The sequence below is a fragment of the Caloenas nicobarica genome, chromosome 23, assembly GCF_036013445.1.
Source record: "Caloenas nicobarica isolate bCalNic1 chromosome 23, bCalNic1.hap1, whole genome shotgun sequence".
Classification (NCBI taxonomy): Eukaryota; Metazoa; Chordata; class Aves; order Columbiformes; family Columbidae; genus Caloenas; species Caloenas nicobarica.
Window position 1 is genome coordinate 1469695 of NC_088267.1, and position 72089 is coordinate 1541783.

Genomic DNA, 72089 nt, shown 5'->3' on the forward strand with positions numbered 1-72089 from the left:
TTTGCCAGGCACGAAACTTCCACGAGGTGATGAAGGGATGTGGGTGACGGCTGCTGAAGAGACTTTATTTTTTCTTTTAATTTCATTCTTCTAATCCTGGATTGGGGCAGAAATTTTTTTAAAAAAAGGAAACAATTTTTTTATAAACGAAAATTTTGAGAAATATGTGGCCAAAGTCAGGCAAAGCTTCATATATATACATATATGTACAAAAAACCTGTGATTCAGAATACTCCATTTAACTAATTTACATTTTCAGAAACATCTTCCAAACACAAGGTGAAGCTGGACATCTTTATTATTTTAAAATATCCAAACTAGCTGGTTCAGGAAATCATTTTTATCATTATTATTTATTTGTTTTTCTTTTTTGTTTTGTTTTGTTTTCTTGGTTTGTTGGGGTTTTTTGCTTGTTTGTTTGGTTTTGTTTGTTTCTTTGTTTTTTACTTTCATACCCAAAATAATGGTCAAAACAGTGATTAAACCGATAGCCCTGCATATATGTTTATATGTGTTTCTTCCCTTTGCTGTGTCTCCTTTCTCAAGCCCCTACTATACTCCTATTCAAGGTGTTCTTTAAAGACGTTAGCTTAAATATGTATAAGTATATAAATATATATGTGTGTGTGTTTGTGTGCACATATTCCCACCACAGCCCACAGCAACCATGGCAATTTTCCTATTGGAAAAAATAATACCCATTAAACATGTTCCAAATAACTGTGGCAAGGAGGATTGGTCCCAGTTCCCCACTCGGGGACCAGATTTCTTTTTTGTGTGTGTGCGTGTGGTGGTTGTGGCAGGATCCCAGACAGATGTTTGTGCGTCTCACAAAGACATCACACAGAGCTGTTATATCTGTGCAGGGTGACAGCAGGTCAGGACGCAGATTTGCCACGTGGGTCCGTGTCGCACCCACCCTGTCCCTGCCTGAATCGCCCCCTTGCAGGAAAATGTGGCTTTGGTGCCACTTCCACCCATAGACTGAGACAAAATGGGGCTTTTCTGCAAAGAGACCATCACGTGCACCATCAGAGCCACTAAGTAAGCAAGCTAATTCCCGAAGAAGGATGGATCTAGAGCTCTCATTTATGAAATAACCAAATTGTTTTTTTTCCCCAAGTTAAATGACATTTTAAAAAATCAATTAACTGAAAGGTGAAAATAAGTCATGCATTTCAGGTTATGATTGCATCCAAAATGACTCAACTCACTCAGATTTTACCAGAATTAAGCATTCTATTCATCTCAAAACAAAAGATTTTACATCAGTTTCCAGCTATTTTATGTTTTCTTTTGCTTGGAAATCGGTACAGAATTTTTTAAGAGGCACAAACAAGTTTTCATTTTAAAGTGTTGCCCAGCTCCTCCTGGAAATGGAGCGCTCTGTTTTCATTGTTTTCATTGAGCAGTTTTAACAATCTGGTTCTGAAATTCTAGGGTCCTGACTCTTTTCCACAAAAGAAACCCTTGTATTTTCACACCACCTTTTATGCTTCCAGCAGAATCCAGGTGAGTCACAACCCGAGGGTCTGACTTTGACATGGTTTTGAATTAACTATCTTGATTTATGGCAGCATAAAAGAGAATAGATTTTCGCCTTAAAACTCCACTTCTATTTCTGCGTAAAATGAACTGAAAGAAGTGCCGGCATTATAGGCTAGTGTTTTTAAATAAGTCTCTTCATATATATTCATGTAATTTGCACTCTGAGGAGCTGCTGTGTCTGGATATAGCTTTCATGACTATTCAGTAGATTCTAATCACTTAAACCTTCACATCCCTCCATGTGGATCTGTGTTTGTTTAAATGGAGCAGTATTAAAAATATTCAAGGGAGCTGTCACTCTCCGGATTAGGGACTCGGTGCCATCAACGGGGGCAACGCGGCACAAAAGGGCTTTGGGCTGCTCAGAAACCCAAACTGCATCAGCTCCAGAAATAGCAACTCCATAAAGCCGCCTGTGTCCAGGCGGTCGTGCTGCTTGTTGCTGTGATGGTTGAGTAGAAAGTGCAAAAAAACCTACTCTTGAACAAAGGCTTTGTGGGCTGGGACTCGAAAATATCCTCACCTACACATCCTGCGCTCCCAAATCTGCCTGTTCCTAGAGGGAAAACAAGGCTAGATGTCCACACAAGCTGGGAAATGGATCCCCAAGAGCTGAAAGCCCAAGATCTTGATTTTCAAGTAGCTGAAGTGAATGTATTTCTGGTGGCCCAAGCCAGACCGTGCCTGGTCCACACTGCTATCTGTTCTCAAATGTCCCATGTCATGGAACTGTAGGGCTTAAGTGATATAAATTTCCCATGAACAGAAGAGACCTGAAAAAAGAAAAACTGTGATAGTTTTCTAAAGGCAGAAATCTGTGAAAGAGATCTTGCCAAATAGCTGGTCAAGAAAGGGGACTGTTCAGAATTTAGGATTGAAAAAGACCAGATGGCCAAATCTCCGAACTCTAAGCAAAGTGTTAAAGGAGCTAAGGGAGCTGCTAGAACTAGAAAAATGGTGTATCAGAAACTTCCTCGGAAAATGGAAAATTAACAGTGGACAGAAGTGATGTGTACACAACACCTGTCAAAGGAAAATGCTGCAGGGAACAGCAGAGCAAAACTATAGACCTGTAGACGTTGACATTGCCAACGGGGAAGATTCCAGGGAACAAATATGAGGGACAGATGAGAAAAAAAAAAAAAAGGTAAGTTTTGATTTAATTAAAGAGAACAGGCCTGGATTCACAAGCGGGAGCTCATGTATAGCAAGCCAGGTGAAGCATCTTTGGCAGAGGGAGCCACGGAGATAATTAAACGAAATTTTGGGAGTGTGATGCAGTAAAAGCAAACTTCCAAGGTCACCGTGTCACTGGAGCTAGGCATGAGAAACAGGACTGATGGAGAACGGTTGCCTCGTATGATGATTTGGAAGAAGCTGGAAACCTGAAGGAAACATTCAGACACCCCATATTTTAAATCCTTTTTTTTTTCATGGGTTTTTGGTGTGTCTCCCCCATCGCATTTCCTTCTATTACCCCCGACGTGTGACTTGGCATCTCCTGGGCATGCGGCACTCCCGTGCTGGGAAAAACTTATGATAAAAGCAGTAGAGAGAGAGCAGCAAAGCACTTCATTTACAGTAAAGTATGCGGGTTTACAGACACACTTAGACATTTCACCAAACCCATCTAATTTTCATGCTTAAATTATGTTTTGCAAGTAGGTGAGGTGAGAACCCTGGCTGCAGACTCTCCCGATGTGTTTGGAAGGACTGACAGGAGCTGGAGTAATGAGGTTTTGAAGTCGGCTCTTGGCCTCTCCGTGGATTCTCACAGCTTTTATTACTTCTGCATCTCGAGCTGAAAATTCATCTTGCATTCCCAGAATGCAACGGTGATACGAAAACATGAGAGTTAACTCTGTGTGCGCACATACAGCACTGACTGAACAATGACGATTTTGCAGGAGTCTGTTTGCGGGCTAAACATGGTCAGAAATGAGGCAGATTGTCCTGAACTGACGCAAGTGTTTGTTTTTGCCTTGCTTTTTACTTCTGATCTCACTAACTCTGGATTGTATCGTGATTCATTCCACTGACATCAACACCACTGATCAAAACAGGACTCTGTGCAAACAAAACATTAGACTGACACAGCAATATTCAGATTTTATTTGTGCTGGAGCTATTGCCCTGACTTGAACAGCCAAAGTTCCAACAGTCCTTACAGGAGGTTCAAGAACTTTCTGGCAAACGATGGTCTGTTATTATTCCAGGCTCTACCATCTCCTGTGATGCTAAGCAGAGATTTTCTGATTCAGTAATTCATGCACGGGGGACTCAGGTATGTTTTAAATATGATGTATTCTAGATGTATTTTGAGTCTGTTTCTTCTATGCTTTTCAGAAGCCCACAAAGATCTATGGTCACAAAGATCTATGGCCACTTCAGAAAGACTTCAGGGTTTGTTTGGTCCTTTGGAATAAATTAGAATGGGCTTATAACACCTCATAATTTTGTTTTCAAAACCACTAAGACTAAAAAAAATCTGTGAATTGTGTTCTCTCACAGGATATAGAATTTTGTTATGGAGCACTAGTAATGCATTTTTCTCTTCTTTTTACAGTGTCTGGGCATTCGGTATGACAAAGTAAGAAATCAAATATTGCAACCAAACTTAAATAAATTATTCTTAAGATTATGAGATAGTTGTCCTAAAAGTGACATCTAGATCAATGTAATAACGAACACATTGCATTAGTGTTTAAGTTTATGGCTTAGAAATATATGTATTTTAACATACAGCAGGCATGAAGTGACACTAAGTTTTACGTCTAGACTCCTTTCATTAAGGAGAAAGACTCTGCATAAACTGCAAATATATGGGAGTGGCAGCAGTTGCACATCACCTCCAGTCAAGGAAATGTGCATGAGAACGGTGTGAGACAAAGCTCCCACCACCATTCATTCTTCTGGAACTTTCTGGGTTATGCACTAAACGTAACTCAAATTAGATGTCCTGAATATGGGTTCGAATAAACATTGAGATGTATCTGCCTCCGGAGGCATCTCTGTTGACAATAAATGGGTGACTGAGATTAGAAGCCCAGTGTCAAAAATCTAACATTAGGGAAAATAATTTTCTGCCCAGGATGTCCAAAACAGGGTTGAAGGTTTCTACTCGTCTGAGGTCATTAAACATGTCATGCTTATTCTTGTCTACTCCTTGCGTTAAAATACTTTATGTGATGCAAACCCAAAGCAACAAGAAACTGAACCCTAGAATCTCCCAGGCGTTTGAGTGTTGCATCGACCTGGGATTCCTGCTCGTTTCCATCAGAACGAGCACAGTTTGGAAGTCACCCTGGCTTTTCAAGCACCTGAGAAATGGTGCTGTGCTTTCCTGTGAGCCTTTACCTTCAGATCCCAAAGGTTTGGTGCATCGTGACCATAGGTACAAACTGTTTACTGGCTCAGACCTGGGGAGTAGCTGCCAATATTTATCAAAGGAAAACAACAGCCCTTCCCTCAGACCTGCTTGCACATTCACAGGCGTTTGGAGCGGGATGAATGAAACCTCAGAGAGGGGCCGTTTGTTTTTTTCGTTCATAGGACTGGAGCCTCTAACACTCTAGGCTGTGTGGATCCCAACAGATCACATCTGTGCCCTCTCAGGGATTTGTGGGAATAGAAAAACGTCCTAGAAATGCAAACTCTGGTCCAAGAACACGCATCTCCTGGGGATATGGTCTCCTTACGTGCATGAGGAAGATGTTTTTGAAAACCAACCCACAGTCACATAAAGGGGAACTTGTATCAGTCCTGGGTATGCTTGGAAGGGGCTTTCGGACGTCTTGTCGTAATAAACCTGTTTACAGAAAGAATTAACACCTCACACCTGCATGCATGCAAGAGGAACGCATTCTTCATGGTCTGTCTGCAAACTGCAGGCATTATATGATGTCTCAAGGACTCTTCTAGCCCTGATTCTCTCTGAATCTGTGATGATCCTTAAACCCTTTCAGAATTGTCTGGCATGATCATGTTGTTGGCACACATCAGAGCCCCCTTCACATCAGGGACAGCTCAAGCACTATTGCCGTAGGATTCATGAGATGCTTGGAGAAGTCATATGAGAATTGATCATTTAGGGCCTAATACAAAATGAGAGGCAGACATCATCAAATCAATGTAGCAGGAGGCAGAGCCAAAGGAAAACGAAGATGTTTCTGCACAGATGAACAACCTTACACAGAATTAGGATGTGAAACTCCTGCCGTAGGATGCCGTGAGTTTGTAAGGGAAGGATGGACAAGTTCAGGGAAAAGAAATACCTAGAGAGTTATTAAAACTACATTAGATGAGCCAAATCTCTCAGCTGAAAATGGATGGATATTGGAAAACGCTGTGTTCTGTTCTTGTGCTCTTTCCTAGGAAGCGAGTTTTGGCCCCTGACAGACACGTGGCTGGACAGACACTTGCTCTCGCCAGCTCATGGACTGACGCGTGGCTGCAGCAAGGGAGACAAACCTCCTTGTGAGTCCCTGAGCACAACATAATGAGCAATAACCGAATTGCATGACAGATATCCCAAGGTATGTGGAGGTCACACGCTTCACTCTTTCTCACGCGGAACTACTCAGCGCCCCTGGAGATGCCCATTTCTTGGCCAGATGAAATTCTTCCCCAGTTAAAATGTCCTTGGAGACCCAATGAACTGTAAGGATGAACTCCTGTAGTACAAAGAGTGGGTCCAAGAAAGGCCTCGAAATTCTGATGATGAGCTTGTGACTATGCACAAGACCTTCAACCCACCTGAAATTTGTCTTATCACGGAAGAGAGAATTTCAGTGCACAGGTGAAGCCCTATCCTTGAACTATCCTAGAGGATTTTTTCGCTGCATTTCTCTTCAATGCACTTGACTGGAAAGAAGGAACATGACATAGAGCAGGTGAGATATTTTAAGCACTCTGCTGTGTTTTAGTTCTGTCCTCAGAAGAAGGAGTAATCAAGAGCATGAGTAACACGATGGTTTCTTTTCCCTTGAGCATACATGAATATTTTGGTACCTGTTTTGAACTTCTTCAGCTCTAGCCCTCCTCCTCCCACCACACAGTTTTGAACTGAATGTTGAAAAAAGCCCCAAGACCCTATGTGCAGACAACTGCCAGGGAGAAGCAGTGAAGTTCAGATGTAGACTGAGATTTCCTCTATGCTGAGGTGTGCAGATAGCTACTCTGGTGGGAAAGCAAGCTCGGAAGGTCATACCTGCACCCCAAATGTGGGAATGCTGCTGAAGATCCATTTTGAAGACATCAAGTAGTATCTGAAGTAGCATGGGGGTTTTTTGTTTTGTTTTTTCTTTTTTTTTTTTCCAGAGAACCAGACTTATATCAGCGCCATATCAGATTCACTTGGAATTCCTGTATTTTACCATTTTTAGGCTTCAGGCAGCCTCTCCCATCCGTGCAACAGTCTCAGCAGTAGTTAAATTTAGATGATTACTTTGAATATTGCAACATAGCTGAGGTTTAGAAGCCTCAGGCTCTTCCTTGCAGTTTCAGACGTGACATAGTCCAATCCCTTCCTAATTAGCCCTGACAGCAGAAAGGGCCCTATAGCATTCAGATATCTCGGAGTCATTATGGAATTAGCAGGGTGCCTGATTTTGCTTTGAAGTCAGTGAAGTATATCTGATGTAAAGGTTGAGACATGGAGTGAGGCCACACACTCTTAATATCTGTAAAATGATCAGATAATGAAAAGATTTTCATAAGCACAGGGTGTTGGCAGAAGTCAAAGATACTGAAATGATACTGGAAGGGGAGCGAAAGTCATGAGATCATAAAGACTCACATCTTGATCCCAAAGGATCCCATTCAGAAATACTAGTATAGGACTCATCTCACCTTATTTAACCTGTCTGAAAGCTTGATATTTTCTCCAAGGCAGGTATCACATCCTGGACATGCATAACACAAATGTTCCTTTAAAAGATTTGGCCTAACTCACTAAAAACTACTGTTCCCATTCATATCACTATAAGCCCAGCATTAACGCACCAATTTCAGAATTCTACACTAACACCACAAAATAGAACACAGCCTCTGAATTTCACAAGCTAATTAGCAGGTTTTCAGCATGTATCTGAGTCCAGCAAAAAGACCAGGAAGAGAAATGGCACTGCCTGTCCTCCTTCCAGCAGAAAAAATAATATTATTAAACATTCTGGTTTGCAGGTTCGAAGGGCAGGTGTCACACACAACAGCAGCAGAAGAAAACCCGTTTTCAGTGAAGCCTCTGTGGTAAGGCTGTTGCAAACCTCCTGGCTCCTCTCCCAGGATTTTTTCTCCCCAGCGCTGGGCTGAGTTGTATTTCTTTGGGTCAGTCGGATCACTCATGCCAGGGCCAGCTCAGATGAAGCATTCTTCACCTCAGCTCACCCTCTGAGCAGCCAAAGTGTTTGGCAACCTGTGTCCATGGAGTGGAGGAGTAAGAACCGCTCCTGCACACCACGTGTTTTGAAGGAGTTGCAAAGCAAGGCAACGCTCAGTAGGGAAAGTTGGCCTGTGCTAGCAGAAAGCACACAAGTGTCTTGTGACCATATGGTTTCTTGGTCCCCTATCTATGGAAAACGTCCTGGTGGAGATAGATCAACAGATCTCACTTTTGTTTCTTCCTGCAAATTTTCTGAGGTAGTGTCTTAGCAATCTGAATGACAACAGCCTGTGATCCAGCCCCACTGTTGAGCTGAATGTCTTTTTGTGCACACGGGCTGTAAGCATAAATAAGGGAGGCGATGAAGGAAAAAAGCAAGATATAAAGCCCAGGTTCCTGGGGATGTCTGAAATCGGTGATGGAAGTCAGCGGTGGACAGCATAGCTCAGGCGGACTGAGATGGCAGAGGGTGGCTTCCCGTCTCAGGGTTCGCCTTGGTTGGCTGCGTCAGGAAAACAAGATCCCAAAACACAAATGCATTTCCTGGATCTCACGACATCCTTCTGCATGCCTTCGAGTGGGCGACATTTGTCTCCAAAGGATCATAAACGTATGTGTCCACTGGTCAGTCTTTGAGTTCCTGCTAAAGATCAACCCCTCTGCTTAACCAGGGGCGTCAGGGGACATTGCAGGTGCTCAGGTGTCTGCATGGGGATGGGAAATGTGACACAGGGCACTTCTGTGCCACAGGAGCAGGCTGGCCCTAAGCCGTCTCTCAGGGCAGTAGACATTGCTTTACACTGGGCTGATATTCATAGTCTGTCTCCCACAACCTTCCGAAATGCAGGAAATGGGTTTGGGATAGTTTCTTCTCTCTGCTAATCCACAGAAATTAATTGACATCATGAGGATCTCCTGGTGGGTGAAGAGATAAACCTTCACTTGGAGGAATGCAAGGAGGGTCGTGTTTATCATCTGAAGACAAAACCAAGGCACAAATTGAATTAATTTAAATGAGGAGGAAGACTGCTTCCCCGTCACAGATTTCCAGTCTAGGGCAGATCTGATGGGACATTGCCGAGCCTCTGGCCAAACCAAAATGTTTATTTCTTGTCTACCAACTAAATTAACTAGATTTTTTAAAAAATGACTTGTTTAAAGGTTCGCCTCTTTGGCCAGCCCCACTCCTTCACTCTCCCAGCACCTCGCTGAGCTGCAGGTCTGAGGAAGCCAATGCTCTGGGTTTGCCAACCTCTTCCACAGAAACCTAATTTATAAGAATAATCCTGCACTCCTGGGACTTCTCATTTGCCACTGGGTATTAATGACTGCTGGGTGAGTGACACTCTGAGGAATTCAGGTCCTTGCTGGCACAGAGTGAAATCATCAAGTCCCTGGCAGGATTCATATTTTCCTTTTCCTTTCTAGCCTTGTTCCAAGAAAAATGAAATGCATTGGTTTCACCTTAAGCTGTGGTGATATTAAAATCCTCTCACCTTTTCCCTGAAAGTCAGGGCACATTGACATGGCTGCTATTAATCATCAGGGTAGAAGTAACAAGTTAGGATTCCCAAACAGATTTGGCAAATTATCTCACGTGATTAATTTGTTTGCCAATGAAAATGACCCGTAGCTGACAGAGATCATTTGCCGACCTGAGCTGTATTCATCAATTCAGAGAAACGAATGGGAGAAGAATTCAGATGTGATGAAACAGCCCTTCCTGCTCTTTCTGAAGTGAAAGAAATGGGTTTTCATTTTCAAATTCTTAGACACCAGAGATGGCAGAACGTTTTGTTCAAAGGAAGAGCAAAGAAACAGAAAGTTGTGCCAGATCAAAACAGAACTCCAGGTGAGCTGAGGGTGGGTGGAAAAATGGAAATGTTGTCATTTTTAACAGACAGACCATATTCTTGTTTTTAATTTTCTGAGCAGTAAGTTGGACAGCCCGGCTCTGGGAATCCCAAGACTCTGTTTTTGCCATGGGAACATTAGAGCTAGCCTTTGCAAACTTGTATAAACAAAATCCTGGGCCTTCCAAGGGAACCTATGCCCTGCCATACCCAAATGCCACAGCCAGGGACAAGCAGAGCCCTCACACACGTTTCTGCACCTAAAGACTTTGCCATTTTCACATCAGCCAGGCTCTGGCAGCCCGCATGGCTGAGGGGAGTCAAACCCAAAGTGCTCACCATCTTTGACCCTTCTAGCGGCTTTTTAGCACCACGCGCGGTGAAACGCTGCTGCCAACAGACCCACGTGGCTTTGGGTCATGGCATCTGCTCGGACCGTGCTGGTCGTCACTTCCCCACCGTGTCCTGACGGCTCCAGGACGCAGCCCAGGGACCCCCACTGCTCCTCCCTCTGGCACCCGGATTTCCGTGGGGAGAAGCACCCGTGTGAGCTGGCTGGGTGCTCTCTGAGCAGGTGCCCATCATGGGCGCCCAAAGGACACGAGGTGCTCGAGCTCAGCACGGCCACCCCAGGCATGGGCGCCCAGGAGCACATCTCCAGACAGCCCCTTCTACCTGGGTTGGCCAAAGCCAAGCACCGATCCCACCACGCCGAGACTGCCGAATCCTGCTCTGCAGCCCTGTGAACGCCTAAGGAAATCTAGGAGCTCACCCACTGTATTTTTTACCACTTTTTCCTCTGCTACCATCTCCAGTCAGCAGAACTTCATTTGCTGCCGCGTTTCCCTGTCATCGCGAGGTGGGACATGCTTGTTTCTCTGCCAAATGCACCAGGTATTCCCAAGTACAAGGAACTTTACATGCCCTGAAATGTCCCCAAAGCGGCCAGGTACAAGGCACCTGTTCCCAGTAATGATCCGGTTACGCCAAGGAACATGGGACTTGTTTGGTTGCCAAAGATTACAGGTGTGTTGGGTTAAAAGGCATCTGCTTAGCGAAGCACATCCAGACAGAAACAACTTGCTGTGCTTATAGACATTTTAAGAGAATGAAGGCAAAAAAAGGATCCTTCTTTAAAGAGGCAGCAGGAGGCAGAGGGCAGGAGATTCACCAGCAGCGATGCTTCCAAGGCCCGTGGCCGGGAACAGGTCATTTCCCTTTCCTGTGCCTCAGTTTCCCCAAAGTGGGAACACGGCTGATGATTTTCTTTCCAAAGCACTCTGAGCTGCTGCTGGATATATATGCGAATACTGCAAAACACCACATCCACGTGAAAAGAAAACACACACTGTTGTGCCTGCCGGTATGAGCTGCAGCGGGACTAGCCAAGCGCGCACAACCGCTCGCTGTTCCAGGGCTCAGCATAAAGCACGAAGAAGCAGATTCTGCCCTATTTTTGGTGTGTCGTGCAAACACGCTGCTGATACGTGATTACTTCTGTCCTAGGCATATTTTTTTTTTATCGGAAGCTAACCAGAAAAAATAGAAATGAGAGTAAGCCCCTGCTTTTATTAGCAGATTTAGTAGCTTTGGTCAATGTCAGTTTTCAATATTTATTAAAGAGGAGAAGAAAACACTTCTACCTCTCCCTAACCTCTAAATGTAATATTTTTGATTGTTTACAAATCTGCTGCTCCCTAACACAAGCAATTGCTTGCATTATTTCATCAAGGCAAAAAATATATATATATTTTCTCCGATAATCCAGTGCTATTTCTTTCCTGGCTATTTACATTTTAAAAGATCTGACTGAATTAATTTCAGACAAAATGTAAATATGGCACCTGGATTCCGATCAGGAGAACAAACTGTCTCTGTTTTTTTTTTCATGACTGAAGCAAAATCTTCAGGAGGAAGAGTACTGGCGGGCACCCATCTCCTTCCCTAGCGTGTGCTTTCATAATGTCGCTTCATTAAGCATGGGAGAAAAATGTGAAGCTGGATGCCGGATATGGGACAGGTCTTGTCTTTCCATCTCAGGGAAAAAAAAAGTCCTAAATGAACCATCCCTCCAAGGTAATGAATGCAAAGATCATCCAGCTGTTCGGCTTGGAAGAAAGCAGCTCTTGTTCGGTGTTTACTGCACCCAGACTGAGGGATTTGGGTTCCAGCTGCATCTGGATTATGTCTCTGAAGAGCCAGACCCCTCTGGGGTCTGCAGCTGGGGCACAGCGCCCTGGGCTGTGAGGTGCCTTCGGGTTTGTCGCCTCAGAGGGACTGCGTCTGAATTGAATCCCCACGTTTTTCTGGGGGAAGGCTGATCTAGTCTGTCTCCAAGTCCATCTCCAGGTTCATCCCCGGTCTCAGCCCCGGTGTCCTGCTCACGAGGATGTGTCCAGGACGTAGGAGAAGGAAAGTCTCAGGGTCCACTTTGGCAGCAGAGAGGTCTCCAGATCTCCACTGCTGAGAAGCTCAGTGTGGTTGCTCGTGTATAGACATCTAGTGCAATTTAATTGCCCGAAGGTGTCTCGCGTGGCCTCCTAGCGTGCCTCCAGAAGAGAACCGTTCTGAGATCCTGTGTCAGTTTTCCAGGCCACTCTACATGTCTTGGATGCCCTCAGGGCGTTCCAAATGAAACAAATGCTTAAGTAATTGAATTGTGCCCAAGATCTCTATTGACTCTGATGGGAGGACAGGCACTCAGCGCATATGGAGCCACGGACATCAAATCACCTTAATCTGCAGATGATTCTTATCCAAGCAAATGAGTCCCATGTGCTTAAGCTGATTCTCTTCATTTCTCTGTGTAGACGGACCTTTTTTGTCCCCTTCAAATCTCTGACCCCACGGTGACAGCTTTCTAACTGGTTTCCAGCCTCCTCCTTCCTAAAACCTTTGGGAAGGAAGAGCCTCCAGGCACCGCTCTGCAGTCATTTCTGCAGCCCGGCAGCTTTTTTGTGGGCTTAGCTCCCCCCTTCTAACACGAGGGCCACCACGGCTCTGTGCATTTCCATTTATAAATTTTGCAGCATCTGGTCTCATGAGAATTCACTCCATGAGCATCACGCTGCAGTCTCGGAGCTGAACATACAGAAACCTCGAAAATGTTTCCTGAGGTGTAATTTTGCACAGCGAGAAGAGCACGGAGGTGCATCTGTTGAGTGAGATGAAGGCTAAATAGCTCATGGCTGCACATGTATCTTGAGAGAAGTAATGCATATGTTTCCCTAAAAATGCTATGGCAAAAATGATTAATCAGTAACTGTGTTAACTGAGCAGAGAATGAGTGTCTTTTCTACTTGTGCGGGAAACCTTGGTTTTTGTTGCATAAGCTCTTTTGGACTCCAGATAAAACCATCCAAAATTCTTATGTAAAAGGAGGTTCCAGGGCTGCAGCTTCACGTTTCTGATTTTGTTGTCAAACATTCGATGTGAAACTGAACAGTTAAAAATGTTTGCGTTTCCCTTTGGTGACAAAAATGGAAACACTCCTTAAAAAGTGACTGTGGAATGCAAGTTTCAAAATCCCTCTTTTTTGCAGGAAAAGAGTTTTGATGCATCCAATCCTTGTCCTATTATTCCAGGCTATTTTGCACCCCTGCTGCTGATCAGGAAATGGTTAATACCTTTCGATCAATGCAAAAAACTTCAGCATTTGCAATTTTTCACTTCAGTCAATTCCTGTCCCCCCGCTTTGCCAGTGGTCTGCCTTTGAGGCTGGCTCTTGCAAAACTTGCGTTCATTAAAAGGGACTGACTTTGGAAAAGCCAAGAAAAAAATTAAATGAAATCCCCCAAATCTTCGAGTCTGTTTCCTTAAGACCGCAGCCCAGCTCTGCCAGCTGGGCTCAGCCACAGGGCTGAGCATCCTTCGCTTTGCATATGCAGGAGGGAAGAGAAATCTCCGTGGAAGATTTCTAGAAGCATTTATGAGCAGAAAAGCTATTAAGTTCCACGCCAGCATTGTTCACAGCCTCCGAACCTGCCTCCTCCGGGCTCGGTGGTCTCCAGCACACCCAACCGCATGGTCCCTGGTGCAGCAGGGCAGCGAAGGGAAAACTCCAGAGCTGCAAGAGCCGCGATAACTCTGGCTCGACGCTGCTCTCCCTTTCCACAAGCCCATCGTCCCCCTCTCCTACTGGCCTCTCTGCTTTATTACTGCTGAGTAAAGTATTCCCTCTGCTGACTGTATCAAGTAACTCTCTGTTGATGCTCCAGAGAATAATTTTTTTTTTTGTATGATAAAGAGTCATTTGCTACGTCTGCAGTAAAATCACCGAAGTCAATAAATCCAGCGATGAATGAGCTAAATGAAGTTTTGGGCAAGGTTTTCAGCACTGAAAGGTCCTGTGGGTTTGCACCCAGCTATCAGTCGAGTTATGTTTAGGAAGCTTAAGAGCTTGATCTTCCTCTGGGCTACGTTTGATGAGTGCAGAAAGCCTAGATATTCATTTTTAAGCTAATAAACCAGCATATGTGGTCTGCCTTCCCTGGCTATGTAGCACTGTTAGCACTCAGAAGTGTTCCAGCTAAGCAGTAAATTTTACTCATAACTCATGCTTGTCTCTAGAAGACCCGATCATTCATTCCTGAGTTGTTATCTCTATGTATTTATTTTGACCAAATTTCAAAAATAGTAATGGGATGTTATAAAACAACTGAATTCTGGCATAAGGCACTATCTGCAAATCGCTTTGGATTTTTGAAGGACGGTAGTATTCTTCATTGTTTTGGGGTTTTTTTAGTAAGATTTACAGGATTTATTTGTCTGTAACTTAAACATTAAGGAGAAAAGGAAAATGGGACAGGGAGAAGCGGCAATGGGGATTTTCTTGACTTGACAAAAGGAAGATTGATGGAGGCTGGACTCCAGGGAGGGGGAAGAGCTGCTCAAATGAGAGGACAGTACTGGCACAAGAAGTGGGGATGAAGGAGCCACAAACTAATTCAGACTGGAGAGCAAAAAAGCCCTCAGAGCAATGACATTTGAGAGCAGCTTTCCTGCAGCCGAGGGAAAGAGATAATTTAATAGCAGTGCCTCATAGAACAATAGAATCACGGAATCATTTTGGTTGGAAAAGACCCTCAAGCTCATGGAGTCCAACCATTCCCCCACCCCGGCACTGCCCCATGTCCCTGAGAACCTCATGTCCGTCTGTCCAACCCTCCAGGGATGGTGACTCCAGCACTGCCCTGGGCAGCCTGTTCCAGTGCCCCACAGCCCTTGGGGGAAGAAATTGTTCCCCAGATCCACCCTCAGCCTCCCCTGGCGCAACTTGAGTCCTGGCGCTTGTTCCTGGGGAGCAGAGCCCAACACTCTCCTTACCGTCACACACATATGATGGCACACGTGCATGTACACACCTTTCTGGTGGGACTGGGCATGGGCCATGTAAAATGAAGTTATGGTCTCAAGTGCTGGGTGAGCAAGAGGCAGGAGAGCAGCATTGTGGCTGGATTATATTATTCAGCTCACTGGCAGAAACAGCTATGCCTGTTTAAGATTAATTTGAACTCAAATTAAATTATTTGATCTATAAAATTGGATTGATAATGTCATGTTTTGTTCCCTCTATGGAAAAGACCAGCCATTCTTATAGGAACAGCTCTATTCTTGGCTCCACTAGGAACAAAACAATGTAATTTTACATGGCAGTTTTGCTTTCTGATGACTCATATTGAGAGAACAAGATGGGATAAATCTTTGGAGCACTGAGTAGAACACCCTCACGTTTTTATGGGGTGTCTGAAACAGGAATTTAGACTGGATTATTACACAAAGCCAGCTCTCAAATTCAAATTCAGATCTGGAACCAAAAGTCCCTGAACTCCAGGGGAGTTGGCTCCAGAGCTGTGGGCACAGTCCAGCTTCTGTCCAACAAGAAGGCTGCAAATCTGCTTTTAGGCAGCTCATCACTTCTTAACCTACCCTTGTAAAACCACATACACTCCAGCTCTGGATGCGTGTGTGTTGGGGAGCTAAATCTGCAACGCCAGGACATGCTGACGTAGGTCCCTCTCCTTTCTGCTTTAAATTAGGCACAGTCTCTCACCCTTAAATGCTATCTGTACAATTCCATTCTGCTAGAAAATGCTACCAAAGAATAAAAGTTAAATTAAATTTGACTTCTATATGCAAATCAGAGCACAGCTGCATACATCAGTGAGAACATAACCTTAGCCATTGTCCTCCAAACAGCACTAGGGGATGAAATATATGCAACTCGGCGTTAACCTTAAACCTTCAGGCCTCAGTCGGTCAGACGTTAAAAAGGGTAATTCCTAATGAACGTATTTTTTAAACCATCTGACATTAATTGTTATAAAATGGAAATCTGATAGTAATGATTTTTAAGGTCTCCTTTTCTATTAGTAACTCCGAAGGTGTTTTGACCTGTGGGTGGAACGGCAAAGCATCCCCTCCCCATTGCATAGAAGGGGTTGGGGTTTGTCCGTGGGACAGGAGAACTGACCACTGCACAGCAGATTTCCCTTTGGGACAAGCCTTTGAGATCCTGGTGTGGCCACAGCTGGACCTTCTCTCTGTCCTGCCTGTCACTATGGATTTCCACGCAACCACAGCATCCAGCCTAGTGACAGGCGTGGCGTCCTGTTGGGGTATGAATTTATCACAATCCTGATTTTGCAGTTTTCTGGTGTAAACCTGAGCAGAGACCACACCGATACGCATTTTAGAGATTTCTCAGGAGGAAAGTGCCCCTTTGGGGATTGCTTTTTAAATGCTAAGGAGTTTGTTCCACTCAGAAAACCAAACCAAAAGTCATTACACAATGAAGTTACCACCCCCAGTGCTGCAGTGCCATCAAGCCCTAGCATGGCTAGTGTTCAATTAAAACGTAATCATATCAAAGGCATTTCGGAGTTGTATGACAATGACTGTACACAACACTAATACTGTAATGACACAGTAATCAAGTCTCAGTTGCATCCTATTCAAGTCCCAGCTGTTCCGAGTGAGGTATAACTTTCATCAGAGCTAATTATTTCATATTAATCTCAATACATTAGCCCATACAGCTTTATAATATGCAGATAATGAGGATTCTCTTGTTGATGCCACAAACAAATGAGTAGAACCTCCTCTGCAGCATGGCCATAGGAGAGAGACGGAGTGACTGATTGAGACAGGACTCCCATGGAGGGATATGAACAATTTAATTGTGATTGGCTTTTATAATTGGATTTTATTTTGATGGTTCATGCTGCTCCCAAAAGGCTCTTGGTGGGGGAAGTGCTTTATAAATAACATTTATTAATTGTTGTAACCTCTTTTTCTTTCCTGATGGCTGGGCTTTCTGAAAGCAGCTCTCCGCCCTGTTCATGCCATCCAGCAGGACCTCTGGTAGGGATGCAGCTTAAAATCACGTACAGCATCTTCCACAGCGCTGCTCGCTCCCATGACGGGGGAAAGGCAGCACTTCTCCATCTGGATTTTCTGTGGGGATGGAACATCAGCTCTTTCCCATTCAGGACTCCCATTTCTGCCACCTGAGCTAAGGAATTCACCCAGGGAGTTTCCAGCAGCAGCTATCTCTGAAGAAAAACAGCCACTCGAAGGATCCTGTGGCCTTCTGGGTTACTTGCATGGATGATTAGTCATGAGGCTTTAGGCTGAAAACTTTAATCCAGTTTCCTTTAAAGCTGATGGGAGCTTTGGCCCTATATGTGTTAGTGTACATATTGCTTATGGCAACTCTAGTATAGGTTGCAAACCCTTAAAAATCCCTTCTTTCCATGAACTCCTAACATTTTCTGAACCTTTCATCTTTTGGACTGAATTTTTCATGCTTGGTCTCTGCCAAGAGATTGTTTTTAATGGATGATTTGAACGCAATCCCTCTAGCCATTTCAGTTCAGGGACAGTTAGACACACAAAGGCTCTTCTACATTTAAAAAAGAAAAAAGTATTGTGATAGGAATGAATCAATTTAAAATCAATCTTTTACAGACATAAACTGGCTTATGTCACTATAGCCATATGCCATAACTTTGTGGAGCATGGACAAATTCACACTCCCTCATTCCAACATGCATGTTTCATCATTTACGCTGTAAAGAGATCACGGTGACAGTACCAAATACAACTGATCTTACCCAGCTGTGTTTCAGAACTGGTTCCCTCAATCGGTCTAATTCAAACCCATGGACAGCAAGAAAATGAGTCCTACTGCCGCTTCTTGGAATTAGAAATACATTGGATGGCTTTGAAAAATGCAGTAATAGAAATGGAATGCAATTTAATAGCATAAAGGAGGCAGAGAACTGGAATTTCTACCCTAAGCCAGAGCTGAGCAAGGAGGAAAATCCCAGAGTGTGCTCAGCAATCACGAGTTGGCTCTGAGATCCTGGAAATGGCCACGAGAAAGGCTGGTGTGATCCTGTGGGTGTCCAGGTTATGTGTTTTGATGTACCATATGAATAGTCCATAAGTATTAGAATATAAAAGTCAGGACTCAATTGAACAAGATAATTAAGTTGCAATGTTGTGTGAGTCACAACTGCAAAGAAAAAAATCATGTCAACTGCTCTCTGACCATACGTTTCACCAGAATTGCAAAGTTCAGGCAAAACGACCTGAGATAAAACCACATTTTGAAGTCAGCCAGGCTTTATTAACTTCTGGCTACTGAGGATATTATACCAATTACTACCTTTGTCTGCTAATGTAAGAAAAGAAGTGTATTTAAATGCAAGATAATTGCTCTGACTTATGTCTCTGAATGTGCACAACCCTTGGAAATAAAAAAAAGAAGCAAACATGCCTTTCATTGCACAACTAAATTAAAATTAGGTAAAAGAATAGCCAAGATATATCTAGCCTGGATATGGTTGAAAGGAAGCAGTAGGTGATAAGGGCCAAATCCATCACTGGTGGGACTCAAGAGCCATCAGCAGAGGTGATGCTGGGGCCGGAGTAGTTTCTCCTACAGAAAAGCCTTCAGCATATGCTAATGGCAACAGCTCACGGCGTGTATCACACAAATCCTATTCATGCCCAGAATTCCTATCACTCTATTAGTGTCACAAGTTATTAAAAGGACATTTCAAAAATAGGTCTCTCCAAGTGGAACCGGTACGAAGTAACCATGGCTATTTGATATAGTCATAGCAACAAAGGAGCATCACCTTGGCAACACACCAGGCTTATTTACCGAGGTGCGTGTCAAAGCATATTAAAGTCATTTATATCTGAATGAGTTCTGATGCCATCTTCTAATCCTCCGAGCTGCCGAGCAGCCCCACAACAGCCATGGAAAAGTAATCAAAGGAAGGGTTTGTGTCATATAGCTTGTACCACGCTCACAAATAAAGACATTTTCATTTCTGACAGACTTCTGACCTGTTCAAAACTAATAACTTGCACGTGACTGAAATAACAAAGGCATCAACTGGAAACAACTGTGATGGAAACCCTTGAGGTGCAAATTAAATGGAGAAATTAAAATGGACTAGCACATGCCCCTGCCTGGAAATCAGAGAAGGAGAAATCTGGAGATATTCCTTGTAGCTGGAACACAGCAAAGAACCAATATTGTCAGACAGTACAGACAGAGCCTGAGCCAGGACATGGCAAACTGGGCATCATCTTGAAAAGTGGGTTGTCTGCAGCACCACCATCTTCAGCTCCTTCATCAGGCAGGAGGCAGCATTTCTAATCGAGCCTGTCAAGAGATCCAATTATTTGAGCCCAGACTGCCTGGATGTCATGTATCTATAAGAACCGTGCATCCCTTACAAGGAAATATGTAGCTTTGAGCCCATGGGATCATGATGCTTAAAATAATGATTTAAAAAGAAGAAACCCAAGATCACCGCAGCACAGGACCCACAGGAATAAGATCCAGTTTGGCATACGAGTATTGCTGTGCAGGAGGGTAAGTGCAAGCCCTGACAGCACCAAAAGTTCACCCAGCGTCTGAATGTCCCACGGGATCCATTTCAGAGCCCTCTCTGCTCAGCTTTCACAGGACTGTGACACTGGCACCTCCGCATCCCCCCAGGACTGCAGCTGCAGGGCCCATTGTCATTCGTGCCTCTGCAGCAGATTAGGTAGCAGAGCAAAATGCAGCTTAATAGCATCTTGTGTGGCAAAGATGCTTTAACAATTTAATGCAATTTCTTTGCAAGCATGAGGGGCGACAGAAGCTTCTTAAACAGTCACTCAATTAGCTTTATGCCTCCTCGTCTGCTGAAGTTTACTCATGAGAGGTGACCTTGAAGACTGTCTTTTTCTGACCTGTCCCTCTCCCCCTCACCTTAGGGATTCAAATAAACTGTGTAGAAAAGAGGAAAGAAAAATACCTTTCTTTAATTCTTCTCCTAATCTCTGTCCTCCTCGTTTAGCCTGATGGTCAGAGCAAGGAGTGACTGGCGATAAGCCTGAGCATGCAGTCCAGGAACACAGTGAGATCTTGGGGCTGTTATATCTCCATTAGAACATTTTAAAGGTTTTATAATGGACTGGATCATTTCAGGGATATGCAGCATAGCTAGCTGGCAAAACTCAGCGAGAGCTTATGAACGTGTGGGAGGGAGGTCATATATCCAGCTTAGGTACACTCAAGACTCATGGAAATGTCACCAGCCAGGCAGAGATGAGCCAGCACTAGACCCGTTCAAGGCTATTATTGGGAGAGATGACAGAATTATTACTATACCTGTGTCTCTGCAGAGCGAAATCCTGGAGAGAGAGAGGTCGGTCAGCAGGGGCATCAGGGAAATGAAAGCGCTGAGACTCACTCATTGCAGGAGATTGCTGCCTGTGGGACAAATTCAGCTGTCCAATTGCCACAGCGAGACCTTTACACCACCGCTGAACATGGTCCTGTTGCAGGTAAACCAGGGGTTACGGCCAGAATCCTTGGGTCTTTCGGAGCTCCTTATGTGCTTCCAAACCAGCTACATTCAGCATCTGCAAGACTCAACTTATCCTTATCTTAGATATCTGGCACTTGCTTTTATAGTCCAGCACTTGTTTATATTCTCCTGGGAGTTGAGAGGTTTGCTCTGTGCTTAGAGACAACTTCAAGAGCCCGAACTGAGGCATTTTGTGGCTGTTAATGCCTTGGATGCCTCTGCAGCCAGCACTGCTGGGAGGGGACGCCTTTGGTGTCAGGTGGAGAGTATTACTAATAACTAATTGCAAGGCAGCTCCAGCTTCTCAGAACATACCAAGAAGAAATCAAGTGCTGAAATCACAGTATCATGGAATGGTTTGTGTTGCAGGGCCCTTCCCAGCCCCCCAGTGCCCCCTGCCATGAGCAGGGACATCTGCACCAGCTCAGGTTGCTCAGAGCCCCGTCCAGCCTGGCCTGGGGTGTCTCCAGGGATGGTTCAGCCACCACCTCTCTGGGAACCCGGGCCAGGCTCTTACCACCCTCAGGGCAACAATTCCTTCCTCATGTCCAGGAGGTCTCTTTGCAGCTAAAAGACAAACCAGCTCTTACACGACAGTGCACACATCTGCAGCAAACCCTTCTGTGCTTTAACCTGTGGTTTCCCCGTAGTCATGAGGATCCAAGTAACGCGAGGGGTGGAAAGAGCTCACTTGCTAGTGCTAGCACCTATTTGCAATCTTCTTGCCTCATTTGTGGGAAAAGAATTACACAGAAGCCTGTATATTTTCTTGTGCTTGGTGGTGAGTTTGACGCTTTGCTCTACCACTAAAAACGACAGAGTGCTCTGCCATGAGGAGAAGGCTAAGTTAGCAGAAGGCTAAGTTCATTATAATAGACAATATCTGCTGGACAAGGTGCTGGGGTCTGCAACTGCTGGGAAAAGGTAGAAGAAATAAAAATCTCAGTCACTTAATATTCAGCAAACGTAAGAGCAGTGAAGGCGCTGAATGGAAAACGGAGGTTGCCACCCTCACTTCTGTGTCCTGCGTCCCCGAACGTGCCTGGGGGCTCTTTTATTTGCACTAAAAGCCTCTCACTTTGGTACCCATGGGATACATCCACCCTAATCTGGGAATTTTACATGTTGTCTTGCTGAAAAAAGTGCTGTGAGAACACGATTCATCTACCCCATTTTTGACATCTGTCCCAGGATGTGATGGATCACTCTCTGGAGCTGCCTGTTTCTCTCTGCTCCCTACTCGAGGAGCTGAGGGAGACCAGCTCAGATGATTTAGCTACTGAAATTTCTCTAATTTAGACATTTAAAATCTTGCCCTTCAAGTGGGAGCGTTATAGCCCAAGTGCCCCCCCGTGCGTGTCCTCTGCCTCCCTCCATGGAAATGTCATTTGTGTGCGTTTCCTAAAACTGAAATAAAAGGTCTCCTAGGCTGTAAATAGATGTTTTGCAAACACATATTTTTTCTCTTTGTGTCTATGGAAAAGAACACAGTGCCAGATAAGTTATTTACTTCTTATAGCATGCCCGAAACCTTTCATGCATAAATATAAACAGCCTGCTCTGAAGTGGGGCTTCAAATTCACAAATCCCAGTGAAATACTTTTCCATAAGTTCTCAGTGGGGTGAAAGAATTTATAAATTGTGTATTCTTACCTTGTAATTAACCTTAAAAGCCCCTTTCTCCGGGGATTTAGCCAATGAGGGTGAGTCCTTGCAGCCCCCGGCCCACATCCCCGAAGCCTCTGAGGTGCAATCCGGCCGCGCAGCCCGTGCCCGTGGTGTTCAGCCACAAGAGGGAGATCGAAGCTGCCGAACGCACCCCGGAGGCTCCTGAGGTCTGGATGGGAGTGGGGACCCCCGGCTGGCCCAGCGCTCAGCCCAGCAGCCCCGCCCCGGGATCACCCCGCCCCGGGATCACCCCAACCCCGGGATCACCCCAACACAGGGATCACCCCACCCCGGGATCACCCCAGCCCCGGGATCACCCCAACCCCAGGATCACCCCAACACCGGGATCACCCCAACACCGGGATCACCCCAGCCCCGGGATCACCCCGCCCCGGGATCACCCCAACGCCGGGATCACCCCGCCCCGGGATCACCCCAGCCCCGGGATCACCCCAACGCCGGGATCACCCCGCCCCGGGATCACCCCAGCCCCGGGATCACCCCACCCCGGGATCACCCCAACACCGGGATCACCCCACCCCGGGATCACCCCACCCCGGGATCACCCCAGCCCCGGGATCACCCCACCCCGGGATCACCCCATCACCGGGATCACCCCAACGCCGGGATCACCCCACCCCGGGATCACCCCAACACCGGGATCACCCCACCCCGGGATCACCCCACCCCGGGATCACCCCAGCCCCGGGATCACCCCACCCCGGGATCACCCCATCACCGGGATCACCCCAACGCCGGGATCACCCCAACACCGGGATCACCCCAGCCCCGGGATCACCCCGCCCCGGGATCACCCCAACGCCGGGATCACCCCGCCCTGGGATCACCCCAGCCCCGGGATCACCCCACCCCGGGATCACCCCAACACCGGGATCACCCCAGCCCCGGGATCACCCCAACGCCGGGATCACCCTGCCCCGGGATCACCCCAGCCCCGGGATCACCCCAACCCCAGGATCACCCCAACACCGGGATCACCCCAGCCCCGGGATCACCCCAACCCCAGGATCACCCCAACACCGGGATCACCCCAACACCGGGATCACCCCAGCCCCGGGATCACCCCGCCCCGGGATCACCCCAACGCCGGGATCACCCCACCCTGGGATCACCCCACCCCGGGATCACCCCACCCCGGGATCACCCCATCACCGGGATCACCCCAACGCCGGGATCACCCCAACACCGGGATCACCCCAGCCCCGGGATCACCCCGCCCCGGGATCACCCCAACGCCGGGATCACCCCGCCCTGGGATCACCCCAGCCCCGGGATCACCCCACCCCGGGATCACCCCAACACCGGGATCACCCCAGCCCTGGGATCACCCCAACGCCGGGATCACCCTGCCCCGGGATCACCCCAGCCCCGGGATCACCCCAACCCCAGGATCACCCCAACACCGGGATCACCCCAGCCCCGGGATCACCCCAACCCCAGGATCACCCCAACACCGGGATCACCCCAACACCGGGATCACCCCAGCCCCGGGATCACCCCGCCCCGGGATCACCCCAACGCCGGGATCACCCCACCCTGGGATCACCCCACCCCGGGATCACCCCACCCCGGGATCACCCCATCACCGGGATCACCCCAACGCCGGGATCACCCCAACACCGGGATCACCCCAGCCCCGGGATCACCCTGCCCCGGGATCACCCCAACGCCGGGATCACCCCGCCCTGGGATCACCCCAGCCCCGGGATCACCCCACCCCGGGATCACCCCAACACCGGGATCACCCCAGCCCTGGGATCACCCCAACGCCGGGATCACCCTGCCCCGGGATCACCCCAGCCCCGGGATCACCCCAACCCCAGGATCACCCCAACACCGGGATCACCCCAACACCGGGATCACCCCAGCCCCGGGATCACCCCGCCCCGGGATCACCCCAACGCCGGGATCACCCCGCCCTGGGATCACCCCAGCCCCGGGATCACCCCACTCCGGGATCACCCCAGCCCCGGGATCACCCCACCCCGGGATCACCCCAACACTGGGATCACCCCAGTCCCAGCCACACGGGAGCAACAGCCTCTGCTGAAGGTTAAAGATGGATCCTTCACTCCTGATGACAGGAGAGTGTTTGTCTCAACCTCGAAATAAAATTACACTTACGATGCCTTTTTTTTTTCTGAGACCTTGATATTAATAGTGTTAATTTTGCACCAAAGTGACAAAGCAAGCAATAAATAATAAACGATATTTGAATGGACCTGTCTCTCAAAAAAAAGAAAGTACACAGAAGTATTTCCTTTTTCTTTGCTACAATGTAAATGGAAGCAGGCTGGGTACAACTGACCCCTCTCTATATTGCATGTAATAATTACTTAATTATTGTGGATAAAAATGTCCCATTATCCACATGCCCTAATGAGCCTTGTCAATACTGCAGGGACCTGTGTTTGTAAGGAAGAAGCAGAATTACAGCCCGGAGCCACATTTGATAGGGCCGAATCCGCACAAGGAACAGCACACCGTGCAGCCAGACCCGGTAATGTCAATGAGACAATTTGTGTGAGTCAAGTGGTGACACAACAAGCCTATTAAAGGCAATGGTTAATTAACTGACAAAATTACCAACCATGTTCCTAAAATACAAGTTTCCTCAGTTTCTACCTGCTGGCTGGCTCCAGCAAGCGCCAGGTTTTTTCACTGTTCTTGCTTTGATTTTGACTAAAAGCTGCTCTCCTGAGAACTGTCATTTCCACTGCAGAGGGTTTCATTTGGGCAGGGTCCCTCCCCTGGAAGTTTGGCCTCGGCTGGGTGCACTTTTCCACCTTTTAGGCAAAGTGTTCCTGCCTGTGCAGTGAGTTTTTATCTGCAGCCCGGTCACCAGCAGAGGGGGAAGGAGCAGCAGAGGAAAGGAAAGTCACCTAAAGGGGAGATCCTAAATGTCATTGCGAAAAGCGGTCGAGTCCTTCTAACCTCACCCCGAACCACATCTTTGCGCAATTTCGGCAGAGTGTTCCTGGTGTCCAGGTGGCAGCGGGAGGAGGTGGATCAGAGGACGAGGTGTCCTGGATGGAGAAAGGGAGGCATCTGTCCTGGGGATGTGGTTTTTAATCTTCCTTCTCTAGCAACACCCAGCTTTGATTAGATGTTTGCACGGCTAAAATTGGAGAAGAAGATTCCTATCTTCCCTGGAATCCACTATTCCACTATTTCCCTGAAAAATCCGTGTTGTTAGGGAATAGCCTTAACAAGAGCAATTTTCAAACCTAGGTGTAGTAAACTTTCAAAAGCCATGAAATCTGGGGTTTTTTTAGGAGGAAGAAAGAGAAGCAATTTCTGCATTTCAATGAAAGGGGATGAGTTTTCTAGGTGGTAAAACTCTCCCTCCTTTTTCAATCAACTCTTTATAGAATTGCTCTGTGAGAAATAAATATTACATATCAGCTTTATTTGATCATAACTGAATATCCATCAACCCATCTGCCTATCTAGCCATCTTTGTACCGTGCTGGAAACACCAGTCTCTGACATAACTATAGGCCTACTGGAATTTAAAATGAAATTATTATTGTCATTGTTAATGGATGTTCATATGCTACAATGCTGAAGCTATAGAAGAAAATGGATAGTTTATCTAGATAGATCATTCGACCCAGACAGACAGCATTCAGAGCTGCCAATGAAGGCACAAATTTTCCTGCATGTCATTCTCTGCAGGAGCAGAGCTTTACTGTCTATGCAATCAAGGTCTTTCCAGTCTGAGGAATATATATAAGGCACTGCATAATGGATTTTTCTCCTCTTCCCATCAAAACTATGTTCAAGCCATACCTGCTAGCCTCTCAAATTGCATTAGAGCACTGCTAAGCTGCAGAAGAGCTATCGTCATCCCACTGCTGTATTTATTTAGCTGTGTTGTGTCTGCTGGAGAAAGACTAGGCAATTTTTAAAATTGGGCACCTGTTGGTCCGACAGCTCAGGATGGATGAGAAGCCGTGAAGCCGGCAGATTCTGTAGTGACTGGTGGGTTAATTTCTCTTCCCTTCATTTAAATTCACACCCTTTTTCCTTTCTGCTTTCAATATATTCAGACACTAGAAGGGAAAATCGCTCCCGTGGTGTTTGCTTTTGCACAGTCAAGCACCAGGTTCCTCCAGCAAAACAACTTTCTCAGCTCCAAGTATGCGATACACATTCAGAAAAGGTTAAAAATTAAATGAATGTAGTGCCAGGAAAAATGCAGGTCACACTGCTATGCATTTATCTGCAGAACAAGAAAAGTAGCAAACCCCCTCATGTCCTGGAAATGACAGCCTGCTTGTATCCCTTGGGCACAGTGACGTGGCCAGCATCATCCCAACCAGGCTTTTGAGCATATTTCCAGAGGGGATTTCTCAGGACATCCCTTGTTCTGCTCACAGATCACAGCAGTGACCCAAAAACCCGGACGGGATGGGGGTGCTGGACCAGGCGCCCTCGCTGAGCCCATCGAACCAGCTCTGGAGAGGGCACAGTGCTCCCAGTAGCTCTGAAAAACTTTGTTTCAGGTGGAAAATCTGAATTTCTGAACTGTTATAATTGCACTCAGAGCCCCTCTGTGAGATTTGAGCATCTCTGTATGTGCGACGGTGTAGGCACGAACCCATCCTCTGGAGGTTTGGCAATACGAGCAGTAGAGAGACAGTGTGCTCATGCAAGAGCTTCTTGGCCTCTCTGGCTGGTGTTTTACCCACTTGAACACAAACTGGAAGAATCAAATGGCTCTTGACTGGTTCTCAGCCTACTGCACAAAAAAGGGTTTTGAATTCTAAAGAAAGGGAGCAAGGAAGTTAATTAAAAGGAGCATTTGCTGTCACCCCAGAGGGCGTTGCAGCAGGAATTCAGTGAAACAAGGGATGGAGAAAAAGTGTGCAGTCCCTGCAGAAGCGGCCAATTCCTGCCAAAGTGCCCAGTCTCTGGTTTTATCCCTTTACCTGGATTCACCCTCCTGCATGGCATCCACACTTCTTCGCCTGGGATTTGGTGGAGGTGACAGCCTTACCACCCTGATTCTTGTCTCCAGCCATTTAGTTGTGGTGCCCCAGCACATCCGATACCACCTCCAAATCCTCCAGAGCTCCCAGTCACCAAATAGTTTTGAAAACAATCCCAGAGAGCAAAGTCAAGGAGATATCAGGTAGGCAGGACTTTGCCTGTAGGCAAACATAGCTTAATATGTTGCATTAACATTTAACAACCAAAGTCAGCAACACCAATCACAGTAGTAATTACACTGCACTTGACACTGCCCCAAGGTGCTGCCTAGAAATTATATAAATTAACTGATTTGATTGACAAGAGAGGGGCTTCCCACAGCCCTCACTTGGCCATAAAGCCCTGTGCTATAGGTGTCTACCCTTTGCTTGGTCAAGCCCCAAGGGCTCATCAACCCAAGAAGCAAATTAATTGCTGTTTTGTGTGTGTGCACATAACTGGATTAGTCACAGCTCCCCCCTTTTTTATACCCTTGTTAACTTTGCCCTGCCTTTGAGGGCAAATACACACAGCAGGAGCTGCCTGAAGCTCTCAGTCTTCCAAGCACTGCTGCATTTTCAGCCTGTAATAATGTGATTATTATTTCCATCGCAGCACAGTCTACAGGTCATCACCAAAACCAGGGTCCTACTGAGGCAGGTGCTGTGCAGAGCCACAGCCATTTCCCCACTCAGTTGAGCAAACAACCCTGTCAGCACCAGGATTTCTCGAGTCCCAAACCAGCTCTCCAAACTTTTTTGAAGGTGCTTGTGCAGGGTATAAACTGCATCTGCCACAGGGGAAAGTCCAATTGTTGTTCTCCCTGGTTTGAGCTACATTCATCCCCACAAATAAAATACTTCTGTAAGGAATGTGTGTTATGCATGCTCCAAAGGCAAGAGCTTTATTTAAAAAACAAGAGATGAAAAATCAAGGCTTCATATATCCCCTGATGAGCCCTCTCCACACTCCCACCCCCTTTCGTCGTATCTAATGCTGCAGCTGATAACTAACTGGCTTGTTAGAGTTTCAAGCAGGTTTTCCCATGAATATCATATAACCTTAGGCTCTCGGAGTGGGGTAATGGAGACTGCTACTCTCTTGCTTGGCCACGTTACAGAGATGATTGCTAAGCAGGGAGATGACATTTGCATGATTTACAGAACTTACAAATTCCCGCTGCGGTGGGAACACTCCCTCAGATTAGCTGCAATTCTCCTGCCCAGCTCAATCACAGCTCTTCCTCACTGCCACGCCACAGCTCCGAGCGGGAAAAAGACTGCCAGCAGGGTAAGTATCAACATTTTCATACATCTTTACTGAGGGGAAACTTGAAAGATGTCATAAAATTGCTGATGACAACCTCAGCTGCGACACACCTCTCCTCTGTATTGCTACCCATCGGTTTCAATTGCTCGTAACTTTACCAACTTTCAGGCATTTGAGCTGAAAGCGAGCATTTACAGAGCTTTAGAGAAGTGCTTAAAGTACAGCCTGGCATGTCTGCCCTACCCAGGCTGGGTGCCAGGTACCCACCAGCTTCAGCAGCTCCATATCACAACCTGCATCACCCTCAGCTCCTGGAATTCCCTATTTATGGGACAGAAATCAGCTCTTCCAGAAGATATCTGGCCAGGCAACATCAGCACAATAATTTGCTAGCCAGGACACAACCTGGCCTCATTTATATTAATCTCTGTAACTGAAGTGTGCAGGTAAAACCCCTTCTCCATGCTCCCCAAAGTGCCCTCATCCATCCCAACTACCTGGAGCAGTCCCTGGTCCTTGCTGCCTCCTAAATGATGCCAAGTGTTTTCAGGGAGGGCCATAACGATTAAACAGCCTCACACCCTATTTGTGCCTCTGTTCTGCAGGGAAAAACAAGCTTGAAGCAGGAATAATGATCAACAGTCCTTTCTTATAGGTTTAGTGCCAAGTTTCGTATAGTCTAGTCCTGGATCTCAGCTGAGGCTACTCAAAGCATCCTTAGAGCTCAGGGAAATCAAATATCCGTACCAGATCTGCGTGCCCATCTGAATTGGGCTTTGTTTTCAGGGAAGAAATCAAGGTTGAATAACACTGGTGAGCTGTGAAAAACAATAACTGGAACGCGTTGCTCTCAAGGGGCTGGAATTTACACTGAAATAAAGGAAATAACAAAACGCAGTGTGTTTAGCAAGTTTGGTCCACATAGGTGGGAAATCATCGCGAGACAAGCAGAAAGCTGCCGATCAGCACACAGAGGCTCCGATCCCACTGATAGTGCACCTTTGCTTCAAGGCCTTCAATCGCTTTATAAATGACAAAAAACGTATTTTGGTATAAAACTTTATGTTCTGCAAATTACTGGCTTTCAACTTTTCTTTAATGTATTAAGCAAATTTCCTGAGGCAGCAGTAGCTGAAAACAGCTGTGAACTCAGTCCCATTAAGAATACCCTTTCCTCTCCTCTCCTCTCCTCTCCTCTCCTCTCCTCTCCTCTCCTCTCCTCTCCTCTCCTCTCCTCTCCTCTCCTCTCCTCTCCTCTCCTCTCCTCTCCTCTCCTCTCCTCTCCTCTCCTCTTCTCTTCTCTTTCCTCTCCTCTCCTCTCCTCTTCTCTCCTCTCCTCTCCTCTCCTCTCCTCTCCTCTCCTCTCCTCTCCTCTCCTCTCCTCTCCTCTCCTCTCCTCTCCTCTCCTCTCCTCTCCTCTCCTCTCCTCTCCTCTCCTTTGCCTTTTTTTGCAGGGCCTCAATAAACTCAGCCGAACCCTGCAGAAAACCACCTTCACGCACATGCACACACAAAGCACATCGCTGCCATCAGCTTGCTTTTTTTAAGCAATAAATCATGCAAAAGCAAAATCTGCCTAAGTAAAGAATTAAGGCTGATGAACTCTCATAGAGTGATGGTTAGACACCCAATCACTTCCAATAGTGTGAAAATGCCGATCTCGGAGAGAGGCTGTTCCATGGAAAATGAAGCAGAATCACTAAAGCCTCCCGAAACATAAATCACAGCAGAATTTATTAATCACACAAAATACAAACAGTCATAAATCTATTGCAAACAAGCAGACCAGGCCATCCAGAGGAGCGCGAAAAAATAAAGAGGAAGGAAATGAAAAAAGATGCATTAAAAATCAGGAGAACGAGAAGCCAGTGACAGGGGAATAGTACTTAAGCGTAACGTTTCACAGGAGAATGATTCAAGCCTTTTCTTCTGCTGTTGTTAATGTCAGGTTTTGTGCGAATGCCCTCTCGTTCACAGCATCTTGTTGTGGGTTTGGTCACCTATTAAAGAGTGCGATGGCCACAGCTCTCAGGGCTTTGGGCTCCGTGCTTGTGAAAGCAGGTGTGGTGTCAGACACGGGGTCGCTCGCCCTGAGCCCAAATCTCTGCCTATTAATTGGGGATAACACATTGATCCGAGCTCTGAGACTGTGACAATGCTGCACGTAGCCTCGGGTGTCTTCATTGCCTTCGATGGAACAACATCGAGTACATCATGGGATAAACGAACCTCAAACTGTGCAAAAGGTGGCATTTTCAAATGAGACTGCTCTTGGCAGAAGGCGATTTTTAAGTAAACCATTGATTCACAGAAAAGCTTCATTTCTTTTGCCCTGAAATTCATGAGAACTTGAAAGGAATTCAGGAAATGGTTTTGGAAGGAGAAAAAGTATGGTGGGAAGGTGAAGGAGGTGTTGAAGAACTGATGGGTGTGGGGTTCTCCTTCTACCTCCTTGCCCAGGTGCTGGAGGAGCCATGCGAGGGGTAGAAGATCCCTGTGCTGGGATGTGTGAATGCTCACAGCCTCTCTTGCCGATTTTCACTTTGGATTCGTGATTTGATATCCACAAGACCATGGGCATGATCTTGTCATACCCTGTCTTTGGGGAGCAAAGTGAACCTCTTACTGCTGGATTTAGGAATTGCTTCTGGCAGAAAAACCTCTGTCTGCCCTTCTCACACCGCCTTGCAGAGGGATGGTCCTCCAAGTGGTATTTTCTCAACCCATGTTCAGTTTTTTTCTCTTAGGAATACAATTGGCTTTGAGCTATAAACTAGCATTATGATATTTTGCAAGTCATGCCTCATAAAACGTTTTCTGCATTTTTGCAGGTCATATTCAGTCATCTTTTCTTTTACTGCGACCACAACTCTTCCTTTTAGGACAATTCCAGCACGTCTCCCTCCTCCCAGGGTGGGCATCCTTGCCTTTAATCACCAGGGTATCCTGCTGTAAATCTTCTCCAGCCTCTCCACTGCAGCAAAACAAAGAGACCAGCTCTGAAAACTGGCTGAAAGAGCTCTTTGTTCTCTTCGTCATATGGGGCTCCGGCACAACTTTCCAGACCACTAGTAACCGTTTCAAGTTTTACCTTTTTTTTTTTTTTGGCATTTAGTAATTTCAGTAATTTCCAGCTACTTACAGTAACTATTTTGAGTGTGGAAAGTTTTAAAGCAGCAGACCATGATAATTTTCACCCAGGAGTCCTAAAATAATTGGCTAAGGTGAGCTCTGGCCCAGTTGTGCTAATTTTTCATAATCTTGGATTACTGGGGTATCTGCAGGAAATTGGATGAATGCCACTGCTGTGTTAGTATTCAAAAATAGTATATGTAATTCGAATGTTTACTGCTCAGTTAACTTTATGCTAGTCCCTGCAAACTAAATGGGAGGCTGGTCAAGGACTCAACGGAGAGCAAACGATGAGGATGTGATTAACATCAGCCGATAAGTTTTGCTGTTTTCTTCTTTTCCTTTGTTTTGCCCAGACATCAGTCTTGTAAAAAGAAAAATCGATTTCTACTAAGCTTTGGGTATCCTGTTGCACAACATTTTGATATATTTATAATGAACTCTGTGCCAAATTAGCAGAGTGCATGTTAAATGGGCTGAGGTTGGGTTAGCTGACAGCTTTCAAAAAGCGGTTAGCGGCGGGGAGACATTGCTGAATAGGGACGTTAAAGTGGATTCTGCCAAGACCACGTCCAGGCCAAGTTATTCAATATTTTTAGCAATGATCTGGAAGGAAATCACTGCTGATAACTACAGATGTCACAAAGATTGGCAGAGCAATTAACAACAGCGAAGATAGTGAAGTCCGAGTGACGTGATTTCCTTAATAAATCAGATCCATTCAAACAATGTATAGTTTGAATAACAACAAATTCAAGGTCATTTATTGAAGAAAAAGCAAATGAAGGTCAGGCCTCCAAAACAGAAACTATTTGTGGAAGCACAGCTTCCAACAGGGCTGTGGGAGTAAAAATCTCTGATGGGCAGCTGGGCAGGAGCCCTCATGGTGGCAGCATTGAAAAATGGGTTTACGTGATGCTGGGAAATATTAAAAGGGGAATTAATGAGTGGGAGTTTGGAGCTGACTTTCCATGTGTTCATAGCTGGAAGATAGTCCTCAGTTTTTGCACTGACATTTCAAACAGGTTATTAAAAATTAGAGGGGAAGGGGCACAGGCAGTCAAGTCCTCCTGAATACTGTTGGAAATGGCAGAACCGTCTCCCAGAGACAGCACGCTCAGTGTTTTTCGCTCATCTGAGGAAGATCAAGAGGTAACTTGATTACAGTGCGTAAGAACCATTGCAGGGAAAAATATCGAGTACTAAAGGGCTCTTTAGTCTTGCAGGGAACGACAGAACGAAGACCTAACGGCTGAAAGTCAGAGCCAGACACATGTAAATGAGAGAGGCGGCACACTTTTGTAAGAGCGGGGCTGATTAGCCACCGAGACAAATTGTGGTCATTTTCGGAGAACATTGTGTCAGCATTCAGAGCGCTGACTGGTTATGTGAAATACCGTTCCCAACTGCTTTATCCCCTGGAAATTAGTTTGCCCATTTTCCAGCAGACCGTGAGACAAAGGGCCTCGTTCGGGGTCGCGGAGCATCTCACTGTTCTCTTTGCTGGAGGCGGGCTGTAAGTGGGGATTAGTGGGAATTCCTGCCCAAAAACTGATCTGTGGCAACACATTTCCCCCCTGTGCATTTGGCAGGATAGCAGAACTTCCCCGAGTTGCCCAGACACGGTTCGGATCTGCCTTTTCCAGGCAGACGGGGCATTCTCAGTTCATCCCTTTCACCATATTTCACTGCGCCCTAAACACCAGCCGCATTTCACAGTAACACCAAGGAGAGAGCAGTCTTCTAAGATTTAAGGTCAGATTTGTAGGTACAAGATTGGAAGCAAAAGGTGAGAAGTAAAACAAATACAAAACAGAAACAGGGCTGAGGTTTAACAAGCATATACCTTCCCTGATGTGACTCCGATCTCGGAGCTGGCAATAAGCTTTCACAGCAACAATCCATCTTCCCAGTATTATCCTCATCTCCAAACACTTCCCTCCTCCACCAAACCCCAGCTGCATCTCCTTGGAGGTTTGTTTCATACACGAATATAACAGTCCTTGTTTGCCCTGTGTGGACCCAGGTCTCCTGGGTCCTTAGAAGATGCTCGTACTCATACCCTGTCTCATCAGCAACTCCAGTGCTTGTGATGACTCTTCTTGGACTGAGCAGTAAGTGTTTTAAAAGCAATTCCCACTTTGTTTCTAGCTGGCTTGCTGGTGTGACTGCCACCCACCCAGCTGGATGGTTGTTTTATCATGGGTTGCTAAGTTGCCCACACTAAATATTATATGAGACATCAGGTACACAGACGTCTCAAAAGCACATTTTGGCTCGTTACCAGCTTCTTGCATAGACCACACACCACGCTCAGAAATGCAGATGGCAGCCTGGTAACGAGTGATTTTCCCCAATTCTTGCCCACAATTATAAGTGTCTGGGCACAGAGTGAAAGTCTCATCTGGAATATTCTGCCAGGACCTCCCATGGAGGATATGGGACCTATCCTTGTCCCCCTGATGAGCGATCTCTTTGCAGGCAAATGCAGGGTGCAGGGAATCCCCCAGATCTGAGTGGAAGGGCCAAATCGCTCCTTTTCCTACCACACCACCAAGCACTAGGAGCCCTTGGCCTGTCCCCTGAGCAAGGAGGACCTGAAGACCTGGGACTGAGGGACATGGGAGAAGTGGGGCAGAACTTAACTCCTCCAAACCCGGCAAGATATTACAAAAGGGCCAAGCTCTCCAAGAAAGAGATGAGAGAGGAGAAGAGACCTGGGATGGGGTGATGTGTTGAGGGAACTGCATACAAGTTCTCCTGGTTTGTCCTTGATGTGTTGTCTTATTAGTGTTTCTTCTGAGTAAAGCCATGTGTGTGTCCCCCAGAGTTAGTTATTTTTGCCCACTCCTGTTCTCAAAGAATAAAACCAGACAACAAAGAAGGTAAAGTTTGGGGTGCGTGGGGAACGTGCAAGTTAGTGACTGTAATAACCTATGGAGCTCAGCATCGGGGTGCTGGGCAGAGGGTGGTGGAGGGCAGCCCCCAGTGCACCATCCAAGGGAGCGGATCCACCTTGCTGAGCCTTGGATTTCTCCTCTTCTGCACCAGCAGCCTCCTGCATTCAGAAAATCCTTCCTCTCCTACCAGGAATCATGAATGGGGAGATGGAAGGACCGAAGGGAGGCTTGAAGTGCAGAAAGCACATTTGCTGCAAACTCAGCCTGCCTGCAATTTATTTGATATAATAAATTAAGCATTATAACAGAGACCACCATGTTTCTCTGCGAAACACCTGGGTTTTTTGCCTCTGTTGCAATTACTCCATCTACCAACATAAACAATAAATTCTGTTAGACCTCTTCTTAATGCACTGTATATGTCTCTGACTGGTGCTTAAGGCAGGACGGTCTTCCTTCATTTTAGCAAAGACTTTGATTAAGAAATGTTCAAGGGGGAAAGAAACAACACTTATTTTAATAGCGCAAGTGTAGAGGAGGGTGATCAAGTACAATGAAAAGGAAACCTTGTCACTATGTCATGTTTAATTTGGTTCCTTGCCAGGTTGCTAAATTCAATTCAGATGCATTATCACACCTTAATGAATTCAATGGGGAAATTAAAATTTAACTATCTGCTCATGAAATGTTCATGCTGTTGGTTGTGTTTAATGACTAAAGACAGCTTATGTTGAGTCAAAAAAGGGAGATACCAGTCTGTTCTTCTATCAGGACACTCTATAAAATTTATTTAATGCTCTGGGTTTCATATGGAAAAGTAAATATAGGCTCAGACAGAAAGTAGGTTCCTAGGAACTTTAGGGGCAGGGTTTTCCACAGGCATGTGAGAGGGCTGGGATCTGTGTTCAGGACCTCCAGGAACTCCAGAGAAGTCCATGAGCTGGGGTAGAATGTGCATTAGATGTGCCTATAGTTGGGACGGGGGCTATGAACATGCAGTGGGCGTCAGTCACAACTGTTGCCCCTTCAGCACCAGCCCGGAGGTTTCAAGAAAGCACTTGGCAACTTATGAAAGACCTTGTGTCATTTCCAAAGGCCCCAATGCTGATAGGGATCTGGCTCCTGTGGATCCTTGGCCGTTGGAAGGGCCCTTCCCAGCCCCCCAGTGCCCCCTGCCATGAGCAGGGACATCTGCACCAGCTCAGGTTGCTCAGAGCCCCGTCCAGCCTGGCCTGGGGTGTCTCCAGGGATGGTCCATCCACCACCTCTCTGGCCAACCTGGGCCAGGCTCTCACCACCCGCAGGGCAACAATTCCTTCCTCGTGTCCAGCCTGAATCTCCCTCCTTAAGTTTAAACCATCGCCCCTTGTCCTATCGCAACAGGTCCTGCTCAAAAGTCTGTCCCCTTCTTTCTTACAGGCCTCTTTTAAGTACAGAAAAGCTTCAATAAGGCCACGATAATCCTTGTTTACCTACAACGGCAAATATATAGCAACTTGTGAGGCTACTGCTTCACCTCCCTGTGCTGTAACGTCACCTCTACCAGGTGTCTGGGTACTGTGAAGATGAACACGTTGAGGTGCCTGAGGTCTAATGGGAAGGAGGAATAGACAAGTAGCACAACCAAAGAGGTGGAAAGTGTCTCTGCTCCACTGGGTTTGTCAGAGTTCAGCTGATTTACACCAGCAAAGCATCCAGTCTGGAGCTGCTCTGTGGGCTGGGACCTGAGCTGGATCAAGAACTTCAAAGGAACCTGCAGGTATCACAAGGAGGGTTGTTTTTGTTTTCATTTTTTCCAAAAGTAGAAGACCTGTGCCCTCCCCAGCAGCATCAAATCCTGATCCAGGCTCAGATCTGGACACATGGCCTCTGCTATCAGCAGGGAGTTTAAATCAGCTACACATAAGCACTAAGCACTGAGTAAGCCCTTCTAAAGTACTGTCACACTCAGGAAGCTGGAGTGGAAGGAGATGGTTTAGCAGTGAGGCTAAATAAAAAACATCAGTGCTGGGTTTGCTTTTACTCTGTGTTGTTCACAAAGTTATACAAAACCAGACCTGCTGATCACTGAACACTCCATAAAACCAGGAGTGGGAGGCCTGGAGTGCTGCTAAACCCAGGAAAAGAGCAATCTTGCTGCAGATGTCTGATAAAAGAAGCATAAAAGGCAAGAAAGAAAAGGTCAAATAAAGATGGCTGTGGAGGCGGCTGTAATAGCGACACATCCCAGCTCTCCGCCACTGGTTCCTGGGGAACTTGCAGGAGATTTAGGGAGAGTCTAAAACCTGTTTAACCTCATCAGGAATCAGTGGAAATACCAGAAATGTCTCCAAATTTTACTCCTTTCTGCAGAGATGAGAAATAAGCACTTTATTTTTTGGAAGGAAACCAATGAGGAACCTTTGCACTGCTCTGCCTGACACTGACTATTGTAAATGTTTCCTGCAGCCTTGGGAGAAACTTTAACCTCTCCATCCTTCCAGGAGGCTTTAAAGCCCAGCAGAGGAGCTCCTGCCTCAAGAGTCATGCCCCCTTGTCTTTTTAACTTGTAGTAGGAGTTAGTCGAGGTGAAAACATGGTACATCTTCTGATTTTATTCATTTGGAAAAGTTTTAGAGGCAGATTGAAGGTTGGAGGGATAACTATTAAATTGGCAGTACTTTGACTTTGCAGTCTAAATAGATTTCTTTTAATCAAGTAGTTTGGGGTTTTTAAATTGAATATTCATTGCTATTAGAGAACCCAGCCAAGCCTGAAACCCCTTGCGCTAAGTATAGTACACACATAAGTAATGGTCCCTGCCTCTGAGAACCTACAATCTGAGTAAACAAGACAGATGATGGGCTGGGAATGGCAAAGAAGGTCTAACCAAGGTTGCGATACAGGCTGGTTACCCATCCCTGTGCTAAAACCGAGTACAACATCAGCACAAGGCCATGCAGAGGCAGATACATTGGGTTTAAGATCACAAGGAATACCTGTATTCACCAGACTGCCCAACGTGCCAGAGAAAGGAAAGCTCTGGTTTGCCGATGGTGTGAACAGACACTTGCAGTCACATTGGGCCATGGAGCTGTGTCACCTTTATGCTTTTTTGGTCAACGGTTGGATGAAGGCACCTGGAGGTCTTTGGGCAATGCTGGGGTTGACAGAGCTTGGCTGGAGCATGAGGGTTGAGTTGAGTCACAGATCAGACTGTGTCCAACAAATGGTGTCCATAGAGGGTAGAGAGGTCATGGTTTTGGATATGAGACCCAACCTCCGTGCAGAAAAACTTCTTGCAAAGGTGAGCAGTGTGCATCTGATGACCTACGTATGGCATGTGTGCCTGCATGCAGCCCATCTCCTAATTAGCACAAGAGGGCAAGCCAACAACCTAAATTAACCATCAGGATCCAGGAGAGTTTCTTAATTGAACAGCAGAGGCAGCAATGCTGGAGTAAGAAGCCGAGAGCAGGGAATGGGACACGGAGCCGGCGGGGAGGGAAAGGGCACGTTCCCTGCGGCTCTCCCAAAGCCGCCCCACGGGACCTTCCACTCTCAAGCGAACAGCCCACGCAGCCCTGCCATACCTTCCCTTTCCTGATGGCAGATTATTATCTGCAGATATGCAAAATAATGCAAATGAGGCTATAAAGATTCTAATTATGCAGAAGGAATTAACTGCTCATTAACTTAAACTTCCTGCTCGATTATTTTCATTACTGTCCCTCCTTTTCCAGCAAAAGGACACGTGCTGGCCCCCACATCCCCCAGCGTGTCCCCTTCCCACAGCCCGCGCATGTCCTCCCCCCGAGGCTGCTCAGCCCTTCTCATCCCCACCCGTGCTGCTGGCTGGAGGCAGCGCCCCGCGTGCGGACACGCTGGTCCTGCCGAGGCCCGCGGGGAGTCCCCCAGCGGGCAGGACACGCGGCAGGCCGTGCGTCTGGGAGGGGGCCCTGCTCCCGTCTGTGTCACTGCACGGCTTGGATTGGATTAGAACGTGTCCCCGTGCCTCAGTTTCCCCGCCTGCAGTTTGATAAGACTGATAAAGAGCTTGGAAATCCACTCATGGGAAACAATAAATGAAAGCCTGGGAGGTGTGTAAATGTCAAAACAAGATTCAGCAGCATGTTAGGAAATGTATTGTGAAGAGCAATTTTGTGACAGGGAAACAGGCAAGTGATTTAATGCTGACGGTTGTTGCCATCCCTTGTTTTTGTCCACGGATATGCCTGGACCGATATTCCAAGTCATTTCTTACGTTGGTAACTTTCATGTTGTTCCACTCAAGCAAGCCCTATAAACTGCCTGTATTAAAACAATTAAATTGTGTGCGCAGCGTTTACCCAAACAGTGGCACCACCATCAATGGCAGCACTTAGAGATGTTACGGTGTCTGCATGTGCTCTGTTACCCATTGGGGAGCAGAATCAAATTTGCCAGCCAGTTTGGTTAAAATATTTAAATGAAAGATTGCTGCAGAAGAACATATCCGAAAAATCACAGCTCATCGTGACACCTCTCAAAGGGCCATTTAGGCTGATGTGCATACTGGATGTACCCACCCTGCTGCTGGGTCCCTGCAGCCTGGATGCTGCTTGACACATAGGATCATAGAATCATTTTGGTTGGAAGAGACCCTCAAGGTCATTGAGTCCAACCAACCTGCCTGCGTTGGGGCGAGCTCCCCATCCCTACGTAGCACTGTGTGGCACATGGGCAGCAAGGCAGGGCCAGCTCCAGAGCCCTGGAAGCTGAGCTGGGGTTTCCCTGGTTATGGAAAGAGAGAGGAAGGTCCTCACCTGCTTGTTGTCCACCAGACACTGCCCCACAAACTTCGTACTTGTACTTGAGCATCACAGGAGGAGCCACTTGGACACAAACCCTTTTCTGCTTGCAGAATGGACACCAACCCATGGGACACATAGAAAATTAAAGATGTCTAGTACCCCCCGGCCATGCTACATGTGGGGATTGTAATAAGTAATTGTAATGAGTAGTCTGTTGCTAATGTCTTCACTGTTTTCTGGGTTGTGACGTGTTGTGGGATGCGTCGCACTGATGTGTTATGGGGGGTTTAAGTGCCTCCTCTGATGACTTTCCTTCATCTCCTGCATTGTAGGGACTGCAAATCTGCATGGGGCATATTGTGCCTGATTAATTTTATAGACTGCAGTGGGTCAAGGTTGATTTCTTTTCCAAATAAAATATCAGTTTAAGAGTCATTCCATGTGCTTGCTGGCTTGGGGACATGGGGTGCCATTTTATTGGCTTGTGTAGATTGCTTGCTGGCTGTTTTTATTCTTTAATAAAACCTTTTGGCAGAGCTGTGGCTTCTTGTTGCCTTACAATTAGGGAGAGAAAAAACAGTGCTCAACTCCGACACAGAAGTTTATGAAACCAGCAGAGATATGCAGGCAGACCTCTAAGAACAATGAAGGTAGAGCTGCTGGCTGCTAACGAGAAGGAAATGTGTTATTTTTAGCTATCCAAGAAGGTGGAAGGTGAAAAAAACAACACAGGAACAAAGAAAATCTGCAGTCCAATCCTCGAAGCCAAAAGGCAACGCCAAAAAAAATAACAAGCTGGCTCTCTGGCAGGGTAATTCTTTCACTAATGGGGAGGAGGGGACTTGGTGGCTGGCAGAGCCCCTGGGGCGCGAGGGGTCTGCCCGGGGCTCAGGACCATGGTGTCCCCTGCTCGGGGACCCAGGCTGCAAATCCAGACTGGGGCTCTGGTCCCCGATCGGGAGCAAGGCTGCGTGTGCATCCAGCAGACAGCTCAGCTCATTAGCAGAGCGGGGTCTTTTGCAGACCATCGGGGCAGAACTCCAGATGCCCGAATTTGCAAGCCAGAAAGAAGCAGATGAGTTGATGTGAGAGCAAAGAGCAGCCGTGCTGGCAGTGCAAGAATTGGAAAGGACAGACTAAATCCTGAGCTCTGCAGAGAAAACACAAGAGCAGAGCGCTGCAGGATGCTCATGCGAACACTAAAACCAGCTGTGCATGCAGCCCGCTGTGGGAAAGGGACCTGCTGGTGTTGGTGTGAGGGTGGGATGGCAGGAAGGCAAAGCAGGGAGGATAAACCCATGGGTCAGTGAGGTGTTCAGAAGGTCGAAAACTTGCCTTTGACAATGAGCTTGACCATCCCCAGAGCTGTGAGGGTGACATGGAGAGAGACCTGCAGTGGGAACTGCTGCCTGGCATGGAGAGAAACTGCTTTGGGCTCTCTGCCCCAACATCCAGATCAGGTTTTACTGTCAGAGTTGCAGCAGCTGCATAAGGGACGAGGCACAGAGGCTCGTGCCGGGTTCAGCATTACAGCAAGTCCAATTTGTTGTGTAAATAAACACCAAAAAGAAAATCCCTCTGTCAGGGAAGATGCATTTACTGATGTTCAAGTGCAAAGACAGTGCAAGCCCAGAACAGAGAACATGACCAGGAGAGAGAAGCAGGGTATTTTTTTAACACAACTAATCCCATTTCTAATGGGAAACATTATTCTAGGTTGGAAATAACTCCCTGCCAGTGGAGCATCCTCCCACAGGGGAGTCATTGCTTTATCCAGTGTTATATGTTAACCAGTGTCTTTGCAGATGAGCATTGCATACTGCAAAAGCCTGGACAGTACATTTCCAGCTAGAAGCTGTTTCACTAGGAACACCCTGGAGCTGCCAGGCACTGAGAGTAAGTGACACTAATCAGCTGGCAAATACAGCTCAGGAGCCAAATTGAGAGAAAAGAAGAAAACCTAATTGACTTATCCAGTGGGTTTGCCAAGGGACTCTAAGGAGCGTGGCCGCTCTCCCAAGCTGCTGCATCACATTCCACAGTGGGGCCCAGAGGGAGAGTTCACTGCAAACTGGGATTTTGCAAACCCTCTCAGCTCCCCTGGGCTTCCTAAAAGAGTAAAGCTTTCCCGGAGGTGCAGGCGGACGATGCTCACCATGCCCTGCCTCCTCCCGAGTGCAGATCTGCTTCTTCCTGAAGCTGGCACGGGATGCTGCCTGGATGGGCAATGGTCCCAATTCGGCCCCACCAGACGGGACCTGCATGAAGGCTGTGGTCCCACCAGCAGAGCCAAGAACTCCCTCTCCTCAAAGGGAGGGTTTTGTAGGAAAGGAGCAGAAAAACCCCTTGGCATGGGATAGGAGGGGCTCCCAGGGTCAACATTATGGCTTTTTACTTTGATGGTTAAAAATCTTTTTGTTTCACATTCAGCTCTTGTATAACTGCACACTCCAAAGCACCTTCTGCAGGAAGATATTCCCAAGCCTGGAGATGGAGGATAGCTTGTTCCCCGTCACCAAAGCCCAGCTCCATCTCCAGCCACACACGTTTCCACCGGGTTTGCATCCCGCTCCTTCTGGCTCACAGTGATTTGCCTTTCTCCTCCCAGCGTGACAGTTCCGAAGAGTGAATGTGAAACAAAAGGTGAAATTATCGTCAGTTAAACTCCTCTCTGTCTCCACCCTCCACCTCTGATATTGCTGCTTATACACTTGTATTTGCACAAATAATGAAAATCCCTTGGGGAAATCATGTTATCTTCCCCGCTGTGTAGCAGCAGGCTACCAGCAGATGATAAAACACGTGAAGATAGACAAGGCAAGCTTTAACTGCTCTGCTTTGCTGGAAATCTTCTCCTTTTTAGTCCTGATGGAAACACACTTTTCCTCTGGTATAAAAAAGGTGTCAGTATTTCATATATACATATATATACGAAAAAAGTGAAACAAAAGTGTCCCAGTGCTATTGACTGTTTGTGGCTGCCCCATCTAGGAAATTCTTGTTGCCATTTGACGTTCAAAGCTTTTGAGTGATATTTGTATGAAGAGCATCCCTATATGGTAGAACAAGTTTCCCAGAGAAGACATTTTGATTTTTGGAGGAGGTGGGAGTTTACTCCTCTGCTTTCAACACATGACATTTAATGGGGGTAGAGCCTTTTAAATCCTGGCCAGCCATGGACCAGGACTTGGACCAGGCTCTGCTGGGGCTGCCTGAGGACACTGGCTAAGCGAATCCATCAGAAGCGCGATCTAGAGACCCCACATCCAGAAGCAGTTCATGATGGCAAAGGGAAGCCTGTGATGAATTGACGAAGCCACTACGAATATTTTTAAAACCCCAGGTGCTTGTAGGGTGAAAGGAACAGGACCACTGCACCACGTTGCTCAGTAGCTGATGCTGGAAAGAGTCTGTTGGTCTAAAAGCAGGGTTGATCCTTTTTCATGGTCACCCTGTATCAGTTCCCAGGGCTGCGCAACATCAATATCATCAGATAGTCACTCTAACCCTACCAAGAGAAGTCCCCCTTGCATGTCCCTGCGATGCTTTAGACTCTACAGCAAACCGCAGCCAGAGCAGCTCATTACAGGCCTATTGGCCAAGCACTGCTGTCATTTTCTGCACAAAGCAACAGTTTCCAAGGCTGATGGATTGAAAACAATTAGTTGCTTCTACTCCTTTCTTTGAGGAAAATACGGGCATGAGCAAGCTCTCTGGCAGTGCATGTTGATTTCTGATAAAATAATTCACCCAAATGCCTGTGCAAATCAGCTCTGGCCAGTAATCACTAAAAAAATTCAATGCTGTAAATATAATGAAAACATAATTAGCAATTAAAGACAGGGGTGACAGCCTGGTGCTGCGGATGGAAGTAACGGGAGTGCTGTTCTGCATCTGAATGCCGGTGGGAAGCAGCAGCCTTTCAGGGCTGCTGGTTTAAGTTCTGCAAGACACTAATTGAAAGACACTTTTCCTGGGTGAAGATCTCAGCATCTTCGACAGCTGGGGGATTAGTGAAGCACCAGGGAACAGGCTAATCCTGTCCTCCCTCGAAGGATGTTAGCACTCGGGCTCTGTACTGCCTGGTGATCAGCTCCAAAATGGGGCTGGAAAACAAGGCTCGCATGAGTTGTTTTGGACAAAGTACCTGTCCCACGGCTGCCTGCCAACCCAGGACTGGGGGAACTGGTGACCCAAGGGGTTCCATCCATTCATCCATCATCTCTCTTATCTTTCTCTGCTGTTCACCTGCTTGTGAAAATCTCAAGTTTTTCAAGCTAAGGGTTCAACTTTGGAAGATATAACCGCAGATCATGAAGCATTTGAGCCTGGTCTCTGTGGGAAGCAGAGCACAAAGATCTCCCACTGGGATGGAGGGAGTCCGTAAAGATTTATTCTCCTCTCCACCTTTAATGATGCAAAATTAGGAATTTAAATGCAGAACATTCAACATCAGGTTTCTACACTTTGGCCTCCTCCCCATGCTCAAACCTCTCCTTCAGTCGAGAGTAGCAATTATCTCTCACCTCCTTCACAAGGACAGCGAGAAGCGTAATTAAGCGAGACATGATTTTTTGTCAGTTGTGTGCCTGCACCTCCCCTTAAAACCAGTGGTAGCTGAAGGGATAATTGAGCTGCTGGTGTTTATAAAGCACTTTGAGATGAGGGTGTTCATGACTGTGACTGCAGCACCAAGGGCTTGCGCAGGGGGTGACATCCCAACCTGGGCAGCCCTTTGCATCCCACCAACACCCTGTTCGTGCACAAATTCACACTGCAGTTGTTTTGCCCAATACACAGCACGAAGGCTGGGCAGGTGGGTGATTTTTTGGGTCTAACTGGGTATGTGACCTAAAAACCCCTTTGGTTCCCTACTTGAAAAGCTCGGAAAAATAAGACTGTACGTGGGATGGTGATGAGGCGGTTTTGTCCATCACGCGCCACTGCAGCCCAGGGACTGCTCTGGGCTTAGATCTTCACCAAAGCAGATGGCAACATCAGCCTGGTCGAAGCTGAGGTCTGAACTAGCTCATTTATTGGCACTGGCTGAAAACCAAACTTTCTGTCCCGTTGGAAATCCTGACATTTTGAGCTCCTTTTTCAGTCCAAATCCAAAACCCAACAGCCCAGGTTTAAAAACTCCCTGAGGCAGAGAAAGTTCTAAAAATGTTGCTGTCACATTGTGGAAATATTATTTTGTACCTGGCCAAGTCTCTCGCAGGACCCAGACTAAAATCTGAAGTCTCAATTTTTAATGAGAATGGTCTTTATCTTAGGAGACAAAATGTTTAAATAATGTTAAAAAAATGTCTATATGTTATGGGAGGGAAATGAAAAAGATGAAACTATTCATTTTTTGTGCTTTCCTGGGTGAAAATCTCTTTGCAATCAGTATTTTTCAACTCAGTCCAACAGGACCTGCTCGCCCAGACTCTGTGTCTAATGGGTCTCTTTGCTTGGCTGGATTCATGTCTGTTGCCCAAAAGGATGCCACTAAACCCAGATGACTGGAAACAATTAAAAAATGCATCCTGCTGTTTTCCACATTGATTAAAAACATCATCCAGACACCATGAAAATTGACTGAATTTGTCCCTAAAAACTCTGTGCTGGGGAAATCATTTGTCGCTTACACATCCCTGAGCCTGGCATTAAAATGGAGAGTTACTCTATATTGCCACAAGGGATTTATATCTAAAGTAATAACTTAATGCCATGGCAAATGCTTTAATTTCTTTGTAGTATAAATTAGCATACTAATCTGATAATAATGCATTACAGCCTGAAAAAAAAAGAAAAAAAAATCATTCATGGCTAATCATTATAGGAATTGAAATCGAGACGAAAGATCACACCGTAATTTGGCTTAAATTTCATGGTCATACACCGGAGAAGGTGAGGGAGGGTTAGATCACAGAAACACTTTTAAGGGGCCATCAAAGCAAAGGCTACCATGAGCATAAAGAGCCAATATTTTGACTATATATTTACCAGTATCTCAACTTTTGTGTGAGAAACATGTACTGGAGTGTGCCGAAATAAAAGGTTTAACAGGGGAATGATGCCTAAACCTGTCTGGGGCTGGTTTAGTCAACCTGCGGTCTGTGAACTGCGGAGAGTTCATAAGACAGCAGAAGGTGCTGTGATTGTAAAATGTGATTTTTAAAAAGCCAAAATGCATCCACTGAGGCCTTGCCAAAAAGCAATTAGATAAAGACAAAGAAAACAGAGTCCAAGGACTATACTGAGAAATCTGCGCTGATCAAAACATGAGCTTGGACACATAAACGTGTGTAGCCACCCATGTTCAGACACCTAAATGTGGGTATCCCAGTCCGGAGCTGAACCCCGTCCTTAACCACACAACAACCTGCACCCCACAAACCACCCGAGACAAACCCTTCCAGCAGAGCAAGGTCTCAACAGGGCAGGTGATTAAGCATCCGAAGCAATTACCAGGAGATATAGCGGTATCTGCATCCCCTGAAATCCTTAAATCCAGACAGGGCAGCTTTTGTAGAGCCGTGCTGGAGCTCAACCTGTAATTACGGGCTGGACGCCCACCAGGAGATAAGATATTGTGGTCTGTGTTTCTGCAGGATGATCTCAGGCTGTCTTCTGTGCCGCTGGGAGACTCAAAACAGCACGAGGAACGTCCTCGTTTTCCACGGTGAGCACTCGAGGAGGTTGGAGAGCTGGGCTCTTTGTTCACGGGGTTTTTTAAAGGGTGTTTTGTGTTTTTTGAAGAGTGTCTCTAAAAGAGTGTCTATGAATCTGTCACACTCCTGAAATGAAGTGTTTTGGCAGAAATAGCAGAGACTTTAACTGGAAGTAGTTCTGAACGTTTTCATAGCCAACAAATCAAATTGCCTTTTGTGGCTATGAATTTCACAAAGCCCACAATGCCAATATCCTAGTTAAATTCCCTTAAAATTCTAGAGATGGACTGAGGATTATTCAGCTCTGTATTTGATATTCCTCTTCCTCTATTACATGTGTCAACAGAATTCAGGGTCTTTTTTCCCCCTTCAATGTAAAAAAAAAAAAAAAAAATCTTCAGCTTCCAAGAAGAACCTTCCTGTTAAAATACTTTCTGCACAAATTAATACCAAGTAAACACATGGCACCCAGCTTGCACAGTAGAGCTTGAACAGCACAAGTAACACTCACCAAACAAAGAATTCTTATTTTGGTGAGCAACTAGAACAACTGGAAATTAATAATCTATATAATCTCGAACTGTTTTGTATTCCCCTCAATGAAAGAACTTCTTTTAAGTAGGAGTGATGCTTGACTTCCTGATTTTTTTAACTTTATTTTTGAGAAATTAAAACAATTTGAATGAAAAATGTTGAAAAACATGTTTGATTCACCCAGAAAATATCCTCGGAGGTCAAGTACCTTCAGAAGAAGCAGCTGGCTTAAAAGTAGGTGTGTGGGTAAAATCTGAATTGTCAAAAGGTAATTTCTAGACTCTTTGATTTACCTGAACTGAAGACTCAACCTTAAATACCTGTATGGCTTTAATTATCTGTGTGGCAGTGGGATGTTTAGACAACAAAATATCTGAGGTAGGAAAGGAAAGAAGGGAAATGGGACTTAAGACACCCAGATGCCACTTGCCTGAGTCAAGGTCAAGGAGGAGATCAGAGCCAGCACTGATGCTCAGGACGAGCATCTGCCAGATTCACATTTACATTGCTTTTCCATTTTCTTTGCATGAGAGGTGAGGAAAATCAGAAGAAAAACTGCTCTCTCCAGCTGAGTGGATGCAAGAGGCTCTTGTTTTGCTGTAAGGGCGTTGCTCAGACAGAATTGCTTTCACCTTCATTTCTATATTTTTCATCCCTGTTCCTGCAGACCTGAACCAACCTGTTTTGCTCCATGTTGCTATGGCAATTACAGAGGTGTTGCATGGCCCTTCTGCAAACCGCAGCAGCCCTGCACAGGCAAATCGTCTTGCAGAAAACAAGAGATCTGAGCTGGCCTTAGGACTAACCCAAAATGAAATATACACAGCTGCGCTTGGCATCTGTCACGTCTAATGTTCCTTTTGCTAAGGAGGAGGAATTTTGAGAGGCACAAGTGAGGCGGATGGATAAATTGCACCAAGTCGAGACCTTGTCTTCAAAATCCAACTGCGGAGGCAGCTGCTTCGTGGCAAGAATCTGGAAACTGCTTTCTGAAAAATCAAGAAGCAAAGAGGCAAAATCTCACAGGAGAAACAGCTCTGATATTTCTGAGGCAAGCAATTAATCTTGCTAGAAACACATTGTGTGGTCCAGGTTTCCAGAGCAAAGCTGAGATTTCCAGGGGCATCAGGAGAGGCTCCAGAGACCTGAGCCTGCTCCTCTGAACCACCCTCATGATTAGCATCAAAACCCTCAGCAAAATTCACAAACAATGCTGAAACTCTGTGTATTTCTCTCAAAAGCTCTCCATTGCTTTAGTGCATTAAGATTTCCATCTGGGGAACTTCCCAGACTTCCCAGATCCCATGATTTTCTGCAGGAGGAGATGAGAACCAGAAGGACGTTGCGTGCCATGTCTACGTTTTCCCTGCAGTTTCCTGGGCATGATACATGTCTGTGATGCCAACTTAATTTCTAGTTTCACGAATCAACCTACAGTCTTACTTTGAAATATTCCCAAGCACTACACCAAAATCTCGATGCGAATAAAGCTCCCGAGAGCCAGAGGTCCCTTGGTGGTTCCCGCCTGCTCAGCCTCGTCCCACCAGTTCAGTTGAAAACATAATGATATTGGTCCCAGCAGGTCACTGAGTCGCCTCTAGACTTGCCAGTTTAACCGGGATTAACATTAATTATCCCCGTCAGCAATTTTAGCCCTGGGATTTCCCCTGAGCCCTGCATGGATACATATGACCCCGGTTAAATTTATACAAGGTCTTGGAATACCCCGAGCGCCTGTAACATCTGGCACATCTCAGGGTTTCCACGCTCTCGGGGTCTCAGACCTGTCACAGATGAATTGACCCCTGAGGATATAAAGTCCCTGGGTCAAGATCTATTGATTCTCCCGTGCTTTGTACAGCATTTGTCAGTGATTAGGGAATGGGAAATTAACCCAAAATCTGTTCATGTGGGCTGTGTACAAGCAGACACAGTCATTCGGCTTGAGGGAGAAGTTAAAGGGTTTTTTTTTCTTTTTATCTATCCCCTCTCTGCCATTTTGGGCTGGAAGGAAGGTAAAAAGGCTGTACTGTGATTTTCATAGCCCAGCATGCTGAGCAAAACCGTGAGTGACATTCTGCTGTCTGTCTGGTCATGAAGTGTCCTGGAAAGGTGTATATTGGAGTCAGTGAGCAAAGAGCTCTGAAACTGCCTTTTCCATCCCTAACTCTGGAAGTATTGGCCATAGTAAGTCACTAACACTATCCCTATTGTGCTGGGGAAACTGAGGCATGGGAACACCATGACTTGCTAAATAAAATCTGTCTGACAAGTAGCAGAGAGGGGACCAAAATGCAGCAGTCTGAGGCTCTCCTGGCTATTTCTGGGCCATGAAGCATGCATCACAGATGGTGGAATGACAGATTTTAAATAGCGTAGTGGGTTCTCATGCCCTGCTGAGCACTGCTGCCTCTCATGGAGATACTGACTTAGAATCACAGAATCATCTTGGTTGGAAAAGCCCCTCAAGCTCATGGAGTCCAACCGTCCCCAGCCCCGGCACTGCCCCGTGTCCTGAGAACCTCGTGTCCGTCTGTCCAACCCTCCAGGGATGGTGACTCCAGCACTGCCCTGGGCAGCCTGTTCCAATGCCCCACAGCCCTTTGGGGAAGAAATTGTTCCCCAGATCCAACCTCAACCTCCCCTGGCGCAACTTGAGGCCGTTTCCTCTCATCTCTCATGGGGATACCTACTCAGCTTCTAGTTCTGGAAACCAAGGTGCTTCCTTACCTTGCAGTGTTCCCAAACCCTGGGTTCTTGTCAACCTGTCACATGCTGCAGATCAGAGCTGGGGACTTTACCCGGCCAGAAAAAACAACTTTAGGTCTGTCTGGAGCACTTTGGAGAGGGCAACAACCTGCAGTTTAGTCCCTGTCTGCATCAGTGTGAAGGCGCTGGAGGGGAATAAACGTCCCCTGCACAGGGACAACTCCGAAGCAGCTGGGGCTCCCGTGATGAGCTTTTATCTGATCCGGGAAGGTTTTATGTTTAACAGTAACACAACTTCTGCATGGCATAAAAGCTTCTCAGGAGGGTAAGACCTTCACTCCCCCTTTCCCCCCCTCCAGAGCATCCCTGCAACCAGCAGCAGCACCTTGACACAGCGCTGTGATTAATTGTGCCAGCTCCCAGGCTTTCATCTGGGGCTAACTGACAGGAGGTGAAGCATGACAGTGAGTAATGGCAAGACCTTTGGAAGTCCAGGAGAAATTAAATCAAGTCTAAATTAAATCAAGACTAAATTCCTGAGGAGAATCAAACCTGAGTTACCTAAATGTTGGAGGAACTCCACAAGTACAGACAGAGTGAATAAAGAGGAAATAATACTTCTCAGGCCTCCAGCTTTGTTACACACCTTATAAATGATTTATTTTTAATTATGAAAAGAGCTACAAGCAGCTTACATTTTACGTTGCTTACAACCAAATTTTAATTTATTCTTCATTTATTTTGCTGTGATCTTCTAACTAGTTCCTTTCCCACATGGAAAGGAGACAGTTTCAGTCCAAGGTGATGATTTCAGGGTTAAAGGAAAGGTTTTGAAAAATCAAAGTAAAGTCTCCAGCACAGGCTGCCTGGCTGTGAGGACACCTGATCTGCTGGGGTCTGTGTGCAGAAGTCCAGCCTGGACATGCCAAAAAATCAAAGCCAGCGCTTTCTCCAGGTGTTTGCTGTCACAAGCAGAGCTGTTGTTTTCTTTCCACCTCTGTGCAAAGCAGCTGACACGTATAAAAAAAATAATATATATATATATATATGTATAAGATTGGCATTGCAACAGAGAGGTTTCTGGTGGAAAAGCAATGCCTGGAATTGCTGGTGGTCTGCAGAACAGCAGCTCAGCTGTGAGTGGCACAATCTCTGCTCCCAGCTCCGGGGCAGCGCGGAGCAGCTGGGAGATGTCAGAGCAACAGCAAACTTCACCTCTCTGTGTCCTACAGAAACTGAGATGGATTTAAACACAGAGCCAGCTCCTGGGAACAAAGGAAAGCTTGAAAACCTTCAATGAGACCCCTGAAGCCAACCCAGCACTGCTGTTTATACATTGCTCCGCATGTAAATCAGGACACTAGTGCTTCACGCTCTTTTTTCCAGCTTTGTATGAGAGATTTCGGAAGCCTTGACCCTTCAGGGACAAGCGTTCCTCCTGGCCGCAGCCACCTGCACGGCTGCCTGCAATTACACACTACATTAGCGGTGTTATTGAGATTATGTTCTGCCAGCTACACAAACGAGCTGCTCTCCTTCCAGCAGTCACAGGCACAAAGGACCCTTCGGAGCGGAGGACTTGGCAATTAAGCCAAAAAACCAGAGCTCCCAGGTCCTGATTAGAGTCAAATGGCAGCGAGCAGTGCAAACAGGCAGCAAGGCGGCTTCATCTGAGCAGTTTTTGTGCTGAGATGTGTTGCCTGGAGGACTGCTCTGCTTCTGAAAGGGAAACACTTTCCTGAGGTCTGTTGGCTCCTGGGTCAGATCCTCAGCTCAAGCGGCCTGGCCGAGCTCTGCGGAAGTCGGCGGGGTTATCGGATGGAAATCAGCCCCGGACCCACGCCGGTGAGCACACCTCTCAGAGCATCGCTGCTCTGCTGAAGCTGCCGGCAGCATTTCTGCTGGCTGCTCCGGTTGCTGGTCCGCTTCCCAGAACAACCTGAGGCCAAGGACAGCAATAGCTCTTATATATAGAATTATGAGAATCATGGAATCATTTTGGTTGGAAGAGACCTTCAGGATCATCAAGTCCAACCATAACCTAACTCTAGCACTAAACCATGTCCCTAAGAACCTCATCTATACATCTTCTAAACATCTCCAGGGATGGTGACTCGATATATAGTTTGAACACCCATCTGGCTCGGGAAACTTTAGAAAGGGAGAAGGTGCCACACTGCCCTTCTGCAGAGGAGGAGACGGGGATATTCCAGCTCCCACCAGGGAAGGCTGCTGCTTTCCTGATGGCTGGACCCAACACTGATGATTAGGGAAGGTTTAGATTGGATGTTGGGAACAATTTCTTCCCCAAAGGGCTGTGGGGCACTGGAACAGGCTGCCCAGGGCAGTGCTGGAGTCACCATCCCTGGAGGGTTGGACAGACGGACATGAGGTTCTCAGGGACATGGGGCAGTGCCGGGGGTGGGTTGTGACAGTTCCAGTATGATGGAGCAAACCCCTGTCACCCCTTACCCTTGCATGACCCTCACACCACCTACACAGCCTCAGACCACAGCCATTCTGACATTAGTTTACTTGCTTGCTTTTTGGAACAAGATATGTAATAAAAGCCACTGCAGACCTGTATCCGGGGTTTCCTTTGAGCTCTCACATGTGCAGAATTTACCCCAGGCTGGCTGTGTTGTGTAGACACAGCACATAGGCAAGTGCAAGGTAATATAACTTTTCACTTCACCAAAGAAGGATAAAGCAAAGCTACAGGTCCTACATCCAGGAGACAACAGGCAAATTACCGTCCCTTAGCAAACACCTGGTGACTTGATAGGCATGTGTCCGTGTTCCAGAGAAGAGCCCAAGCCTTGTCATTTACCCTGCAGTGAAGCTTTTGCTTTCATTTGGGCAGCTGGCTATCGGAACAGAAAACCCAAGCTGTGCTTTGAGGAACAGCAATGGTCTGTGTCTTCAGCAAGCGCTAATGTAGCGGAAGGCAATTGCGAGGGAAATTACATCTTGTGGAAGCAGGTAGCCGTGCAATGATGTGAAAAGTGTTTTCCCTCCAGTGAGTGCGTGCGTGCTGCTGGCGTTTTGGTTTTCTTTCGTTTTCTCAAAAGGCAGATGAGGACTCGATGCTCACAGTTTACTGCAAGGGAAAATGATTTCAAAGGCCTGTATGCCATGCAATTATTTCCAGGCATGGCTGCTTGGGCATGGTACATCTCCTTCCAGCCCTCCACAGCAGGAACAGTCTTCCTTGGAGGGGGGTGCAAATATCAGAGCAGTGCTGGAAATATCTCAGCATCTTTCAGGCCAGTGAAATGTTATTTGAGGAGGGGAAAGTCTTTGTAGATGGTGAGCTGGAGGGAGGAGCAGTTCTTGCCGTCCCCAATTCTCTGTTTAAAAGCAGAAATCCCATTTGCACCAGTGCTTGAGGGCTGCGCAAGTTTTCACCAAGCAAATATTTTTCCCCAATACCACATACAATTTCTCCTTGTGTTTTCCTTTTGCAAACGTTCAACATCACTAATACATCTCCCCTGCCAAATGCCAACCTTTCTGCCCTGGTTTCTCCAGCTCTCCTTTGGGATGGGAAGACCCACTTTCCGATGTGTGGAGGAGGAAGGGCCAGACCGACCTGCAATCACAGTAACCCACTTACAGCCCTCACTGGGGCTGCTGCAACCTCATTTCCAACCTGTAAATAAAACTTCCTTTTCCCGGCCAAAAAACAAGTCATTTGCTGAGCAGCTCATGACTAACCACACTCATTTGGGATCTCTGGGCCTGGATCTATGCATCCAGGTGTGAAAATATCAGTGCAGGATTATAAACCACTCTGTTAACCCTGTGGAACAGGAGATGCCTCAGAAACATCAGCTGCGATTCTATTGCTTTCTCAGCGGGTTAAGCCCAGCCTGGGTCTGAGCAGCCTCTGCACGCTGATTTGGGAATCAAGAAGTCATTAAATTAGTTTTGTGCAGTACATTGCTCATCAAGGATTCAAATGTAATAACTGCGTTTATAATGGATTTAAGGAAAAAAAAATTCCCTTCATGCATAATTTATTTACTTCACACATATATATATATATAGCCAAAAATGTGCTGCGTTAGCTGTTAAAACTGCACAGTTAGCAAAGGGAGAGAAAAATTCCCACCCATCCTCTGATGAGTCAAAAAGATATTTCAGATTGTCAGATGCAGGTATGGCGAACAACAGTCAGGACCACAGGCAACCTGGATCCCTCTGTCTTGCCCCGTGTTGCGGTGTGTGTTTGAGCAAGATGGGTTGAGAAAGTCCCCAAAGCCCTTGTTTTTAGCATGCAGAGAGTTCAGGATGATGCTGTGCAGATGGATGCTCCAAGAATGTGCCTCTGCCAGGGCTGAGGTCTGACAATTGTCTTGCACCGATGTGTGCATCGTAATTTAATGTTGGGGGAGATGCAACGGCTGCTGAGAGTTGAGATGGAAGCCACCACGGGGGACAGCTGGGGACCGGAGGGCTCGTCGCTGGTCTTGCACTGGCTGGAGGTTGCACAAATTAATTTTCTCCTCCCTTCCTTCCCTGCCTGGCAAGATGTTTAGTTCAGTTCTTCTGGGGCTCAGTGACCTCTCTCTGACCTGGTAGCTGGGTCTCAACTGCCCCAGGGAAAAGGGAACCATAAATTTACCTTCACTCACTAAAATAAATTACAAGAAATTAATGTCCCATAATGAGACAATTTGTCATTGCTGATAGGCCTGGCTTTAACGGAGGGTTTTAAAACAGCACCATTAATTTATATGGCTTTGCTATTTAATATTTAAACAGGATGAATCTTGCTATAAAGGCAATTTACTTGGAAAGCAGGCAAAAAGAGCAGGGGAGGAAAGGAGTGGGGGTGCTTGTGTGTCTGGGGAGCACAAAACTGCCTCTTGCCTTCAATTCAAACAAAGGTGGGTTTAGCTCCATCAATTTGGCTGATGAATGTCATTCCTGTTGGAAAACAGGCTGAGACCCCCTAAAAGTCAAAGGTGACAGTGCATTCCCTAAAAAACGGAGCATCATATTTCCAGGGGCACATCCCCACATGCCCATTGAGGGGCTGGCTCCTGCTTTCCACTGAAACTCTGAAGTTTGCCCATCTCCAGGACTGCTGGTTGCTGGTTAGACCATTAGCAGAACCTGAAAGTAAGACATTTCTTCCAGCAGGAAAATCAATGTTGCTTTGCATCCTGCCCCCTTGTCCAAAGCTGCTGACCGGAGGTTTGCAGGACGTAACAGACTTTGCAGAGGCAGCTGAACGGGGGCTGCACGGAGCAGAGGATCTCAGCCCTTTCCCCTCCCTCTGGCTTCTGCAGCTGGATTTATAGAGATGCACACAGCAGGGTTAGTATCTTCGTACTTGCAGCAGGGAGTGAGCAGCTAACAACTTCTTTCTGCATTTTTAAGGTATCTCCCCAAGTTTTTACATCATTTTCCACTTCTTCAACTGCCAGTCTGCCACCCTCTGCATCTAAAAAAGACTGAAATGCCAGGACCGAGGCATTTAAGCACTGAAGAACATCCAAATCTTTTGGATGGACCTCCCCCATCTCCTCCTGAAGGTAGCGTTCAGGCCAGGCGACATTCCCGCTGTCCCTTGTCCCCTGCTCCCCATGGGGCATCACGCCAAGCCCTGGAGCAGCCTCCTGAGGGCACTGGATGAGCAAGTCCTGCAGTTCTCACCGGTGACGCTCATTCGGATCTTGCACTGCTGCAGAAATCACAGAATTACAGCTCGTAAAGCAGCGTGGTGCCTGCACCGCTCCATCTCGCAGCAACGCAGCCAACGCTGCCGACTGCTCAGCCTGTACCTGCCTGGCGTCGGGGCCCTCGGGGAGATACATTTAATTAAACTACCGTTTATTGAGCTCAAATAACTCCTTTCTCCCAGAGATCTTTTTTAACTTTTATTTTTTTTCCCATAGTCTGTTGCTAGAGATCTCTGCTGTCTTTCCTCTTGCAAAGAAGGGCACATTTGCCCTGTGGGGTGGCCACCCGTTGGTTCAGAAAGGGAAGGGTTTGACATCAGCCACGTTGCCTGGGAGCCTTGCAGGGAGCCCCAGAGCAGCTCTGCACCAAGCCGAAGGCAAACACCCAAACTGCTGGAGGCCTTAATTCTAATCAGATTTACTTCTTACACTTCATCCTAATTAGAAATCATTTTGGTGGCATGTCCTATATTACACTCATAAATTAAATATTTCAGCACCCAAAAACATTTAGCACAATGCCGCCTTATAATTACACTGCTCATGAAAGAAAGGCAAAGCTACTCCATTAAAACTATTGTTCTCCTAGAAATGTCATTAGACTTCATTTGCTGCAGCAAGTTATCGTATGCAAGGACAATATGAAAATGCCTTGAAGAGTCTGACCCAGGGCATATATAAAGTCATTTTTCCTTCCGTGTGGGTTTTCTGCTCCCTTTATCAGAGCAATATCTCAGTAAGAGTCTCATGCTGCTGCAGCGAACTCCTTATAGCAAAGACCTCCTGCCGCTCAAAGACGTTTTATCTAAGGATCATCCATGCACAGAGATTCTCCAGATGGGAAAATACTTTTGGAAAACTATCTTTTACTTTCTCTCCTGGTCCTCTACCTTTTAAAGAAGGACATTTAGCAGCTCCTCCGGTGCTTCAGGCATTGTGAGAGGACCTGGGCTGGCTCAGCGAAATGTTCTAGCAAGCTGGCTGGACCATCCATGAATCGCTGAATTAATTTCCCGTTGAGAGTTCAAAGTTTCGGGACTGCTGAGGTTTATGAACCTGGTTTAATCCTGCACTGGGATGAAAGGAAGTATTTTTTTGGTAAAAGTAATGGTGGTGTCAGAGCTTCTGGCCTGGAATTTGAAAGGCCAAGATTTCAGTTCAGAGCCCCGTGACAAAAAAATTCACCCTGGTCTTCAGAAACCTTCCTCCTAGAAACACGGCGAGAAAATATTCTCCTCACATGTTTCAGCTAGAACAAAGCATTTCGTTTCGAAACAAAGGAATTAGGTCAAAATATTCTGGCTGGCTGTTCTTCTGGGGCAGATGTGGAGCTGGTTCATTACTGTTCTCAAGGTTTTCTCTAATCTCAATTTTATCTCCATCCAGTGATGATCGTGACACAGGGGCAGTATCTGAACCCCTGGTTTCACACAGCAGAAAGGCTTTGCACACCCAGTGGTACACTACATGGGACATTTCAAATCTAATCTCCAACGTCTTGCTCTTAAGATGCTGAAACAGGCACTTATTTTGGGGAATGCCAGGTTGTTTTCTCATTTAATGAACCCTCAAGTTGCAGGGTAAGGAAACTACCAGCAGAAAGTCTGCATTTCACATTTAGTGCTCGAGTTAAACTGGATTAATACGGGAGTGAATTTTACAGCAAAACACATCTAAAATTAAGATCCCTGTCCTGAATGAGCCTAATCTGTTTAAATTTCTTGTGGGTAATTTGGATGCTTTTATTCCAGAGGAAGGGTGTACCCACTGGGAATTAATAACATGGGGTATCCTGTTTGCACGGCTTCTTTCAGGTGATGTTCAGGGCTCATTCTGTCATTCTGCCTGTATCTTTAACAAATAAAATACTTCATGAAACTGAATCAATCCTTCAGGACCTCCATTTCCCTTGTATTTTGGTGAGTGAATTCATAGCTGATACTGCTGTACTAGAAACAAGGGCAGAGAGTCCCAATCTGGTTCACGTTCATATAATTTTTACAGCATGCACCTAGGCTTAGAACTTTGCCCTTTTCAAATGCATCAACCCTATTATTCTTTGGGGCCAAAAAACCAATGAGCTTAATGGAGCAGACATGCCATTTATTTTTATGGGATTTAAGATAATGAAAATCACTGTATCAGGTAGTAAAATTCCATGTCTGACCAAAACATTTTCTATTGGGTTCCATTACACTCCAAAGTGCAGATAAGGCTTGAAGCTTCAGAGAAAGGGCAGAAGCACCCATAAAGTGCTTAGCTGGTTGTTCAGTGGGCAAAACAAAATTAATACCTCTTCCCCTGCAAGTGTTCTTATGTCCTGAAGCATGAGGGTTTGTTACCCTTATCATAGTCTTAGTTTGCACAGCATCAAAGGTTATTAGTGGTCATAAAATTACCTACTGCTGCTTCATCTGTAATCACTGTATTTCTTTTTATGGCAAGCTTGTTCCATGCTCTGATTACCAGGAGCACTTGCAGAACAATGCTGTAATCCTGCAAGTTGGATCAGCCCTCATTTTATTCATATTGTCTGTGTGCACAATATAATATAAGCAATAATCTTTGCCTGCTATTCTGACAACACAAAATCCCATTATGGTCAATGGTTCAAGAACTCATTTGACTTTGGTGGAACGTGGGCTCATTAAAATAAGGCACAAATGCCACTTGAGGAGGACCAGAAGATCTCTGGAAATGGGAGCAGAAGGGCCATATTCTTCTCTCTTTTCACTCCCCACCACTGTTATTAACAGAAAGTAGCGTTTAGCCATGGAATTTCCATCCTATAAGAGATCACAATTTTGGGGGTCTGAAGTGTAGAGTCACCCTAATTCCCAGCAATTAACTCTGAACGGCCTCCAGAAAGTTTTCTGCTATAAAGAAGAGAGTTAAAACATTCACCCACTGCTCTCTCTCAGTCTTTATCTGTGGCTTATTGCTGTCATTAATAGATCCTTATCTTTGCAAGGATATTGATGAATAGGGAAGTGCTGGCTCCATAGAGAGAAGCTTCCCCACATCACCCGAGGGGCTGGAAATCCAACCCCACATTCACAAATCTTTCCCCCCTGGTTTTACAAGCAAAGAAGCTGAATTCTGTGGAAGGACAGAGCCTTTGCTTAAAGGTTACAGGGTGAAACACCGCTCAGCATCCAGGGCAAGTGCGCACTCAAAATGCTCCTTTTAAATGATAAGAGGATGTGGGAGGCTGCACAGGGGCATGAACTCAGAGGCGACTCTGTAAAAGGGCTGGAAAAGGAGGTCAGATCGGGGTTATTATTTCCCCCCCTGCGACTCCAGCGAAGAAACAACTTGCTTTTGCATCCTAGAGACTCCTCGCAACCATCATGTCATCCCTGCAGCTTTCTCAGGAGCTGAAATCCATCACGGGGCTTGGCAAGGCTGGGGGCAGAGAGGTGAAATGTCTCTGCGGAGGTCACCGGCTGAATTATGTCGAGCCCAGGGACGGAGCTCAGGAGGCCCCCGCATCCCTTGTGCTGCTCACATTGCTGCTCTGGGCTGGTACTCACGTCGTTTATTAACAAAAGACCAAGACTGAAGTTCAAAAGCAGAGAAATAAAAGGAAGAGGAACAATTAGTGTTTACCAGCAGATTTTCCAGATCTGGAGTGTTTTGGTTTTTTCTTTTTTCTCTTCTGCTTGTTGTTCCTTTCCTGCAGCTGTGAGCCAGAAATTGCTGCTTCATCCTTCAAGGATCTGCCCAACATTTTAATCACAACAGTGTCTCGCAGGCAAGTTTGCCTCGCCATCACTCCTGCAGTAGAAGCAAGCAAGACAGCAGACATGTCTCAGCCCTGAAAAAATAATAAATTTTTAAAAAAGCATTACAGAGCCTAAGGGTCCCTTCTTTGCTGAGGTTTTCCATACATTTCCATCCCACCCTACCTCTACCATCCCAGTTTCCTCCATTGTCTTTCCTCCCACATGCACGAAAGCAGCAACGATTGCTCGGCTCAGCCCCGGCTGCCTCTGCCGATTTACACGCTCGCCAGTTTTGTCTTTCTAGGGACGCACAGAAATAGCTGTGGGTTCCCAGCAGAGGCAGGAGGTGGATTGAGGGGGTGGATAACACAGAGAGAGAAAACGAGGGCTCCGATCTCGCTGCACTGCACTGGAGTGCATACCGCTACCTGTGTCACACTTCCCAACTCATTTTCTAATGTTCCTGTGATAAAAAAACCACTAAAGGCTTGAGAGCAGCAGGGTGACTGCAGCGCTGGCCAGCACCACTTCCCCATTTCTGCCCCGTTGTCCATCTAAATCCACCTGTAGCCCCTCACAAATACTTTAAGCTTTTTAGCTATTCTGGGTTTGTGCAGCCTCGGGGGGATTCCTTTGCCTTAATGAGTATGGCTTTTACTGAGATTACTATTATCACTTTCCAGAAGTGTTTTACTCACTTAAAGCATCTCATCTTTTACACTGGGGTTTCCTTGCAAGGAAGCCTGTATTTCTGATGAGTCCTGCACAAAGCAGCTGAAATAAGATGCAGGATAAAAACCACCCTGCGATCCACAGCTTGCAACCTCATTCAGAGGAACCCAAGTTGGCTTAGTATCCAGTATTTGCTATCTAGACCTACTGATGTCTTCTGTATCTCAGCCCAGATAAGGATCTTCACTCTGTCCTTCCCCGGCTTTGACAAATAATCCAAAGATCAGCCCCTGAGAGTTCCAGCAATGAATGGACAGAGACAGCACAGCTCAGCTGCTCCAAAACTTTGCAGAATCCTGCCCTGCTTTCATTTTTTCGGCTCCGTTTCCAAGATCGCAGCCTTCATGAGAAAGTTGAGTTGCCCTGGCAACATCTCGACACTATACCTGGACATAAATTACCTGTCAGTCTCTGAGAAAATGATGAACTGGATGAATCTACGGGGTTTCTCCTTCTAAACCATCTTTTTTCTCTCCCTTTCCCCAGATAACCAGGAGAGCAGGGCCTGTTGTGACAGGACAAGGGTGATGGTTTTAAACTAAAGGAGGGAGATTCAGGCCGGACATGAGGAAGGAATTGTTGCCCTGCGGGTGGTGAGAGCCTGGCCCAGGTTCCCAGAGAGGTGGTGGATGGACCATCCCTGGAGACACCCCAGGCCAGGCTGGACGGGGCTCTGAGCAACCTGAGCTGGTGCAGATGTCCCTGCTCGTGGCAGGGGGGCACTGGGGGGCTGGGGAGGTCCTCCACCCCAAACCATTCCATGACACTACGATTCTAACGCCCGCCAGCTCCGGCCGTTTGTGCCCAGCTCCACCTGGGCTGCCCCACCAGGAGCTGAGCCACAGTGAGGAAACTCAGAAAGACAGCCAGCAAACCCAGCACATCCTGATGCAGGCCAGGACTAAAAGATCCCAAGAGAACGATGTGCCATTAACATTCAAAGGGAGTGAAAAATCACAGCCTGAATCTGCAGTGAATGTTCCCACTGCTGCTGGAGTTTGGATGTCAGGAGCATTTCCACGGTGTCTGGTAGCATGCAGGGAGATCTCAGTCCTGAACACAATTACTTTCATGGAGTTTGAATTTTAAATGTCTTGCTTTTCTTCCCCTCTCCCTACCCCTTTTTTTTTGGCCTCTTGCATTTAAGAAGAAGAGAGAAAGAAGGGGAAACATCAGCACAGATCCTGTCAGTGCAAAGCCCGATGCAGGCGAGGAAGAAAGTATTAGAGTCGTGATCTTATTATTAATTTCAAAGTGAATTTAATAGGTCACTTAATACTCAATGAGTGAGAAGAAACATGTCAAGAAGAAGAAAAATACAGTCCAGAAGCAACATTATGGATAAGGAACCTTGCGCTTCAGGGCTTTCTGGAACCCAGCTCCCAGGCTTTTCTGCAATGACAAGAAACAAAGGTGTTTTCCTCATCAGAGATAATTAACTCCTAATGAGTACAGTGCAACAAGTGGTTTTGCATGTGTGTCACTAGGTCAAGATAGGGTCTGCCTGGCCTGCATCTTTATCTTCTCATTACTTCATTAGGAGCTTCTCCCATGGCACAATCACTAATTCAAGTCACGTCACCATCTTCCTTCCGGGAGAACAAGCCTGTAGCAACAGGGATGAAGCTTAATGAGGAGGACGGGGGACAACGTTCCCCATCTGCCCGGCGTAACGGATGCGACGCTGCGTGTTACGTCCCTTTCGGAAGCGGTTGATGCCACCAGCCCCGTCACAGCCCAGCCGGTGGGGGCGGATGCTTTGATGCCATCTGGTTGTTTCTAAGGGGAAAAAAGTGGTTCCATGAAAAAAGAAGTAGAAGTGATGCTGTTACCCAAACGCAAACACAATAGACAAGCAAGAGTGATGATGTGAACTACAGGGAAGTTTTCAATCAAAGTTGAGGTTTTTTAATGAAAAACATTTTTTTTTCAAAGAGAAGCTATGGGAATGCATGTTCTTTTAATTACCATATCTGAGAGCATGTGTGAAAATAAAAGGAAACATTCCCACCCGTGCATACCCATCCTCACTCCTACCTCCCTTTTTTCTGCTGATGGAAAGGGAAACAAAACAGAGGGAAAGGACCAAAACTCAAATGAAATGCAGTCACACCTCAGCAGCTGGTGGTCCTTTTGTGGTCAATTCTATTTTTTCGTAAGAAAAGTGGAAACAGTTATAGATTTTTGGTGGAAGAGGATTACTTCAGACTCTCTTGTAAAAGTCAACTCGTATATGTTGGCCAGCTCCTACTATGGGATATTAAATTACTTTTTTCCTCATTCCATATTCCTGTAAGTGCTGTTAAGTCCATTTAACAGATAAGGAAACTGAGGCAGGAAGAGGCAAGAGAAGATATAAGGTCCCGCGGTATATCCTGGACAGGATTAGAGCCAAGCAGAGATTCATCTGCTCTGCAGACAGGTAAATGTTTGTTATTCAGCTATTGGTTTTAATTGGGTCTAATGGGGTTGATCTGCTCTCCACTGTGCATCTTCCAGCTTTCCCCCAGAGGGACGGGGACATGGGGACACGTCCCTGCTCTGTCCTTTCACACGAATCTTGTCCACCACCCTTTGAACGAACAGCAGAGCCCTGTCCCGTCTCAGGTGCAGGTGCAGGGCGAGCATCGCTCAGCACAAACCTCTTCAACGGCTGCAGCAAAAATCGCCCCCCAGCCCCATCAGGGCCCTGTGCTGGGAGGAAATGTTCATCGGCCGTGACAGCCCCTGTCTGGTAGCATAAGGAGCAGCAGGGTGATGGATACAGCCTTTTCTTTCTCTGGCTCCAAGGAGCGTTTTGCTCTTTACTTGGCGTCAGGGCAGCCAGACCACATCTGCTGCAGCCTTCAGACCCCGTCACGGCGGCCAGCAGTGATCCCCTCGGGACGAGCAGGGGAAGTGCTCCCAGGTGATGTTTCAGGAAGCTGCCGGGGTGCGATCACCACCCTCCGACCTGCTCCAGCGGGAGGCATCAGCGCAGCCTTCGGTCAGGAGGTAGAAGCATGAGGCTGAATGAAAAAAGCCCAGAAATCCTTGGGGAACTCAGTCCCTGAAGTTATGCATGCTGCAAACTGCCATGCAATTAGTCACCCGAACTCAAAGCCCCAAACAGCGCAGAAACACAGGCTGATGCTCCCATGGCACCTCCTGACCCCTCGATATCACCTCTTGCCTTAGGTAGAAGGGGCTGTTTGAGGCTTTTGGGGGCCAGCACAAGAATAATCACTTGCATTTAGCAGCCAGACAGAGTATTTATAGAAAACCATTAAAACAAATCCAATCTTCTTACGTTCTCTCGTACGCCGTTCATTACATTTCATTTGCTCTTGAAAGCCGCCTGCACCAGAGCCCGAGGACATCACGCTGCAGGGAACAGATCGCGTTTGTTTTGTTTTCATCTACATCTGGTAACTAGGTTAAAAATCTGAAGTAGGACTCAATCAGGCTAAAAATAATGCTGCTCCCACCGCAGCATCAGGCCATCAGTACAGTTCACGTCACCACTACTGTTAGCGTGCTCCTGACACCTGACAAATAGCATAGCTTTTAAAGGTAATTTAATGAAATAGTTAACTTTCCCCAAGCTCTGCCTTCTCAATGCATTCCTTTCTATTTGCACACTGTATCAGGCACTGTGCTCTGCAGCATTTCAGCTCAGCGCTAAACGTCACAGCGATCTCGGGATGATGAAAACTCCTAGAAAAGAGATTTAATTGAAAAAAATCAAAGCTGCATCTTAAATTTCTCTAAGTATAGGGGTGAAGAATGGGGAGAGGTTATGTGGGATGGGTGACGTTACTCATATGTGGATACTTTGTCTGGGAGCTGGGATGGATTTGGTGATGGGGTAGTTCTGTGTGGCCCAAGAAGAAATTGCTCTCTGCTTCCATGCAAAATTGATACCTTCAGCTGAGGGCTGAGAATGGGTGAATCTGTGGGTTTAGCAGGAAACAGCAAGTCCTGAGGCAGAGGTGCTGGGTTTGCTGTGTTTGTACAGCGCCGAGCGTGGGTGAGTCCCCTCCGTATCTGCCACACTGCAAATTGTCACAGTCCCCTAAACCCCACGTTTTCTCCTTGTCTTTGAACGCGATCCTAGACACAGCCCTCCAGCTAACGAGAGCAGACCTGCACACTTAGATTTCGAGCTGTTACATACTGAGGAGCCTCTTGTGTCCTTGGATACAAATAGTTTTAGGAACAGAGCCAAATCACCCCCCAGGCCACAATTTATTGTGTTTTTTTAGGAAAACGGGAGCGTAATTGATCTCTGCACAAACTCTCCAGAAAAATCAGCTCCATGCAACCCTTATCTCAGTCCTGCTTACAGCATCTCAGTATAACGGGGGCTATTTATGTCCCTGACTCCTCTAAAATAAAACGCATTCTTTGAGCCATTTGCAGGCAAGATCATCTCTGTTTCTTCAGCAAATGTATAAATAATGATAATGCAGCTAGAAACGTGCTTTGTAACTGGGTCTTTGGCAGCACAGGGAGTTGCATCAGTCTGTGCAGATGTTCACCCTCCATGGACAGGCACATGGTGCCTCTTTGTTATAGTCCAAAAACCTTCTGCAAACAGAGAGGAGATATTTAATTCTTGCCCTCTCCGGAGGCATTGGTCTCTCAGAAACACAAATGGATCTTATTAATTTCTCTCTATCTTTCACTCCAGACCAACACCTGGCTCTCCAGAGGTGCCAAACACTTCCAGTCCCCTTTGAGACAATCATTCACCCATCCTCTGCCTCACACCGTGATTTACAGCAGGATTGCTCCCTTGCTGGGTACAGGCAGCGGAGGGTTTGCTTTTCAAGGTGGGAATGGGGTCCTGCAAGCAAAGAGTAGAAAAAGGATTGCCAAAACTTGCGTTCACTTGCATTTCACCCAGCCAAGCAAATGCCCCACTCCCAGCAGAGCTGCAGTAACCCAACCTGCACGGCCTTATGACAATATACAGATTTTCATCTAGACATCACACAGAAGCATAGAATCATTTTGGTTGGAAAAGACCTTTGGGATCATCAAGCCCAACTGTTAACTATTTCATTACAGAAGACTCCCTTAAAACAAGCTGCAGACAGAGCCTGCCCAGCTCAGCTTCTTAGGAGCAGCCACATTTCTGTGTTCCTCCTTAATATTTGTTTCTGTTAATAGATGGAAATCCTGGCTTCCTGGGCTGCTCTCAGGTGACTGCGATGCCTCGAGACTGCAGGAGGAAGGAGGCAGAGACACCACGCGATTTGCCCACAGTCCCAAAACCTTATACAGCGAAGACAGAACCAAACCCAAAGTCCCAAGCTGGGTTTCAGGTTTCTTTAATACTGTCAAATATTTTTATTGTTTCTGCTTTATTTTGCACTTAGCATGAGACAGTCTGTTCCCAGGAGAACATTTAAGATCGCATTTGGCACATACCAGTTGTCCCCCACTCCACTCACCAGAATAAGAAGCACAGTCCTATGGGGCCAGGGATGAATTAGGCAGGATGCAAATTACCCCAAACTCCTGTAGACATGTTGCCCTGCACTGCTGAGAACATAAATGCATATTAGCAATGGAGTTATCAGAAGCATTAACAAGAGGTCTGGGAAGGGATGGATGGAGATGTCCTTGATTTAAGTAAGGGAGAGCAGGGGAAATGCATATTCATATGAAGCCTCCTGGGAAAGTAATTTGTAGGAATAATATATGTTTTCATAGTGTGGAGAGCAGTGGGCTGACATAACATATTCCATAATGAATGGCTGAGAAACTGTCAGAGTCAACAGCTCTCCATAATCACAGCCACATCGGCGCTCCGTGGCGCAGCTTGGGGACAGCACAGGGACCTGCAGGGACGAGAAAGGCTTTGGGGTGCAGGGCAGGTCCGAGCAGCCAGCCGAGCAACCACAAAGGCACTGCCACGTCTCAGCCTGTCACCTGCTGCTCTTCTGCAGGTTAAAATGCACATGGATGCTGTTCTGCAACTGAGCCGGACCTGCTCCCAAGGTATGAGACCCATGTCAGGACAGAGATGCCCTTTGATGCAGTTTTGGGGTGAAAATTTAGCCTAAATCCTTGCAGGATGGAGGAAACAGGAACTGGGTGTTAATACCAACATACAACCTTTTGTCTGAGTGCATTGCAGGCTGGCACATTTTTACTTGCTACTGTTGAGCCTTTGCTACTCTCTGTGTGAATAAAAGCCGCCCCGTGTCTGGGTTTGGTTTTCTAGTATTCCCTCCCTCCCCTGTACCTGCAACTCTCAGCAGCCGCAACAGCAAGTGCAACAAATGATGTTTCTTCAGTACAAAGATGGGAGCGTCTGTTTCTAAATGAACTCAGCAGAAAAACAAACAAGAACAACCTGATGTGTCATCCGGCTTTTACGAATCCAGCCCGCAGAGCGCAATTAAGAGCAAGATCACTCAGCAGTGGCTTTCCAAACCCTCCTGCATTGCTTTCCCCCGCCTGGCAGGAGAGAGGGGAAAACATCAGCCTTCCTCGGTGCAGCGCTTGATCGTGCACTAATGCGCAGCTCAGAGCCAAGACAAGGAAACTGAACCAAATCTGATTAATTAGAGTATCCAGACAGGCAGAATCCTTCCTGTGCTCCTCTCAACACAGCAGCAGAGATTCTATTTTACCTTCGCTCAGCAGAGAAGGAAGAACCGATATCCTCTGGGGATGGCTCTTACGCCTGCACCACCACTGTTCCACTTGGTTTGAAGCAGCACTGGCAAGGGAAGGCCCATAGGGATGCTGGTGGCTTTCAGATGCTGGGCACGGAATAAAATACAGAATATACAAGTCCTGCTTCAGGTGGGAGCTCAGATTCACTTTCAGAGTGGGGAGAAGCTACTGCCAGTTTGCTGCCAAGTTATCTGCAGGAGGCAGATCTGAAGTTTTGTAGCTCAGCATCTCACAGACTGCAATCATGTCACCGAAGTCATCTCCATGGGGAAAGCAGAGACTGTGGATGAAGGCTGAGGAAGATGTTCCCACTACGTTAAGGTCACTGGTGGTTTCAAACCAGCCAGGACCTCGTGGTACCGCAACACTCAACACTGCTACAACCACCACTGCTCTGCATTAGACAACCAGAGAAAGACTGTCGCATTCCTATAGAGCCAACTGCCCGAAGTAAAGGCTGCTATAGTCTAGTAGCACAGTCCCATCAGTTCTGCTAATGCTGGATTTGGAGCCAAAAATAGCTTTCACAGAAGCTGTGCTGGACATGTAGCACTACCAAAGGGCTCTGTGCAGGGGCGGCGGCAGAGATGGAGTCTGCTTTACAATTTTTGTTGTGTAGGTGATCATAAACAACAGCCTAGGAGTGTATTTACACCAGCAAATTGGGCAATGTTCAGCCATGGGCCTGTGCCCTTAAACAGGGCTGTCTATGCCCTGAACTGCTAAAATGGCCCTAATACTGTTCCCAGCAAACATTTAAATAGATGTCCCTGTTTTGGAAGAAAAGGTTCCTGCCCGGAGCTACTCTCAAGCCGTGCCCTGGGACAGCACTTGTTGGTACAGGCCAGTATAATGCCAGGGAGCCTTTTGCTAATTGTGAAGTCTACTCAAGAAATGCCCTGTCCCTGTCCCATTTGCCAGTGTAGATGAAGCTTGGAAAAGCAGATGGAAGGCAGACAACCGTCCCCTACTGCTACTCCTCTCTGGAGGGATTTCAAAACGATTTGCAGCCACCATGGTTGCATCCGCACCTTCCCGAAGTCGAACACAGCAGCCTGTTTCATCAGCAGGAGCACGCCGCACAGCGGCCCGGGAACAAAGCAGGTAAAGAACAATAGGAATTCATTAAGCAGCACAGCATGCTGCTGCGGCAGAGCGCTTGGCTCTGATTTCACTCCCTTCCTAAGGTTTGTGGAGCTATTAGGAGATAATTTGGTTATGTGGCAGGAGAAGTTACTTACTCAGCTTTGAGGCTGTTGATTTGTTTTGGAGGTTTTTCTTTTTCATTCCTCCCAGCCTTTTCTGATTTCTCTTTCAAGCTCTTTCCACAAATCCGTGTTAATTTGTTAACTCAGGTTTGTTGACTTGGTTTATCCTCTGCCTTGGCATGATGCCATAAAGCCACTAACAGCATGGGTGAGATGAGATAACTCCCAGGTGGACTGGAAAATTCGGATTATTGCAGCCCAACCTGAATGAGTTCAATCCCTAGAAAATGCTGAATGCCCAGACTTAAGATTCCCAGAGTTTTTAATTGCTTTTGAAAGTTTTTATGTGAAGAATGGTACTGCTCGTGGCTGGCTAGTTATATCATAAAGTTGCTCATTTTTATAATGCTCTCTGGGAGTTTCTAGTCTGAGAAATTTAGTTAGGAAACTTGCTTTAGACTTTTTGTTCATATTTGTGAAAGAGCAGCTCAAACAAGATATAAATCATAGATCTGAAGGGCTGTTTAACTAGTTCTTAAAAACTTCCAGGACTGGCAGTTCCTTAACTGCTCTGCAGCAGCTCGAGTCTCATCCTTTAAAACAAAACCTATTCCTTTTCAAAGTCACAAGTTACCACAAAATTGTTCTCCATTTCAAACCTGATATAGCACTGCAGTATCTCTGAAATCAGACAGCAGCCACTGTGTGCAAGCAATGAACTTCTTAACGAAGCCTGTAGCTAAAATGGCTTCTGTGGTATTTGTTGTGAAGGTCTTTTGGACAACTGGACAACAGAAGCATCGTGCAGCTGCCGAAAGCATGAAAACAGCGGTGAAAATAGGTATCTTGGTCTGAATTTCCTTGCTCTGTGGTGTGGTACACGCGAGCTGGCAGCTGCTTTATGGATGAACTGAGGGGTTAAGCCGGCTCGGGAGAGCAGCAGGAAACACGCTTCAATTTTACGAGGCGGTGTCTAACTGTCCACTCCTGGGAACGAAGCACACGCTAGAGATGCGCAGCACGACGCTCTTCACTGCCCAGCCTGCTCTTTCAAACCACTCACATCTAGAAAACATTTACAGAGGGACAAAGCTGTGCCAGCGTTTCCCTACAAATCCCCAGGCTGCGAAGCACTCAGGTCCAGCCTCCAGCTTGCTTTCAACAGCTCTCCGAGAGTCTGAAGGATCCCGCATCCTTCCAAGCATCCGCGAGCGATGCCCCGTCTCTGCAGAGGATGCTCTGCCAGGGTTCAGCCTCTTGACTTCCTCTTGTGGTGGAGTTTCTCTTTGTCATTTCGACCCCATTCAGTCCTTGTACTTAATGAATTCCTGGCACTTTATTAACGAGAGATATCTGAGTGTGATAAAGGCCATTTTTACAGTGTTGGATGAGTTGCAAAGAAAAGCAGAATCGAATGCTGTCATCAAGGAGGTGCTTAGCTACAGATTATAAGAAATCTTTACACAGCAGCAAAGAGCATCTTGAGGCACAGAAATAGGACTTGGCAGTTTGAGACTCCCGTCCTGGTTTTGTCATGGACAACCTGTATGACTTTGCTGAGCCTGCAAAGGGTCTAATCCTGTGAAGTGCTGGACCCTTTTCTATTGATCCAGCAAAATTCAGCAGCATCTGACACTCAGAGCATGCCATTTTGTTTGTATGAAATTTGTTCAATTATTTTCTTTCTGGTACAGAGTTGATGTGTTCTGGCTTTGCTGCATTAATGAATTGTAACAGGCAGTGCCCACTTCAGCTTTATCCTTGCCGTATCCACCTGCATTATCTGCTCCGTGATGGGCGTTTCTGCTCCGTCTCTCATCTCTGCTGTCTTTTTCACTCCAACTCTTTCCTGCTGCGTTGTCTTTTCCACCCTGCATTTGCTAATGGGGAATATTCCTCCTTTGCATTTCTAAGGGCTCTTTCATCCAGGGATCCCAAAGCATCCAGCCTCCTCAGTGCCCCTGCGAAGCAGAGAAGGTAACAGCGTAATCCACACATGCACATGACAGAAGCATTGAAGATCTAAAGGGATGCAGCCAAAATGCGGAGGTGCAACAGCAGGAAGGGTATGAAGCATCAGGGTGGTGCGGGTCTGGAGCTCATTAACCCCGCAGAGGGGGCACAGCAAGGACCAGGTGCTGCTGCCAAACCTGCCCAGGACTGTGCTGCGCCCACAGATGCAGCAGGTTGGGCTGGTTGGGACTTTGTGCATCCCGCTCCCCTGCAGACACTAGATGAGCCCTGAGGTTTATGAGAGCTGCATTGGTAATACAAGACTTGAAATCCTCATTTTTTTTCCCAGAACTGAAGGTCTTAAGTGACTGAGTAATGTCATGATTGTTGCTGCTGAAAAGGAGGAGGTTGAGGAACCCGCTGGAGCAAATCCTTAACCTTGTGTTGCTGCTGTCCCTCCTGCCACAAGACCACCTGAAATCTCCACCCACCAGACAGATCCTTCAATACAGGAATGGCCTTTTTTCTTTGCTCACAAGCCAGGGCAATGAGCAAAGTTGCGTTAGCACAGTGGCCTCCTTTCTGCAGAGCAAGAGGGGTCATTTTGCCCGTCAAACTGTGCTGACATCGAAACCCAGGGCAGGGGCAGGTGGAGGGTGCAGGCAGGGAGGGTCCAGCAAGCAGCTCCTTGGGGAGCATCCCTGGAAACACCAGGGACACCCACTCTGACACCTCAATTCCTAGGAACATCCAATACATCCATGTGAGCCCGAAAAGGGGCAACCTTGCCGAGGGGTCTGACAGCCAAAAACAAGGGACATGACCTTCCCTAAGGACAGCCGGTGTCCCCCCTCTAGCACAGTACTTATGGGGGCCAAACAAGAGCCTTCTGCACCACATTTAGGGGACAGTTTCCCAGCATGAGAGCACAGCAGTTTGCCACCACTCAAGAGTTTCAATTTGGTCCCTGTGTTTGTCCCACGCTGATGCATTTGGTTGTTCAAGACACATTAAAAATGCAAATAGAGGCAGATCCTAGAGAAGCTGAATGTCATCCCCCTATGTCTTTATTTAAAATCAAATCCAGCTTCATTTTAATGTCTTCCTTGGGCCGGGCTTAGCAATAATTTTCACTTGTATGAATACACTCACAATGTGTGTATACATATTTATGCCGCTCCAACAGGAAATAAAAAGTCATCAATAAAGCATATTATTTCTACAACTACAGCAATAACACGAGCAGCGACAGCAGGCACAGAAAAACACCATTTCTCTGGGGGTTTGGCAGAGCGCGGGTGCTGCATTTAGCCCTGTATGATATTAGCTCTGGAAGACTGAGCATCCTGCCTGAAATACCGTCCTGGAGAACTGGACCTGCAGCATCCCGTGTGTTTCAATCAGCTTGGCAAATCCTGGCCGGGGAGCTGCGGAGGAGAGCAAAGAGCAGAGGAGAGGATAACCCCTGCTCCCTCCAGCTGAGCTGTACGACAGCATTTCAACAGCGGCGGATTAACAAGCTCTTTCTCCCGCTCCGGTCGGTGGAGGATCGCGAGTGCCCACGCAGCTGATGCTCAGGCTGTTTCCTACCCAGAAAGGGGCACCGAGGTCCTTCTGACGGTGACACGGTGCAACACTTGTCCTCGGGACTGATCTCCGGCAGGTGGCAAATAGCGCTGGCTGCTGGTTCTCTGCTCCAGGAATAGCTGTTGTGCACACGCCAGCTGTGCATTCAAATCCGAATTTCCAGGGAGGAGAGGAACAGCCTGGGTCATGCTGTCAGAGCAAAGATCAGCTTATACACCTATCAGGATGTTCTCCGGTTGTCTCCTCCTCCTCTGTACATTAAATTTGTCCCTACACTTTGTTGGCCAGTGTTGGCATATGGAGCTGGGAAGCAGATGGGCTCCTTGCCCTTAAGGTAGGTCTGGAGGTTGCTCCGCAGCACGGCTGAGAAAGAGGATTTGTGTGTCAAGAGCCCTCGAGAACCCAAACCCCTCGCTCTCCTGCAGATCTGTATGACCCTGACTCAGTCACCTTTGGACATGTCATGCAAATGGACCTGGGCTCCTTTGCCCAGCCTGCTTTTGGCCAGTGTGAAGCATTTTGGATGCTTCATCACCCCCGTCTCACAGCACCGTGAGGGCAATGCTCCAGCTTCTCCCTCACTCTTCTCTCCCATCAATTATTAGGTTTTATGTTCTGTTGCATGACAGAGAAATAAGTTTTCTGGATGCCTCAGCTCTTTGCACCTAGAAAAGATGGACAGAGCCCTACTCGAACTGAGGTCTTGGGAACAAAGGCCATTTTCTCCTGCCGATCCCTGCAGCCCCAGCAGGTCCTGATCTTCATTAGGACTCCAGCTTCTGGTGTAATTGAGTTACAGCTTTAATGTACTGAATGCAGGATACTGGACTCCGGTTCAAGTGGAATACATCGTAATGCATTAAGCATTTCTCTTCAGACAAATAACTGGAGAAGATGTGTTCCCATTATTTGTGCATGCCCTCATATAGAAATGGCAGAAGGCCTAGGAAAGGATTACATTCTTTTTTAATTCAATAAACAAACATATAATGATGTCTTCTGGGAACTACTCTGCAGAAAAAAGCAGAGATTTGCCTCCCTGCTCCTAAACTCTGATACTAGCAAAAAATACCCAGAAAAAGGGTCTTTTTATCCAGGCTTCAAGGCAAGAAGAGAGCTTTATCCTCACTCTGCTCCTGAGCAGCAGCTCTGGGTAAGCCCAGCAGTTCCACTGATCTGGGATCCTCCATTTGGGTTCAAAAGCCTTTTTTCCAAGGGCAGAGCAGA

At 46.6% G+C, this 72089-nt stretch overlaps 1 protein-coding gene across 1 annotated transcript; it reads left to right on the forward strand.

Moving 5' to 3' along the window:
- Positions 1–22354: 22354 nt before the first annotated feature.
- LOC135997599 (basic proline-rich protein-like) lies at positions 22355–24403 on the forward strand. The gene has a single exon (XM_065650302.1). It carries the CDS (start codon positions 22355–22357, stop codon positions 24401–24403), a length of 2049 nt encoding a protein of 682 aa, XP_065506374.1.
- Positions 24404–72089: the final 47686 nt, after the last annotated feature.

Excerpts from the sequence above, each read along its gene's own strand:
- LOC135997599 (XM_065650302.1), top strand. The coding sequence starts at position 22,355 with ATGAGGGTGAGTCCTTGCAGCCCCCGGCCCACATCCCCGAAGCCTCTG.